Here is a 72,089-nt window from a genome sequence, read left to right as displayed (position 1 = left end):
AAGAGGGATCGAGCGAGAGATATAGGTTGGTACTTTTACTCCTCTTTATTTTATCTGTTAGCTATAGGAAAAGCAATGGAATTACTTTAACTGTTGTTCTAGACTTGCTACTAGGTCTAGGGGTTAGGCGTTATTTAAGAAGCACTAAAATTTCCCAAAACAAATGGCGACTCCGCTGGGGATCGATTTTATCCGTTATAGTAGCTAATCCATCTCTTGAAACATTTTGACATACTTTACTCTTTGTTTCTCATCGAATTTAATTCCAATTCACTGAAATTGAGTCAATTTTGAGCATAAAATTGTCATTCTGGAATCATAGCACCTTTGTAACTGACAGGGTGCTATGCATTACACCCTCTACACAAAGACGGTGCTATGCATCACATTGTCCCTCATTGTGGCTATGATGGTTCCTTTTGGAGCAGTTTTCCCATCTAGGAGCTGAATCCTTAAGTCAATTTTCAGTTGTTTGAATTGTTTGTTGGATTTTGATGATTTCTTGTCTCTGAAAGCAATCTTTGTTTCCTTGTTTCGACCCATTTTAGACTGGATTTCTAAATGTTTGTTTATGTATTTTTTTATCATTTGCATTCCTTAGTCGAAATTAGTTTCATTCGACTGTTTTGAAGTGTCGTAAAATCTTCCTTTATTGAATAATCGATTGGTCTATTTTCTGCATCTGATTCATATTTTCGTTTAAGTGTCAAAAATATTCATTTCCTTAAAGTTGAAAGTGTCATTTAGTCTTCCTTTACTTTAAGTGAAATTGTCATAAATCAACATTTTTGTGAAAAGAGCTTTTGAATCATTGGCATTTTTTTTCGTAGTGCATAATTCACATTAAGGAGAACTAAAAAGAAAAAGAAATACATGTAATTGCATTTTAGGAGATTGAATGTGTGTGCTTAAAAGGAATGGTTAGGGAAATGCATTAGTGAGTGCTCTTTGTTGTTTGATCCAAAATGTACTTGATTTCTCTTTCCCTTGTAGCTATGATTTTCATTGTCAAAATGGAAAGAGTGCTTCTCATTTTAATTGCATTCTTAGGAATTTTGGAAAACATCACGTGTTGAAACCCAAAGGCAAATTTTAAAGAATATCAACTTAAAATTTATCTGAATTAACCTAAAAATGTATTGGAATTTAACACAAACATCTAGAGGTGTCTAGGCTAGAGACATGTTCCAGCGTCCTAAAACCTAGTGGCTGTCGTTTCATTGAGGTTGGGTGATTCCTCCTCTCTGAACTGGTAAGTACTAGTATGGACTTGTGCTCCCTATACCGTCGTGTATACAGTGGGAGACCCCAATAGGTTTAAATCCTTTATCCCTAGGAAGCTGAGTCTGCTACCTTGCCAATCACAATGGACCAAACATAGCATTTGGGAAGACTGACTGCCGTACAGTAAATCCTTGGGAATTTCTCTTTAATTTACCACCAAGGTGTCTATTGCAGTTTTGTGATTAGTTTGGCAAACCCTCTTGCTTAGTATCTCCACAGTAGTCATTTTTGTTCCTTTTCAACTCCTTAAAAGAAAAGGTCCATCTGAGCGCTTGTCCTTTCAACCTCATTAAACAACGAAAGTGACTAGAGTCATCTTTTGCTTTTTCTCGACTCTTAAAAAATGAAAAAGCAAAGTTAAGTTCTAGTGTCGTAAAAATTAATTAACCACGGATAACATCCTCCACGCTTGTTTTTTTAGTTTATCTTAGGTTGAAACATATGGCAACAAATCCGGAGTCCACCAATCAAGGAATTCCTTTTGATGGGAATCCTAGTCCTTTTCCTCCATTTGGAAATATTGGTGCTCCATATATGGCTACATTGTCCCTTCCGGGATTTACCATTGGCTTGCCAGTATGGTTGTTTTCAACCTCTTTGGTTCAAAATGTCGTGATTTCTCTGCAATCGAGTACTCCTCCAACTGGACAAAATCAACCTCCAATTGATCCTGAAGTTAACCCTTTTCCTTCTTCCTTGTTTGTTTCTTCCTCCCCTTCTTCCTCTTCGCCTGGTGAAAGTATTGGTACTAGTAACCAGGTGGCTAAGAAGAAGAAGAAAGGAAAGAAGAAGAAGGAGAAGAAAATTCAGCAGAGGGCCAACCAAGCAACCATTGCTTTGAATGCAAAATCTAATGAGAAACCGTCCATTAAGCCTTACAAAGTTCGATATCCATGCAAACTTTGTGCGAGAGACCATCTTCTTCGAAATTGTCCTGATATTCCTCATATCTTAGAAGAATGGTCTTCCCGTTCACATCATCCCATGTCATCATCCTTTGGAGATGATGTTGGTGACATACCATCAACTAGTGATAGTAAAGTTCATGGAAAGAAGGGAAAAGTTAAGTTTCCATGTAGGTTATGTGAATGGAATCACCCCATTCACCTTTGTCCCTATCTGGATGATGCCAAAAGAGTGTTGGATAACCATCTTGCTTCACCGCAGAGACTTCCATATGGTTACAAGAAACTCTCCCTAAATCTTCCACTAGTTGATGATTTTACTGACCAAAATCAACCGTCGGTCAAACCCACTCTCTCTGAAAGTGAATCCTCTAAGTCTATACCCGACCCAAATCAACAGGTCGTGGTAATAGTTGACCTGATTTCACCTTCAGTAAATCGTACCCTTCCCGAAGAGAGTGAACATGATACCACTTAAGTTCTTTTTGTTTCTTCAGATTCAAATGAGCTTGGGGGCAATCCACTTGTTCCATCAAGACAGGAGGAAAATCCTCGAGTTTTCGTAACTTTAGGGGTTAATTCTCCCATTTCCACGATACCCCCTCCAAGTAGTCTAGTCACTTCCTTTGATTGGAATCGACTAGCAGCATTCTGCCTTTCGTCTTATGTGCCTTTCCAAATCATAGTACAAGTTTGTAATATGATTATATCGGGAACTATATATATGAAGGTGCATCAGTGAGTATCCTTTCATCAACTGCTTGGCAAGCACTCGGTTCACCGCCACTTGTGCCTGTTACACAAAATCTGTTGGGTTTTAACAGAGGAACTAGTCAACCATTAGGGATCCTTCCTTAGTTACCTATTACATTGGGAGGAAAAACCATTTATCTGAACGTGACGGTAGTCCCAGGCCCATTAGATTACAACTTACTACTTGGGCACGACTATATTTATGGCATGGGAGCTATTGTTTCAACACTCTTTCGAGTGATTTGTTTCCCGCATGAAGGCAGGATTGTCATCATTGACCAGCTTTCATTTCACGGTCCAAATATGGCTCCTAGTCAACCGTCTTCCCTAAGTGGTCCTTTTATACCAATGGTATCATCCCTACCACGAGTTAATTATGTGGCAACATGTTCCATACCTACAACAACTGACGATCAATTTAGTGATGTTGTACATTATGTACTGGGGGCATTGCAACCAGATCTCTCCTTCATGGCCACTTATGAGTTGTGATCCAAGGGTCTCCGAGGATAGTTCATTGTCTTGTGTCAACCTCGTTAAAAAATGAACCCAAGGAATATGAGGATAGTTCTTTTACTGTTTCAACCTCGTTAAAAAATGAAACAGGTCTATGAGGATAGTTCTTTTACTCTTTCAACCTCAATAAAAAATGAAACAGGTCCATGAGCATAGTTCCTTGTCTTGTGTCAAGCTCGTTAAAAAATGAAACAAGGAATTTGAGTAGAGTTCTTTGTCTTGTGTCAAGCTCATTAAAAAATGAAACAAGGACCCTTGGAGCAAAGTTCCAATTCGATTCTTTGATTAAATCTCGTAAAATCCTAGTTGAGTCTTTCACTTGATCTCATAAACGAACCTTCATTCCATCCACCTAATAGCCATGAGTAGTCTAATTAGTTGAATGTAATGAAGCTTGGGGTGCATGCACCTAATGGTAAAGTTAAGTTTCCCTGTAGGTTATGTGAAGGGAATCACCCCATTCACCTTTGTCTATCTAGACGAAGCCAAAAGGTGTTGGATAACCATCCTGCTTCACCGTAGCGACTTCCATCTGTTTACAGAAGACTCTCCATTTCATCATGCTGGGGCCATGTGAACAAATCTCAAGCATAGTTTTTCGTTTTAAGCTTGCGTAAAAATGACACTGAATCTCAAGCATAGTTTTTTGTTTTAAGATTGCGTAAAAAGAGACTAAATCTCCAGCATAGTTTTTCGTTTTAAGCTTATGTAAAAATGAAACTGAATCCAAGCATAGTTTTTTCATTTCAAGCTTATATAAACATGAAACTGAATCCAAGCACAGTTCCCCATGGTTCAAGCTTGTCTAAAAATGAAACCATTTCCAGTTTAACCCTTGTGATTTCCATTCTGTCAGCCTTTTCTATTTGATGAGCCTTGGTTGTTTCATTTCATCACCACCATCTCTTTGGCCAATCATACACTTTCACTTGGTTGTTTTACCTTTTTTGAGGAATAGTTGCAATGAGTGGTCTTATTAGACAACCTCTTCACATAAATCAACATGTTTTGAGAAGTTCCAACATCACTGGAACCAATTGCTACCTTAGATACCACTCGTTCCTCAAAATGGAGTCCTCTTTAAGCTCTTTTTAGACTCTCTAAATATGAAAAGATTGTCGAGCCCTTGACATTTCTAGTTTGTTAATGGATGAGAATCGATATCTACTCAATATAGTTTTAGCCCTTCTTTGGGCTGAGATAGATTAATTACAAAAAAGGTACCCGTTGGTCAAACATGATCAATAGGTTCTCTCTTGTGTTGTTTTATGCTTTTTCAGGCTTGAGAGACAAATGTACGAAAAAGAACTTTTGGAGTTCTCTTTTAGTCCCTTTTCAGACTCTCTAAATGTGAAAAGGACCGAGTTATCTTTGTCATTAAACTCATTAAAAACATCAAATAATGACAAACTTGTCCATCTAGACAAGACCGAGTTTCACCTTCGCTAGACTTGTTAAAACATCAAATAACGATGGATTCACCTGAAGGGTGAAATTATACAACAAGAATATGTTATCCTCCTCAAGCTTGATTAAAAATAAACAGGTACTGGTCTGAAATGACTGGGGAAAATGGGAAAAAGCTAGGAACACTTTATGGTAGTAGGTCGCTCTTGAACATGACACATTCATCTCCTCACCGTGACTATGTGGGTTGGGTCATTGGCTTGATGGTTATCACACCATTGGACTATCATACCATCCATCACTTTGTTTTGGTTCAATGCTACCAATTCACTTCAGTGTTGCCGATATGTTCAAGAGAAGTCATTCATTTCAAAACCTCATCCTTTGCAATACAGTAAACCTTCATTTTGATGCCCGCCATTCCTGAACCTTGTGTTGTCAGTCGATGTTTCATCTCCAAAAATCATTTGCCTCGTTTCGTGTCATTGATGTGGGATACATCAAGGCCCTCCTGCAATAAGTCGCCTCTTGTTTACATCAGCACATCATCCAAGAAGTTGACTTAGAAACACCCCTTCAGTACCTTGAGGCTTGCATACATCAATGGCAGGTTTCTCGCTTCCAGCAATAGGTTGACATCAATGGCCTTCGACCGAAAGACTTCGTATGGTGTTCGACATCAAATCATTTATTCACACCTTGCGAAATGTATTACATTACCTTGAGGGTCATTATCATTATCAGTGATTCCTCTCGCGTTTGTTAACGCTTACATCATTGGCTGGTAATCAGATGATGTCTCTCCATGTTCAACTTCAGATCATTTATTCACATGGTTAAACTTGTACTTGAGTGAAAGATTGGATGAGATTGAAGACCCCGGATCTAGTTTCATCCATCCGGGCTGTGATATATTTTTCAAGAGTACTATATCAAATGTACAATGGCCTTACATTCATGGTTATCCATTCATGGGTCTATATCTGTGGATGACTATATTTGTACATGTAATGAAAGTTTATAAGTTGAGCATGGGTATGCCTTCCCTCAGCTAAATTATGAGAAAAAATCAAAGTATCATGATATTTGTATTGTAACTAATGCAGGTCAGCTTTTGGTTCGAAACCTTCTCTCCAAAGTTGTAAAGCACCTCACTCGACATGATTATTTTCAACTTCATGCTTTACGGGGCATCTGTTATAGGAAAATTTGGGCACATCAACCCCAACTTCTAGATCTGTATTATTAGGGTCTATCAACCCCTAATTCAGTTGTTGTCATTCCCTAATGAAGTTAACCTACATCATGCTTGCTTTCCAAGACTTTCATGACACCATTCATCCAAAAAATGTCCCTAAAGAGACCATCACAAGTAGCCTTCTATCTGGCTAGCAATGAATGGCAGCACTACACTATCATGGTGCTATGCATAGCACCTGGCCTTTGTATCACCTGCGATGGGCGAGATCCAACAAATTTTTCAAATGAATCCATTGGATTCCTCATCCAATGGATGCTTCTAGATGTTTCTAGAAGGATTGGGCTCACTTTTGTATGAGGAAGGAGATGAATGAACCTTAATCCATTATCCCCTCCTCCATGGAACCACTTCCCTAATATGGCAAACCATTCATGAGGGCCATTAACGGCCTAACGTCCTCTTTTTAGCTATAAAAGGACCAGGCATTCAAGGCTGGTCTAAGGTGGAAAATTCTTAAGCTAAGGAAATGCTACTTGGATGAGATTAGTAGAGAGAGTAATGTTATCATGTCAAATTGTTGATTCATGAGGAGAGAAGGGTTTGAAGCTGGAAGGATGACACTGAATCAGACATGCATCTACATGGGTTGTAATCTTTCCTTCTATGAATAAAGAGTTCTATGCTTTTTCCCATTCATGTGTTATGTGATGTATATTGTACTTTCGATTCTATAATATGTTTAGTTAACAAATCGATATGTATGCTTTGATGGTTTTCTATCTCAGCTTGTGTGCAGGTACCTTTCAAGCGAGTTAAGTACGAAAGGGAGTGGCGAAAGTAATCAAAGGGAAGAGGGATTGAGTGAGAGATAAAGGTTGGTACTTTTGCTCCTCTTTCTTTTATCTGTTAGCTATAGGAAAAGCAATGGAATTACTTTAACTGTTGTTCTAGACTTTCTACTAGGTCTAGGGTTTAGTCATTCTAAAAGACAATAAATTTTCCCGTAACAAGCTCCATTACATGCTTTAACAGGATTGAAACAGGTGTTTAAGTGGGGAGGAAAACAACAAAAAGCCTTCGACACCTTAAAAGAGAAAATCAGTACAACACCAATACTAGCACTGCCAGATCTTCAACATCCATTTGATATTAAGATAGATGCCAGTGACTATGCCATGGGAGCAGTGTTGATGCAACACGGAAAACCCATATGTTATCATTCTGAGAAATTTATTTTTGCAGTAGTTAATTATCCCACATATGATAAAGAATTGTATGCATTAGTACAAAGTGTGAAAATGTGAAAACATTACCTAATGGGTAAAGAAATAATCATACATACAGATCATCAACCACTTCAATATTTGCACTCACAAACTAAATTGCAGCAATCAAGACATTATAGGTGGATGGGTTTTCTACAGAAATTTCATCTTGTCATCAGATATAAGAAGGGCATACACAATAAGGTTGTATACATGTTATCAAGACCAATCATAAATGCATCTACCATACTTAAGCATATCTCAGTAATGCATGAAAGTTACATTGAACAATATGCTCAAGATGTAGATTTTAAAGATGTATATGCAACTTTAAGTCGGGAAAGCAAGTAGAAGAATTGGATTATTATGTAAAGGACCAACTCTTATATCATTTGGGAAAGTTATGCATTCCACAAACTGAAAGAGTTAACATAATTCGAGAAGCACATACTTCGCTTATATCAGGTCGTTTTGGTGTAAGTAAAATAGTTGCACAATTGGAAAGGTTCTATTATTGGCCAAGAATGCATTAGATAGTTTCTATATATATCAAGGGATGTACAGTATGTGCTACAAGCAAACCAAGTAATAGAAAATTAGGCTTGTACACTCCACTTCCAATTCCTTCTCATCCTTGGGAAAGTGTTTCCATGGATTTTATTGGGGGATTGCCAAAGTCTAGGAAAGGTCATGATTATTTGTATGTTTTTGTGGATAGGTTCAGTAAAATGTGTATTTTGATACAATGTAACAAGTAGGTTACAATTGAACAAATAGCAAAGTTTTTCTTTCAGAATGTATGGGTTCATTTTGGGTTACCCACCTCTATTATATCTAATCAAGATTCTCGATTTGTTGGGAAGTTTTGGTCAAATCTATGGGAGTTGATGGACACCAGGTTGAAGAATAGCACAAAATTTCATCCACAAACAGATGGTCAGATAGAAGTGGTCAACAGGACAGTAATCCAATTGCTCAAAGGTTATTGCAGCAAGCATCCCAAGCTTTGGGATGAGCATTTGTGTTATGTGCATCATGCTTACAACCGTGCCAAGTACTCTTCTACTCAGAGATCTCCTTTTGAGACTTGTTTTGGTTTTATACCAAAGTCTCCCTTGGATTTTGTCTTTGGTAAAGACATAGTAGTTCATGGACATAGTGACGTGGACAAAGAAACCAAGTTCATTGAACAAATCCAAGAAATTCACTAGGTAGTATGGGAACAGCTGGAAAGAAGTCAAGCCAAGTACAAGGCAAGACATGACAAGCATCGAGTTGAGCATAGTTTCTGAGTTGGTGATCAAATTTGGTTGTACATCAACAAAGATAGAATGCAAGGTGAAGGTAAGAAGCTAAAACAATAAGGGATGGGCCTTTCAAGATACTTGATAAAATTGGTGAAAATTCTTTTCACCTTGATTTGCCAGCTTATATGCAGATATATTTAGTCATTAATGGAGAAAACTTGAGATTGTATGAACCTTCATTGATTGAAGATCCTGAAGAGCAAAGTCAGTTGCCTTCTATTGGGGATTTGTTGCCTGAGTATCTCAATGAGTTACAGGAGGACACAGTTCTGGACACGAAGGTAAGAACTGCGTGCCAAGGGGATGTTGAGGACCTAAGAGTAGGGCTCAAAGGTTCAAATCCAAGCAAGGCACGATGGATAGAAATTAGACAAGTGAGGGAACTATATCCTCACTTGATCGATGCCTAAAACCAACTTTTGGTGGTCCAAAAGCTTTTCAGTGGGAAGGCGTGATCCAAAATGGATCTTAAACCCTCTAAACCTCTAAGTCTTCAAATATCGGAAAACACTATCGCATGGAAAAACACTAAGAATTGGCGGAAACAGAGCTAAGTGGAGGTTCAAATGGTGTTGCACAGGAGCCGTCGGATCGGGTCGATCAACGGTCCAGATCAAATCGGCAATATCACATCGGCAAAGGTCAGCGGGGCATATTGGCACTAACCCTTAGTGAGTTGCGACTACAATCTACCGATATAACATGGACCGTCGGATCGGCGCGCAGATCAACAACAGAGACAACGTATATCAAATCACAGGTTTAAAAGGGAAGGACTTACTGTAGGCCAGAGACACAAGCGATATGCGATTGCGACTTATTGCATCGCAATATAACAAATGGGTGATGCCAAGAGGACCGCGGGCCTTGCGACATGTGACAAAGGTTGGACCCGATAGGGATTATGGACGTGATTTAAATATATTTGAAGTCTAGTTTTTGCGGATTTCTTTGTATTTCCCCGTGTATTGATGTTTGGCCACATGCAATGCGATATTGCGATATTGTGATAGAATGGCGGACCCAAAAGGTTTATAAATATGGCTTCATATAATTTGAGTTTCGTGGTAAATGGTATTTCGGGCAGACTTCAGGTGGTAAGTGGTATTGGAGAGGCTCTGCCCGATCCCATACACTGGCCGACATGTAGCATGCCGTAAGAGAGAGAAAACTGCTTTTTCGGGCGGGTAATCTCTGTGCACATAGGCCACCCAAAATGGTTGTCAGCCGTTGGATTGGGAGATCGTGGATCAATAGTGGACTTACGATAGCGATCAAGCGCAGACCCAAAAGGATTATGGGGCAGACTTTATATCATTTGAAGTCTGGCTTTAGCATTTCAGTTGGGATTTCCTGTGTTTTTAGAGTTTTCTCGGTATTTCTCTGTATAAACAGAGAAGTGTAATTTCAAGGGATTTTCACCTGCGCCCAAAATCTTTCCATTGTGAATGGTTGACTATGTGCCTTAAGCATTTTACAATGAGTATTTAACGCGCGGCAAGGAGATGAAGGGACAAATGCCGGGAGGCAGAGAGCTTGAAAAGGTAGGTGAACGGACAAGGCCGAGAGGCTTAAAAACCACTCAGTGGCAGAGACAGAGACAAAGAAGCAGTTTCTCAGAGACAGAGTTTCAGAGAAAACATAGCTACGAACAGTTGATCAGAGGCACTAAGAGGGGGAGTCTGTGTAATCTTTAAACTCGAGTTTTTCGAGTGAAATCCCTGTGTAATATCATTGTTGTTGTGTTATGGCTCTAATTGAGCTCACACCTGTAAAATCTGTTCTTGAAGACATAATATAGAGGTTGACACTGAAAGTTGGACCAGGAGACGTAGCCAGGAAGTACGGTAAACTCCTTGATTACTCACTGTGTTGATGTGTTGAATTGTTATGTTTTCTTATTGTTAAATGTCTATATTATTCACAATCTTTGCAATCCATTGCACTAAGTAATATAGGAATTCCTGCACATGAGTCTGTAATACCTTAATATTGATTTAAGATCTCATTTTCAGATCACCCCACCACTCGACAGCTACAGGTAATGCCGCCCTTAATATATTAGTCATTCCCAGCGATACCTTTAGAGGGAAGAGTTTAATGGCTACTGTCAGACTGAACTCTATTTGTCTTGTTCAAACGTTTAGCCCTTTTGCTCAAGAATGACTCGGGTTGCTCAGTCTTCAGAGAGGACGGCTTGGTTGAAGTCATTTTTAACAAAGGTAACTAAGGGTTCTTTAATGTCAAATGATTGAGATCAATTCTCATATAAAAGTGTATATACAACCTGAATGAATTGATTCAAGATTTCAAGGTTTCCATGATAGGATGGCAACTACGACTTCAAGAAGGTTCTTTGCATACAAGTGAATGCTTACTACTCGTTTCTTATTTAAGGGTTTATGATTTCTCATCATAGTTTCTGACAAGAGGTCATTTTGTAGGTATGATTACCACACCTTGGTTCATTCAAAATGACAGTTGAATAAGGTCGTGCCCTAACTAGATGCTTCTTCGTCTTATACAGGTTGAAAATTACTCCTATCACGAAATATGTGCATGTAGCTTTCTCTGTGGTTGGGGCCGAGACTCGACCACTGCTCTCTAGTCCTTAGCTTATTGAGACTGGTTGTAAGAGTTGGGTTTGAATGACTGTCAAGGGTTCTAGCAATACCCATTTAGTCTTAAATGTTCTGGCGTTTTGTATAAGATACTAGCGAGAACTGATAGGGTCGATAGGAAATACTTCTATTTTTTTTTATTTTCCCTACGCGGAAAAAGTATTGTTCTCTTATTCGCCTATTCAACTCTTGTCATATATCATGTATATATTCTGTTTTTATTAATGCATTTTCTAGTTTTCTAGCCTGCGTTTTACATTATTGAATGAGGGTTTACAGTACTTCTTTGCTCCTATTATTATGGTATTCAATTTATAAGCATTTATGCCAGCCAACTAGAATTTGTATGGATTCTTGATATGAAGAAAAGGGGTCAGTAACCCTGTGAGGTAGAATGTAATTTCTTCTAGAATTCTGTAGAAATTAATAATGATAGTACATGTTATAAGGTTCAAGGTTTCTGTAGTAGGATTTTTACAGTTTCACGATTAATACAGATCAGATAACTTTGACAAGGGTTGCATTTACATGCATTGTTTGTTATGGTTTGCGGCTTATGATTGCATTGTTTTGTCCTTGCTTATAACTCTATCTTAGCATTCAGATGTTTATTTACTGATGACAATCAATAGATCTTTGTTGTAACAATACTTTCTAAGTTGTACTCTACTTACAGAAATTTATTATATCTTACTTAATTGTCTCGTTTTCCTTTCTATTCATGAACATATAGTTTCTTACAAACCTGTAACTTGTCAATATGTGTGTGTGTGTGTGTGTGTTGCTAGATTATCTCATTTTATACCCCTTGATCTATTCAAGAACTGATAATGGATGTAATAATTATCAGAAGGTTTACTGTTAGCTTTTCTGGTTTACGATCTGGAATTTATAAACATGTTCATTCATCAGAGAGGTTAATATTTACTTATCTGTCTGCAAGGCTACATGTTCTTCAGAGAATTTGTTGTTTTACTTGTCTATCAGAAAGACTCTCCTCCCAGCCACGAGTCTGGAAACTACGTCCAGACTCTCTCCCGAGCACTTTCTGTATTCCACACTGGATTGTCCAGTTACAGTCAGTACCTTGGGCCTAAGGGCTTCCATCGAGCCTCAAGCTCTATACTTTCTTCTTGACTATGTTAAGCAAATTGTCCCATTGGTTTCTTCACCCAACACTAGGATCCCCTTTTGCTTTCTTTCACCCCTCTATATTTTCCTTTCCAAGCAGAGGGTAATTGTTTTCTTGGAAACCGTTTCGTTTAACTACATTAAAGTAGTTGCTATTTTGTTAAAATATCATTACCAATAATTTAGTAATCACAACATATGTTTCTCAGCCTTCGAAACACAATCAGTTAATATTCAATCATCAACATGTAATAAAATTTAAATTAATATTTAGCACAGATCAACTTAGTAACTTCAGTAATTTTATGTGACTTGGGGTGTTACATCTCCCCCCCCCCATATGAGGAACACCATCCCTGGTGTTCTCTCTGTTTTCAGAAAACAAAGCTGGATAAGCTTTCCACATAAACTCCTCCTCTTCCCAAGTGGCCTCATCCAGGCCAAAGTGCCTCCATTGGACTTTAACCTGGGTGATGACTCACTTCCGCAAGTTGGTTTCTCTCTAATCGAGAATACGAAGAGGTTCTACCAGGAATTCTCCTTACGGTTCGACCTAAAACAACAAAAAAAAATTCAACTTTCAGTTGGCTCCAAAAAAAAAAGAAACAGAATATCCAGCCATATAACCACTTAACTGTTTACGTGAATATTTTCCTAGTCAATAATGTGTTGAGGGTTATAAACATATTGTTTTACTAAGGACACATGAAACACATTATGGACTCGAATGTGGCTTGGTAGCACCAACTTATAAGCCACTGGTCCAACTCATTCCAAGACTTGAAAGGGTCCACAGTATCGGGGTGCTAATTTAGCACAACCCCGCCACTGTAAGGAACTTTTCTGGGGCTTCAATCTTAGATAAATGTGATCCCTTGGTTGAAGCTCCCTGTATGTTCTCTTTTTGTCTACATACACTTTCTGTATATCTTGGGCCACCCTCAAATTTTGTCGAATCTTCTTAACAGTTCGCTCCATTTCCGCTAGGATGTCAGGACCCAATGCTAGCTTATTAACTGGATTATTACAGTCTATGGGCACCCTACACATCCTCCCGTATAACAGCTCGAAGGGGTTCATACCTAGAGATTCATGATGTCCATTGTTATATGCAAATTCTATTAAATGGAGGTAATCCTCCCACTTGTGTGGTTGTTGCATCACAAACATGCGTAGCATGTCCTCCAATACCTGATTCACCCGTTCGGTCTGTCCATCCATTTGGGGGTGGTAGGCAGTACTAAATTGGATCTGGGTACCTAATCGTGAAAAGAGAGTCTACCAAATGAGGATGTAAATTTTACATCTCAGTTAGAGATCACCACCTTGGGTATTCCGTGTAATCGAAAAAACTCCTTCATAAAAATATATTCAATTTCCATGGTTTTGTACGTGGATTCCACAGGTATGAAGTGAGCTGTTTTATTCAATTTGTCTACTAACACCATAATAGAGTCATGATGCTTCCTTGTGCGGGTAATTCGGTGATGAAATCCAATGATATCGTCTCCCATTTCCATTCTGGAATGGGAAGTGGTTGTAACAACCCGGCGGGATGTTGGTGTTCTGCCGTCACTAACTGACACTCCAAGCATTTGGAAAAATACTCTGTAACATCCTTCTTCAGTCCAGGCCAAAAGTACCCTTTCTCGATGGATGAAAACATTTTCTGATAACCTAGGTGGCCAGCATAAGGTTTCCTATGAAACATGTCTAATATCAGTTGTTTAACCGAGTTTTGGTTAGGAATGTAAATTCTATTCCGAAAAGTAAGGAGGTTATCGAAATTTATTTCAATTTTTTATTTTTCCTTCTTTAGTAGGTTTTTGCCTGTTGCCAAAGGAAAGTATATTCCAGATCTTTATTAGCTACTTCTTTTACGATGTCAGGAATATTTGAACTTACTTGGATCATTTGGATCTCATAGATACAATGTACCTTTTTTCTTAGGGCGTCAGCCACACGATTTTCCTTCCCTTTTAGGTGTTTCATTTCGAAATCGAATTCGCTTAAAAATGTTGTCCATTTGGCCTATCGAGTGTTTAAGCTATACTAATTGAAAAAGTTTATGAGGCTGTTATGATCTATCAGCAACAGAAATTTCTTCCCCAGCAGGTAGTGTCACCACATTTTTAGTGCATGCACTACTGCTATCAATTCAAGGTCATAAGTAGAATACCATTGTTCATATTCTTTTAACTTTCAAGACTCATAAGCAATCACCTTTCATTCTTGTGTTAGTACCCCACCAACACCTTCTTTGCTTGCATCTTTGCAAACTATGAAATACTTTTCCAGAACCTCTACTTTTAACACCGGTGCAGTAGTGAGTAGGTGTTTTAATTTTTCAAAACTTTGCTGACATTTGGTTGTCCATTGGAAAGCGTGACCCTTTTTTTGTAAGGAGGTCATTGGAAAGGCGATTTTTTAAAATCCCTCAATGAATCTACGGTAGTATCCGCTAATCCCAAGAATGATCTGACATAAAAAACATTCTTTGGGGCTGTCCATTCCATGATTGTTTTGATCTTTTCCGAGTCTACTATGATGTCGTCTACTGATATAACGTGACCCAAGTGTTGAATCCGATCTTTAAAAAAAATCACACTTGTTGAATTTGGCATACAACTGATTTTTCCTTAGTGTCTGCAATACTATTTTCAGATGTTCTTTGTGCTCCTCCTGATTCTTAGAGTATATTAAAATATCATCAATGAATACCATGCATCAGGCTCATAAAAGTGGTTGGGGAATTCGCGAGGCCAAACGGCAATACCACAAACTTGTAATGTCCATATCCAGTAAGGAATGTTGTCTTGTAGATGTGTTCTTATTTTATTCTTATTTGATGGTAACCAGATCTTAAATCAATTTTCAAAAATACCTTAGCTCCTTGCACTTGATTAAATAGATCATCTATGTGTGACAAAGGGTACTCATTCTTGATGGTGAGTTTGTTTAATTGTCGATAATGAATGCATAATCTTAAGGTCCCATCCTTTTTCCGTACAAATAGGAAAGGGGCTCCCCAAGGGGACACACTGGGACGGATATACTTTTTATCTAAAAGCTCTTGTAGCTACATTTTGAGTTCTATTAACTCAGGTATGCTCATGCAATACAGGGCTCTAGATATAGGGGTTGCACCCAAAATTAACTCAATGGTGAAATCAATATCACACTTTGGTGGTAAACCTGGTATAGATTCTGGAAATACATCAACAAATTCCTTAATAACAGGAATATTTTCCAGGGATGTCATTTTATTTTTAGTGTTCATGAATCCTACTTGAACATCATATATTTGACAACCCTTTCTAATACATTTTCCTAGCTGACTAGCAGTAATGGGACGTAACTTGGTATTGGTTTTAATTCCTTGGAGCTCCTTTCTTTGGCCTGATTCAGCAATAAAACTAACAGTTTTCTATTTGCAATCTACTAAGGACCAACACCTTTCCAGCCATTCCATCCCAATTAATACATCATAAGAACCCAAGGAAGTATATTAAGGTCTACGTGGATAGGTTGTCCTGAAATCGTTGTGGGGCAACGTTCTGTTTTTGCAGTTACTCTTCTTTTTATCCTCATGGCTAGTTGCACTAGCCATGGTTTTGAGAACTTACTACTCTGCAATTGACATTTATCTACCACCTTAGGACTAACATAGCTTAGGCTAGCGCCTGGGTCAAATAAAACAGAGACAAGTTGCTTACTAATCATATCTTTACATTCGATCATAGTAGGCTGGAATTCTGCCTGATGATCATCCAAGACAGCATTAATTATGGGCATACTCCTTACCCCATCACCAACCATTGATGCCTCTTGCATATTTGATAGTTGTTCTGTTCTTGCCTTATGCATGCAATTATTTTAATAGTGAGGTTCTCTGCATCCCCGTCATTGTAGCGGAGGTTTTGATTATTGGTCATTAACTGGTTTAGTAACTCCTTCTGACTGCTTGTTTTCTTAATAAGTAGTCTTGGGTTGATTTCTAGCTGGAAATCTGTTGAGGGACTTTCGGTGTATATTTTTGCAACTAGCAAATCTTGAGTGTTTATTTAGAGTCAAACTTCTACCTTTCCTGTTTAGACTCCCTTTTGGTCCTTTATTCTTTTGTTTCATTTGTTGGTAGCAGATGCAAGCTTTCCGCACAACGTCATCCATTGTCTTGGGGTAGTCAAATTCTAATTTATCCTTACAAAGTTGGGTAAGCTACTGATGAAGCGCTGAATTTTGGCCTTCTCCTCTTGCATGTAAGGCACATAATGCAAAATGGAAGTGAATCGTGTCACATATTCATCCATGGTTAAGGTTACAACCTTAACTCATGAAAGTCCTTTTCCTTTTCATCATAATACCATTCAGTTAAATATTTATCCTTGAAATGATTTTGGAACTCTTTCCAAGTGGCTTCCTCTTCATTGATATTCCTTACTATTTTGATTTCTTCCCACCATAAGGTGGCCTTACCTCTTAATTGATAAACTGCTAATCGTGCCTTCATTTTATCTGTGTACTCATAAATATGGAAATATCTACCCATATCAATAGCCAAGCCTCTGTTGCCTCTTCTGATTCCCCTTCAAAGAGTGACGGCTTGATATTTTTAAATTCGCCTTGTAATTCAGTTTTTTGTCTTTCAGTTTTGCGCTGGTCAGAAACGTTGTCGGAGCGTCCTTCCTTGTCCTCCCCATGTTTCTCTGACTCAACATTTTCTTCTCCATGTTGATCCATCATGGTCTTCTCCTGAGACTCAACACTGGAGTCTGGATGTCGTTGATTCTATCGGTTAGATAGACTTCTAAGAATTTTCCCCTGTTCTTCGCGTAATATTTCATTATCTATTCTTAAATTTTTCATTTCATCTCGCAAAGTACTGGACAATCTCGAGTAACACCACATTAGCTTGTCGTGACTCTTCACCCAGCTGTATCCAAATACCAGGATTGGCGTTTACATAAGTGGTTCCAGGTGGATCAGTTGGTGCTGGGTTCTCCTACATTTTGCCTTATCTCTTTTGTTGGTGCAATCTCATTGTTCACACATAAGTTTATTTCGTTAAAAAAAAACACATTTGTTTCCAATACATATCTTATTCCCAAAGAGTCTCAGTGTATGAACCTGAGCTCTCATACCATTTGTAACATACATTTACGTAAAAATAAAAATAAAAAAAAATAAAAAAAATTAATACATTTCAACGTACTCCATTCAAATTATAATTAATTAATAGGATCGCAATAGAATCCCGAGGTGATTAAAGGATTAATTTTTGGATACAGATGGAACATGGTTCACAACTTGGTCATTTAATATGGTGTGTAGAAAAGGATGGTGGTCACCATATACAAACCATAAGGTTGGATTTAACTCATATGGTGCCCTTCCCAAACCCTCGATTAGCTCACAGTTGGAGCTATAGGTTAGGCCACGCGTTAAGCGTAGGGCCAACCTTCTAGCAATAAGGATTAATGTGACAGGGACAACATACAGATGGGATCCCTCCTTACGGTCGATCTGTGGTGTTGATCTAACAGTCCAAGAGAGCTTAGGGTTTTACCTAACTGTTTGATGCACCCCCCCAGTTGATGGTTAGTCATTTTTGTGATTGGGGTTTGGGGTTCTTGCTGCTCTATAGCGTGTTATCTCTGCAAATGGATGAGGAGATTCAAACCCTTGCTGCCATGAACTATGGAGTTGCCCACCACTCGACAACTACAGGTAATTTCACCCTTAATCTATTAGTCATTCCCAGCGATTACCTTTACGGAGAAGAGTTTAATGGTTACTGTCTGACTGAACTCTGTTTGTCTTGTTCAAACGCTTGGCCCTTTTGCTCAGGAATGACTCGGGTTGCTCAGTCTTCAGGGAGGATGGCTTGGTCGAAGTCATTTTTAACGAAGGTAACTAAGGGTTCTTTAATGTCAAACAATTGATTTTGGTTCTCGTATAAAAGTGTATCTACAACCTAAACAAACTGATTCAGGATTTCAAGGTTTCCATGACAGGATGATGACTACGACGTCAAGAAGGTTCTTCACATACAGGTGAATGTTTATTACTCATTTCTTGTTTAAGGGTTTATGATTTCTCGTCATAGTTTCTGACCAGAGGTCATTTTGTAGGTATGCTTACCACACTTTGGTTCATTCGAAACAGCAGCTGAATAAGGTCGCGCCCTCACCAGATTCTTCTTCGTCTTATACAGGTTGGAAATTACTCCTATCACGAAATATGTTCATGTATCTTTCTCTGTGGTTGGGGCCGAGACTCGACCACTGCTCTCCGGTCCTTAGCTTATTGAGACTGGTTCTAAGAGTTGGGTTTTGAATGGCTGTCAAGGGTTTCAGAAATACCCATTTAGTCTTAAATGTTCTGGCATTTTGTATAAGATACTAGCGAGAACCGATAGGGTCGATAGGAAATACTTCTATTTTTTTATATTTTCCCTACGTGGCCAGAGTAGTGTTCTGTTATTTGCATATTGAACTCTTTTCTTATATCATGTATATCTTCTGTTTTTCTTAATGAATTTTCGAGTTTCCTAACCTACAATTTACATTATTGAATTAGGGTTTACAGTACTTCTCTGCTCTTATTATTTTGGTATTCAATGTATAAGCATTTATGTCGGCCAACTGGAATTTGTATGGATTCTTGATATAAAGAAAAGGTGCCAGTAACCCTATAAGGTAGAAAGTAATTTCCTCTAGAATTCTATAGAAATTAAAAATGATAGTACATGTTATAAGGTTCGAGGTTTTTGTAGTAGGATTTTTACAGTTTCATGATTAATGCATGTATAAATGAGATAGCTTCAGCAAGGGTTGCATTTGCATGCATTGTTTGTTATGGTTTGTGGCTTATGATTGGGTTCTTCTGTCCTTTCTTATAACTTTGTCTTAGCATTCGTATGTTTATTTACTTATGACAGTCAATAAATCTTTGACGTAACAATACTTTTTGAACTGTACTCTACTTATAGAAATTTATTATATCTTACTTAATAGTCTCATTTTCCTTTCTATTCATGAACATATAGTTTCATACAAACCTGCTAACTTGTCTATATATATATATATATGTTGCTAGGTTATCTCATTTTATAGGCTTTGATCTATTCAAGAATTGATAATGGATGTAATAATTATGAGAAGGTTTACTGTTAGCTTTTCTGGTTTACGATCTGGAATTTATAAACATTTGCATTCATGAGAGAGCTTAATCTTTACTTATATGTTTGCAAGGATAGATGTTCTTCAGAGAATTTGTTGTTTTACTTATCTGTCTGAAAGTCTTTCCTCCCAGCCACGAGTCTAGCAATTACGTCCAGACTCTCCCCCGAGCAGTTTCTGTATTCCACACTAGATTGTCCAGTTATAGTCAGTACCTTGGGCCTAAGGAATTCCATCCAGCCTCAGGCTCTGTACTTTCTTCTTGACTGTGTTAAGCAAATTGTCCCACTGGTTTTTTCACACAGCTCTAGGATCCCTTTTTTCTTTCTTTCCCCCCTCTATATTTTCCTTTCCAGGCAGATGGTAATTGTTTTCTTTGCAAATATTTTTTTTAACTACATTAAAATAGTTGCTATTTTGTTAAAATATCATTACCAATAATTTAGGTAATCACAACATATGTTTCTCAGCCTTCAAAACACAATCAGTTAATATTCAATCATCAACATGTAATAAAATTTAAATTAATATTTAGCACATATCAACCTAGTAACTTCAGTGATTTTATGTGACTTGGGGTGTTACATGAATATTATGATTTTTTTCTTGGAAAATAATATTTGTAAGTTTATTAATAAAAATAAATTACAATATAACAAATTAAATTGAATCGATTGTTATTTTTATTTATTGCTATTTTTTAATTGAGTTGACATCATCATCATTATTATTATTATTATTTTGATGTAATTTTCACTTTAGAAATACTACAAAATCTCTCCATGGAAGTGCTTTACAACCAATATGTTCAGATGTTATAATGCCTATAATTGAGTGTAAACATTTAAATGTCAGCTCATATGGGAGAGTTGTTGTAGTCTCTGTAAAAGCAACATAGACCCATCTTAATTTTAGATAAGGGCTAAAGGGATCCAATCTTTGAAGATGTCAATTTCTTTTTGAGTGGAGTTCTTGAAACAATGTTTGGTGCTTGATAGATTTGACTCCTCTCCTCATTTGGTAAATCAAAAGTTAAGATGGATCTATGTTGATTCTTAATAATATTATTTCTATAAATTTAACATGTTCTAGACATAGAAATATTCTTATTTTAATTCTATAAAAAAATCATATGTGTATATAATTTTTCTCTAACATGTTTTATAATTTTTTTAAATTTAAATAATAATGATTCATATTTATAACCATAATATTTCATAGCATATAATTAATATAACAATTAGATCAATCTAATTAGTAAAAGTATAATTAAAATGGAATGTTTTTAAATATAAAAGGTAGAATAATAGTTGTTGAATTGAGGCTTCTATGATCCATATCAGGTTTACGAGAGATTTTCCGGCGTAAATCACAAGATCTATCATTTGTCACGCATTTCGAACCAACTAGTGTGGTTCATTGTCAGGACAAGTTGAAGAATCAGATCCAACTTTGCATGTTAAATAGCTTTGAGCAGAGCCTCCAACGGCTAACTAGACCAACGGTTAAGTTTAACTAGGGACCAGGGTCAAAAACCAAATATTTAATAATTAAATGGAAGTTAGTTATAATAAGGGACCTTACCTCTAAATAAATATATAAATTATATGTATAAAATAAGTTAATTTAATTGGTTGTTAATTTAATTTAAAAGGTATTAACTATTTAAAAAATACATAGAAAATATAAATATTAGAATAAAATGTATAACTAACTATTTATAAAGTTATAACTAACTAATTATAGATATATATAAAATTATATGTATATATATATATATATATATATATATATATATATATATATATATATATAGAATTTTAAAATTAGTTGTTAAGTTAAAAATAAATAAATAAAAATAAAATAAAATAAAAAATAAATAAAATTTTTAATTATCCAGATTTAAATTAATTGTATAAATGAATATACCTAAAGGGTTAAACTACCTTATAAAAATTAAATTTATAAATATATATAAAATATAAAATTAATTAATTAATTAAGGTAGTAGCTAGTTATAAGGGCACTAATAGTAAAAATATTAAAAAAAGCAAGGGGGACATAATAAAATATTTTAACAAATCAGATGAAATAATTGTAAATATTAACTCATTATTATAATCATCTAACAGATCAAATAAAAAGGATGAGACAAGAAATGAGGGGAGGGAGAGGGGTGGAAAGGAAGAAAGTGCCTAGGAAGAGAGAGCTAGGACCCAACACCTACTAATTTTCCAGCCATCTTCTCTATTGAGATTTCTCGGCCTCTTTTCAATCTCAAGAGCTTCCCTAAATTTCTGATGATGGAAGTGTGAAACTCTAGCAATGAAATTAGCCTCCTCAATACAAACATGATGATTGGTTTTTTCCGCATGCTCAGCTAAAACAGAAAACTTTGATCTCTTATGCTTAAGGTCAGCGGCGTGTTCACTAATCCTTTGATTGATGGAGTGACCTGTCTCACCAATATAGGGGTTCCCACGGGAACAAGGGATAATATATACCCCTTTCATATCTTTCGGGTCGATAGGATCCTTTGGTGATCTAAGGGACATACGAATGGTGTTAAGGGGCCTAAAGATTACAAGGACACTATGCATCCTGAGAATCCTTGCAATCTTATCAGTGGTCCCCTGAACAAATGGAAGATGGACACCTGGAATCTGCTCCTTCGGTTTCCTTTTAGGAAGAGAATTCTTGACAGCTTTTAGGAAAGCCTTCTGTCCCATGTATCTAGTATAACCATTCTCAACAAAGACATCAAGGAGATGGGATTTTTCTTTCTCAAAACTCTTTTTATCCGAGATCCTTAGGGCCCGAGTAGCAAGGGTATTGAGAACCCCCATCTTCTGAGCTGGGAAATGGTGGGAACTGGCATGAAGATACTGCTTCGTATGTGTTTTCTTTCGAAAACCTTAGTGGGAGAGGGAACTATCACTTTTCTTAGAAATAAGAATATCAAGGAAAGGGAGGCACCCATCAACTTCCTGCTCTTTAGTGAACTTAATGGCCGAGGATTGATTGTTGAGATGATCGAAGAAGAGATCTAATTCCTCTTGGCCATGAGACCAGATGACATTGGTGTCATCCACATACCTTTTCCAAAGCTTGGGCAAGAGACGGGATGAGTTAAGAGCCTTGGACTCAAAATCTTCCATAAAAAGATTAGCAACGACAGGGGATAAGGGTGAGCCCATGGCAACCCCATAGGTTTTCTCAAAGAACTCTCCCTCAAAACTAAAAAAGGTGGAAGTGAGGCAGATCTCAACTAACCGAGCGGTGTCAGGATCTGTTAGGCGGTTGATAACCTCCAAAGCCTCATTAATAGGGATGCAAGTGTACAGAGAAACAACATCAAAATTAACAAGAATTTCCCAAGGGTCAAGCTTAATGTCCTTGAGTTCATTAATAAAGGAAGCAGAGTCTTTTACAAAGGAATTCGTACGACCAACTAAGGGCTTAAGCCTTAACGCAAGGAACTTAGCAAAAAGGTAGGTAGGACCACCAATGGTGTTGACAATGGGCTTTAATGGAGCTCCTACCTTGTGAATTTTGGGGAGACCATAGATCCTAGGAGAGATAGGGTTGCTTTCAATGAGTTTATGGTGCAGGGAACTCACTAAGTTAATGGATTTAATGGCAAGAGCCACATTCCTAGCAACCTTTTTTAAAGGGTTTTTGGGAAGCTTTTTATAGCTACCACTATTATGAAGATGATCCAACATCTTATTGCGGTAATCAACCCTGTTAAGAATAACGGCAGCTCCACCCCTGTCTGGCTTTAGAACAACGATATCTTTGTTCTGGTTTAAGGATCTGAGGGCTACTGATTCTTCCTTGCTAAGGTTGCTCTTAGGGGGCTTAGCCTTTCTCAAGACAACCACACAATCCTGCCTAATATTGTCCTTGATCTTATTAGGTAAACCTCTGATCCCAAACTCTATGTCACAAATGATATCATCTACAGAAATTTTCTTAGGAGTTAAGGCAAAATTTAATCCCTTACCCAAAACTTTAAAAACTGAAGGAAGAAAGGAGAAACTAGAAAGATTAATAACCTTGTTTTTAAAATAAGAAGGAGGGGGAAGATTATTAGTACTACTATTTAAATTATTATTAGTAATATTCAATATCTTATTGCTTTCCATATTAGAATCATTTGTATTATTAAATAATGTATCATTTTTATTAATATTCTCATTATCCTTGTTAATAATCTCGACCATAATACTATTACTATTACCACCATTATTATTATTACTATTATTATTATAATTACTATTATTATTATAATTGTTAAATAAATTAATATTATTAATACAATTATTAATATTAAAACAAGGTAGTATTATTAATACAATTATTAATATCAAAACAAGGTAGATTATTGGATGTTCGATTACCATTGAAGTAGCGCAGAGCAGGGATGGAACCCACGCAGTCCATCCAACTCCGGCCAGCAAAACCATCAACCGGCTCCAAGCAGCTACTATGCAACGAAGATGAGGAGCATTCCTCACACGAAATCCTCGAGAATGTCACCGGAATTGAACCGCTCAACGCTGGACTGGAACGCGAAACTGTTAAACTAATCTCCCGCACAGAGAGAGAGCTACCCTCGGCAAGTTTGCTGTCAATAAGCTGATTCACGCCGGGAACAGCATCGCAATAATAGTTATAAATTAGTATTTATTTGATTATAAAAATTAAAATAATAATTCATGTCAATGATCCTAAGAATTTCATATTTAAATATAATTGATAAATGTATAAAATTCAATATTTTTAGTAATTGTTAGACTGAATGAGTATTATTTTCTCTACTCAAATTCAAATTCAAATTATATGATGAGAGTGAGTATAATTAGAGTGAGTATAATTATACATTAGACTTCACTCAAAGAAATTGATTAAACCCCTCTTAACGCTTTGTGAATCCAAAATTATTTATTTATTTTATTTTTAACTTTTTTTCCTAAAATTATTCATTTATATTATTTTAAATTTTTTATTTATAACTCTTTTTTCCAAATACAACCTGTCAAAATTAATTTCTTACAACTTAACTTCATATATTTTCTGCACTAAAATAAAATTATTTAAATTATTTAGGTATCTAAGACGATTTAAACTTTAGAGTCGGTCTACAATTCCGTTGATCAGAGTGGGTACACTAGGTATGCAACCGACAGTTTTCGCATATCCCGAGGCCCTTGCAGTTGACGAGAGATGTAACAGCACATCCCGAAGCGCTTTTCAGTAGGTGAAAAGTGTGATCGGGCGAGTAAGGTTCGTCATCCAAACCTGCAAATTGGAAACGTGAAAATTTGATTGAATTGAATCAATAAATAATGGATGGCAAGTGGGTGACCTAAGCAGTATATAATAAAGAACGAAAGGTTAGCCTATCCGTTGATTTGCTTCACCGTTAAGTTACGTCGACATCATGGATCTATACGATTCAGGATGGTAAGGTAACCTCCAACGATTATTATTTGTATAAATGTGTAGAATCTTCGGCATACAATTCCGTGTTGCCATAGTGTAATCAGATTGTTATTTTGCCTTTAAAAATATTGAAATTTCTATAATATTATGATAAATGATAAATTTTGGTAGGAATTTTTGTAAATCTAAGTTATAGTTATCAAATTTTAAGATTTTGGTAGGAATTTTTGTAAATCTAAGTTATAGTCATCAAATTTTAAGATTTGGGGTGTTTTAAAGATTTTTGATGAGCTAAATCTATTTTCACAATTAAAAACATGAGATGTAAAAAATAAATAATTGTGTGAATTTTGAAAAAAAAATTATCGGAATTTCCAAAAAAAAATTGCCTGAATTTCGACCACTTTTTATTTCGTCCGGACAATTCCTCCACCTTCATAGATGACTCCGTGTGTGTGGGATAATATTTTATAAGACTTAAATTATATTCAATGTTGTGAAAAAAATTAAAACTTTGAATTAAAAAATATATATTTGAAAATTTGAATGATGTAAATTCAATATTTTAAATTTATAAATTTTATAAATTTTAATAAAAATTTTAATAAAATTAATAGAAAAATTAAAATATAGAAAATATAAACAATTTTAAACTAACTACATAAATGTATTATAAATTATATTTTTTAATTTTTAATAATTAAAATAAAAATAAAATTGATATTCAAGAAGTTTTAAAATTTTGGATGGTTTGTTTTTTATTAGTAAGTAGGAACCTGTTGAAGCCCCGAAAATCGGGTCGACAACAAGGGGGATACCCACCCGGTCCGGACCTTGGTTGGCAGCTCCTTATCCGTTTGGTATAGCGGGTCCGACTGGGGATAATGGGACCAGTTTCCCAATCTAAGGGGTGTGTGTGTGTAGAGTTGGATAATGCTGATCTAGGAGTATTTAAAGCTAATTTAATTCAAACTTCTAAACTAACTCTATGCTATTGTAATCTAATGAGAAACAACACATCTAATCTACACTAACCCATGGTGTATTTCTTCTATTATGCGATCTAAAGAGATTTCGAACAATAACTGGTAATAAAGATCATTCAGCTATCATAAGAATAGAAATCAATTAAGATAAACCATTCTGCATAAAAAGTTAAGCAAAACAGTTGTGGACAGCATATCGCATAATAAGTTATTCATATATCAAGCACAAATCAATGACTCCACCGTACAGAAGTGCCAAATGGTAACCCACACATTCATGCATTAACATATAAACAACTGAAAACTACATATCACTTTAAGAATATAAGCAGGAATTGGTCAAGAGATAAAAGTACCATTTATGACTGGTTCCACTCATAAGCTTCAAGCAATAACGATTTATCTCTACTTGTTCTAACATCTACTAAGAGTACAAAAGTGCAACATCAGTAGCAGACATTAAATGCAAACATTGATAAATCTCAATCCATCCATTCATCAAAAACCCCCTCCGAGGGTGCAAAAGTGCATGTTCTGAGGACAAGTTTTTTGACAAATTTCTGGACCCTTCTCCAAATGCCTGAGAAGGGTTTAAATACTGCTAACTAATTAATCTTAATTACATAAATTTACGACACGGTTTCAAATAACCGCCCTTCTACTAAAGCAAATTTATTTCTAAAAATTGAATCTAATTTCTAACCGTTTCTGTATTTGCTCCTTAGTGCTGTAAGCAATGCAACATTTGCCTGGGAAGAGTCGGCTGGTTGTCTTCTCCTTTTGTTTGAGCTACGAAAATAGAAATAACAAGAGCTGGCACCGCTTTCTGACAAACTAGAAGATATTTTCGAAAATCTTCCTCTGGCTTGGTGTATTCACTGTGTGTATACTTGGTAATAACCCAAATTTCTCTCAAACTGATTGTGTTGTTGCTATTTCGGTTTCTGGCCTTGCGAATGACTGAACAAGTTAGGGACTTTGCTCTCTGAACAATTTTCTATATTGAAAACTGCTTCTGTTCTTTGTTCCAGGCTTTTCTGGTGCGTTTTCCCCCTTTAGCGTTTTTCTTTTTGCTTTACCCAGTCTAAGCTTCAGGATCTTTTGTAAACATGCTGCTTTTGTGCGCCTTTGACTCTGAGTCTTGGATAGTCTATTGCCATCAGTATCTGTTGAGTGATACTCTGGAATCCGCGGTCCTACTGCATGCGGCATCCGTTTGCGAAGGCATCTCTTCTCTGTTCTTCGAGTATTGACGCTTTCCCCCTTTCCTCAGATGTTTAATGCACATTGCTTTATGTTACTTGCTGTCTTACAGTTTACGCAAAGGAAAAGAGTAATGACGAAAAGATTGACATGAAAGCTTTAAGCTCTAATGAATGCATAATCATGACACTCATAATGAACTGACTCTTCGAAAAACACAACACAATCCTTCTTGGATACTTTGGCGTACAATTATTAATTTCTTTTAAGGCGCGCACCCAATTTTGGTCTACAGACAGCTTTCCTTGAACACCATGTCGAGGAAATTTTGCGATGAGTGATTTCTACGACTCGCATCGCAGTATTGAGGATTGCGTCGTCAAGATGTGTCATCGCAGGAATTGATGATCACATTCATCGCATATCGCAATATTGCAGATCGCAAATCGCAGATCGCAATATCGCAGGTCGCAATATTGCAGATCGCACTTAATCATCCAATCATTGTGTGATGCTTATGCGATGTTGCGATATGCGACGTCGCATATCGGCTGTCGGCGATTCCTTAAGTTTTTCATCTAAGAGCGCTTCACAATGTAAGTGATGCGATGTATTTCGCGTCACTTCTTCGCAACTTATTATGCGCATAGGAAAACGTCTCACTCTCTTCTCGCGATGCGATACAGCTTTAGGGAGTTAAAATATAAAAATTTTGATAAAATGTTTTTTTTGGATTTTTTGTTAAGGGTCCCCATTTGCTTGGTGTTATTGCTAATACCAAACAAAGAGGGAGGTTGTTGGTGGCCACAACAATGGCGATTCACTGTGAAGAACCAGTTATCTCTATTTTTCTATTGAATTTTAACTTCCGAAGCAGAAAAATTTTCATATGTCTAAATTTTGTTATGAACAGATAGAGTATATTACGCTTTATCCTATCAATGATACTTCGTCTCAACCTTTTCATATTCCAATTGTTTGTCTCCTCAGGCTTAGTTCTTGTATTCACACCAGACATTACTTGGTATTTTAAAGATAAAATAAGGTCTTCTCTGCTTGCTGGCTTTTAAAATATGCTCATTTGTCGTAGGTAGAGCCTCTGCTGCCCGAAAGCGTCCATAGCCTCGACAGGGTTACCTATTACGCAGCAATGATCCTTTATCCTGCTTGAGGTTATTTACAACTTTTCAGAGGAAAACCCTTTTTTGACACTTTTTTTCTTTTTTATTCTCTAAAGAACAATGTCTTGGTTTGGTGGCCAAATTATGACACAGTCATTCACTTGATTTACACTTTTGCTGAACAAGTTGGCTCGTGATGAGACCCCTTGTCTTTTGATTGCAACAATCTTGAGTCGTTGCCCTGTTTTGGTGGACAGTATTGGCAAAGTCAGCAAGTTATAATATCTGTGATCATGATAAGCCGGCTCATGATGAGACCTCTTATTCTTTGAGATACAGTGTTTTCTCGGATTGTTCCTCTGAATGTTGCGATTTCCTTTAGCAGGGAGGAAGTCATTGTTTTTTCCTTAAGAAAGCTCTGGACGACAATAATAGAGTTTGAAAACAGCAGCTTTACAAAGAATATTTATTTTATTATTGATACCTTTCATTGTGCTGATATAAAACAATTTCTTACCAAAGGTTGCTTTCATCAAAGCTTTTGAAGTTGAAACTAGTATCATGTCTAGGCTAAAGTTAACTCTACCTGTCAATAATAAAGATCAGATTTTATCGAAAATTTTTGCTACTTGTACAAGCGAAAAGCTCAAAATCTGATAGAGAATTGGTGTCTTTTTTATGAACCTTTTAGTAACCATCTACAACTGGTTTTATTTATAAGAAAGAGAAAAAGAAATAAAAACTAAAACTACCCTACAAAAATAGAAGAGTGATCTTCTATGGAAAATATATTTTAAGAATCTGTCCATTAACAGGCAAAGAATCTCTTCTACCTGCTAAAACCTGCAACACAAACATCGATGGGCCTATGACTTCTACAATCTGAAAAGGACCAAGCCACAGTTTCTGAAATTTCGTATGTTTGCCCTTTTCTTCATGAGCCTTATCCCATTTCAAAACTAAATCTCCCATCTGAAATTTTTTTCTGGTCATTATGCTTGAGTCAAAAGAGGACTTTATCAGCGCTTGGTGATGGGCATGGGTTTTCTTAGCTTGTTCTCGTCGTTCTTCTAATTTAATTATTTCCATTTGTCTTAGTTGTATGGAGGAGGTAGATACCTCATCGACATGTTGTACTAAAGACAAAGAGGGGATGACTAAGTGAGTTGGAAGAACCACTTCTTTCCCATAAACTAAATTAAAGGGAGAAGTGCCGATTTAAGCTTTCTTCGTTATTCTATCTGCCCATAAAGCATTTACTAATGCTTTGTGCCAATTCTTTTGGTTTTGGTCGACTGTTCTTTTAATAATCCTGATCAGGTTTTTGTTTGTTGATTCAACCAATCCATTACCTTGCGGATAGTAGTTGGCTGAATATTTCAGTTTGAACCCTCTTTTAAGTGCAAACTCAGTCATTGTATTTCCAGAAAAGTATGAAGCATTATCAAACATTAAGGCCGTTGGCAATCCAAACCTAGTGATTATAAATTGATCTATGAATTCAATAATGTTTTCAGAATTAGCTGTCTTGAGAGGAACTGCTTCTACCCATTTAGTAAAATAATCTGTTGCCGTGAGGATGTACCTATGCTGCTTAGAAGAGTGAGGAACGATCTCACCTATTATGTCCAAGCCCCACTGACTGAATGGTTGCTCGATGTTAACCGGCTGTAGTGGCATGGACGGTTTCTTTTGTTTCCCTGCAACAGTCTGGCAGACTTGGCATTTCCTCACGTAACTGTGTGAGTCTTTGAACATCGTGGGCCAATAATATCCTGCACGTAAGATTTTATGTGCAGTAGCATCTCCAGCATAGTGTCCGCCTGCTGGTCCATCGTGGAGTTCCTGCAAAACCTTTTCGGCTTCAGTTTTCTCAAGACACCTAAGAAGCACAGAATCGTAATTCCTTTTAAATAGAACATCATTTATGAGCTGGTATTGTTTAGCTTTCAATCTCAGAGCTCTTTTCTTGGTGTGATCCAGGTGTGATGGAGCATACCCGTTCTTAAGATAATAAATGGTGTCAGCATATAATGATTCTGCATCGTTTAGGCTTACCTCATACGTATGTACCTCTTCAGATGAATTCTCAGGAATTTGCGATGCTCCAGCCAACATTTTGCGGAAGCCTTGATTTGCTGGTTTGATCTCAAGATCGTATTCTTGTAAAGCGGTGATCCAATTTGCTCTTTTTTTGCCCACATCCTTCTGTATTAGAAGGTTTCTTACTACTGGAAACGGTACTATGACCTTAGTATGGGCTTTAAGTAAGAAAGGTCTGAAATATTTGATCGCTTTGAAAACAGCATATGCCTGTTTCTCCACGTCTGAATAGTTGAGTTCAGCACCTTGTAAATTCGAGCTAAAAAATGCGATTGGAGCTTCCGCTTTCTCTTGATTTGCTTGAGTTAGAATCGCGGCATAAGATTTCTCTGAGGCAAATGTGTATAAGATAAAAGATTCTGAAAAATTTGGGGTCGCTAAAGATGGAGCGTTAATGATAGCTTGTTTGATCAAGTTGAATGCTTCATGCTCATCTTGACCCCATTTAAAATTTGAGTTCTTTTTAATCATATTTTGCAAAGGAGAAACAATACGTGAGAAATCTGGGACAAATCTCTTCACAAAATTGATTTGACCAAGGAAAGATTGCATGGCTTTTTGTTATGAGGCATGGATATTTCAGAAATTTCTTTGATTCTGTCAGGTTCAATGTGAATACCAGATTTTGACACTATGAATCCTAGAAGTTTTCCTTCACTTAATGCGAAAAAAGATTTTTTTGGGTTAAGTGAAATCCCATACCTTAAACATCGTTGAAATATTTGTTTCAAGTCTTTGAGATGGTCGCTTCGCTTCTTGGAGTACACTGTTATATCATCCAGGTAAATCACTACAGATTTATTGACTAAACCTTTGAATGCGATGTCCATGGCTCTCTGAAATGTAGCGCCGACATTGATCAAACCAAATGGCATCTTCCGATATGCGTATGTGCCCCATTTAGTTCGGAATGTGGTTTTTAACTGATCATCGGGATGTACCAGCACTTGATTGTATCCTGAAAATCCATCCAAAAAAGACATTAATTCTGAGCCTGCTACTGCCTGTAATATCTGCTCCATAGGTGGGAGGAGAAAATTGTCTTTTTGACACGCTTTGTTGAGATTCCGCAAATCGATACAAATTCTAATATCTCCGTTTTTCTTTCTAACGGGTACCATATTGGAAACCCATTTGGAATGTCTGACGGGGAAAATTATTCTGGCTCTCAATAACTTATTTAGCTCAGTTTTTATCTGATTTTCTAAATTGGGGTGGATTTTTCTGAGTTTCTGTTGGACAGGTTTTTCATTGTCAATCATAGGGATAGTATGTTGAATGATAGAAGTGTCGTATGTCTTCAGCTCATCGTAATTCCAGGCAAAAACATTTTTGTATTGTCTCAAAAGACGGATATACGCTAATTTTTCTTCAGGGGCTAGGCTGTGGCCTAGATTAACGTTTTGTGGTTTCTCATCGGTTCCTAGGTTTACTGATTCGTAGTTCAGAGTCGAACTGTAGAGCTTAGAATTGATAGACCTTTTAAACCGACTTTTCAAATCATATAAGTCTTCTAACTTAACCACCGATTTAGGTATAGCATTATCAGTGCTATTTTGTTGTATTTGGTGATCATGATGGTCTTCGTCAATTATTTGATTTGAGTAGGATCCTTCAGAAGTGAGGAAATTTACAATGTCAGGATCGTCATTGAATACTCTCCAGTTTGTAATGTTGTCAGGGATGGATGGTCTAAAGATTAATTCTATTGAGAATCTATCTGGACTAAAATCTTCGGAGGGAATAAGTCTAGAGGCTACGTTAGCTAACAAGTCTGCGTTCGCATTTTGGAGTCTTGGGATTGACGAAATATTGAATGCTATGAAATGTGCAGTCAGATCTTGTACCAAAGATTGACAGTGCTTCAAATGACCTGATAGGCAATGTATGGTGTTACGTACCTATTTGACGACAATCTCAGAGTCTCCGAAGACTTGAAGGTACTTAACGTTCAACCCGATTGCTTTGTATAGGCCTTGCACCAAGGCCTTGTATTTCGATGTATTTTTTGTGCAATCGAATTCAAGTCTGCACGTAAGCATGGTCTTATTTCCATCTGGGCTAATCAGAACGCATCCTGCTCCTGCTCCCTCGTTAGATTTAGAGCCATCAAAATATAATTTCCAAAACAAAGATGTATTTACAAGGTTATCTAAAAAATTAACACACTTTGAATTATCAGTTTGGGAAAAATTTTCGACTTGGGACAAAACTGAATTTTCTAAGTAAGGTGAGGTATGAGCATTAAAATTGTCGAGGAAAGAATCTACCGAGTAATTGCCTATGATACTGCTGTTGTATGCTATTGCTTCATTTTCTCCCTCCAATTCCGTTACTATGTACTTCTGGTGTAACTCTCGTTCAACCTTTATTTGGTTCGGTTTACCGTTGTAGGGTAACCACATGTGCGACCAGTCGGTTGAGAAGTATCCATGGAGCTTTTCGGACCAATCCCTGCTAAGAATTAAGCCATAGAATTTAAAGATATCAGCTACTAGAATGTCAATAACCTGACATACCTTCGGGTTATACGACAATATTATGGTCACTTGATTAAGTTCACCAATCACTTCGACTTGAGATCGATCAAGCTGAACTATGCGCACTGCGGATTTTTGTGGTTGAACATTTAACTTGGCACATATTGATCTGGGTAAAATATTCGTTGAAGCACCAAAATCTACCAAACAATTGTGCACGTTTTTGTTGAAAATTTCATAAGTGAGAAGAAAAGGGGGAGTGTGAGACCTTGATCTTCCTCCAATCAAGGCGATGTCATTTGGGTCAATCTTATTGATCGTGTTGGTTGGAGGTCTTCCTATGTTGTGGGAAGCTACAGCTGTAGGCAAAGATGTAGTAGGCACGGCATGTAATTCTTTCATCATTATCTTCTGTTGATGTTTCAATTTGCTCAACTCATAAAGAGTGATATTAGCCCTAGTATTTTTCATGTCATCAATAATGTTGTACTCCATTTCATCCGACACAATCAGTGTTCTTGATGGAGGTGTTTGATCTGATTGGACTGGGCTAGATTGAGTCGCTTTAGCGGTTGTTTTCTTTGTTGCGACTTTATCTTTTGCTGCAGGGCTTGCGCCCTTCTGCTTAGGGGTAGTTTGGGGAGGATCAAGTTGATTTTTGCTTCGTGTGCTAATTGGAAATACTTCTTGATATTCTTCTTGCAGGAGGATGAAATCCCACATTCCTTGTAGTTCCACAACTTCTTCGTCATCGGTCTGCCCTTCAGTGGTATTCTCTTCTTCTTCTTCTTCTTCGGATTCGACGTTTGAGATAGCGTTGGGTGGTTTTACCTCCATTGAAGGATTTCTTTTAAAAGCTCTGTAGGGCTTTTTCGAAGAAGTTTCTGCTACTTGTTTTTTTATGTCAATCATCTCATTGGACATGGTTTTTAACACTTTTTGTAACCCTTCCAAATCGAAAGGATCTTTCGATTGTTTCTTCTTGGGGTCTTCCTTGTAGGAGACTTTCTTAGATTTGCGTTCCTCTATCACAGATCTTTTTTCCAGGGCTACTACGCGTTTCTCTACTGCTATCGCCTCTGTCAAGTTTTCAACTAAGGTTGCCTTATTTGCCCTATCCTCGAAGATTGCCAAGTTCGATGGTAAGGCCGTAATATACCATTCACATCTCACTTCTTCGCTGGGCTGGGAAGCAGTGGGAATTTTGTTGAGGATTTTATTGAACCGTAAATTGAAATCTTTGATGGGTTCTCTAGCCTCGGCTTTAAGATTGGATAGGTCATTGATTAACATCGCCGTTGATCTGTTATCACCAAACTTGGTGAGGAATTGACTTTGAAAAATGTCCCAACTTGTGATAGACCCGGAAGGTAATGAAAAGTACCATGACCCGGCTGTTCCTTGCATTGTGTAGGGAAAAAGCTGGACGACAGCATCCTCGTTGGTAACTCCGTTGAGATTAACAGAAAGCATGAAATTATTAATATGCTCTTCAGCTAGCATGCCTGCTTCTGGATTGAATTTGGGTAGCCATTTCTCAGGATGGGCCGGTATTGGGCTCAGGGGTGGAGGCATTAAAACTGCCCCAGGATTGTTCCATGGAGACTGGGCCATCGTTGAGCTGCTAGTAAATGAAAGTGCAGAAGATGATTCCTGATGCTGGGAAGATGAAGATATTATGATCTTTGATGATTGGAGAGGAGGGATTGTGGAAGATGGATGAGTGGTTTGGAATGAAGATGTGGGTGGCTGACTTCACGGTGAGGGAGTTGAAATGGACGACGTAGATGAAAGAGTCTCACTGTCAGACTCTGGTGGTGTTTTCCTTGCTCTTTTCCTGGTGGGGAGAGGGAATTTAGTTGATTGGATGCCAAATTTTTCACTCTTTAATCTGGTCAAGGGATGAGCAGGATTGTACTGCGAAGTCACGCTGCTTTGAGATTTATCAGACCTCTGAGTAAAAATAGAAAATCCCTGGAGTTTGTGAATCAGAGTTTGAACTTCAGGGGGCTCAATGATAAATTGGTCTGAAATATTAGGGTATGTAGCAGCGGTTGATACTCGAGCGACTTCTGACTCTGGATTTAAACGTACTGGGGAAGTCGGGGGAGTTGATGAGGGCGATTTACTCTCAGAATGGTATTTAGATTTTGATTTAGGTGCCATTCATAGTTCGTGCCCTCCTTCTAGCGCCAAATATGTTGAAGCCCCGAAAATCGGGTCGACAACAAGGGGGATACCCACCCGGTCCGGACCTTGGTTGGCAGCTCCTTATCCGTTTGGTATAGCGGGTCCAACTGGGGATAATGGGACCAGTTTCCCAATCTAAGGGGTGTGTGTGTGTGTAGAGTTGGATAATGCTGATCTAGGAGTATTTAAAGCTAATTTAATTCAAACTTCTAAACTAACTCTATGCTATTGTAATCTAATGAGAAACAACACATCTAATCTACGCTAACCCGGGGTGTATTTCTTCTATTATGCGATCTAAAGAGATTTCGAACAATAACTGGTAATAAAGATCATTCAGCTATCATAAGAATAGAAATCAATTAAGATAAACCATTCTGCATAAAAAGTTAAGCAAAACAGTTGTGGACAGCATATCGCATAATAAGTTATTCATATATCAAGCACAAATCAATGACTCCACCGTACAGAAGTGCCAAATGGTAACCCACACATTCATGCATTAACATATAAACAACTGAAAACTGCATATCACTTTAAGAATATAAGCAGGAATTGGTCAAGAGATAAAAGTACCATTTATGACTGGTTCCACTCATAAGCTTCAAGCAATAACGATTTATCTCTACTTGTTTTAACATCTACTAAGAGTACAAAAGTGCAACATCAGTAGCAGACATTAAATGCAAACATTGATAAATCTTGATCCATCCATTCATCAAAAACCCCCTCCGAGGGTGCAAAAGTGCATGTTCCGAGGACAAGTTTTTTGACAAATTTTCGGACCCTTCTCCAAATGCCTGAGAAGGGTTTAAATACTGCTAACTAATTAATCTTAATTACATAAATTTAGGACACGGTTTCAAATGACCGCCCTTCTACTAAAGCAAATTTATTTCTAAAAATTGAATCTAATTTCTAACCGTTTCTGTATTTGCTCCTTAGTGCTGTAAGCAATGCAACATTCGCCTGGGAAGAGTCGGATGGTTGTCTTCTCCTTTCGTTTGAGCCACGAAAATAGAAATAACAAGAGCTGGCACCGCTTTCTGACAAACTAGAAGATATTTTCGAAAATCTTCCTCTGGCTTGGTGTATTCACTGTGTGTATACTTGGTAATAATCCAAATTTCTCTCAAACTGATTGTGTTGTTTCTATTTCGGTTTCCGGCCTTGCGAATGACTGAACAAGTTAGGGACTTTTCTCTCTGAACAATTTTCTATATTGAAAACTGCTTCCGTTCTTTGTTCCAGGCTTTTCTGGTGCGTTTTCCCCCTTTAGCGTTTTTCTTTTTTTTGCTTTACCCAGTCTAAGCTTCAGGATCTTTTGTAAACATGTTTCTTTTGTGCACCTTTGACTCTGAGTCTTGGATAGTCTATTGCCATCAGTATATGTTGAGTGATACTCTGGAATCCGCGGTCCTGCTGCATGCGGCATCCGTTTGCGAAGGCATCTCTTCTCTGTTCTTCGAGTATTGACGCTTTCCCCTTTTCCTTAGATGTTTCCTGCACATTGCTTTATGTTAGTTGTTGTCTTACAGTTTACGCAAAGGAAAAGAGTAATGACGAAAAGATTGACATGAAAGCTTTAAGCTCTAATGAATGCATAATCATGACACTCATAATGAACTGACTCTTCGAAAAACACAACACAATCCTTCTTGGATACTTTGGTGTACAATTATTAATTTCTTTTAAGGCGCGCACCCAATTTTGGTCTACAGACAGCTTTCCTTGAACACCATGTCGAGGAAATTTTGCGATGAGTGATTTCTGCGACTCGCATCGCAGTATCGAGGATTGCGTCGTCAAGATGTGTCATCGCAGGAATTGATGATCGCATTCATCGCATATCGCAATATCGCAGATCGCAAATCGCAGATCGCAATATCGCAGATCGCAATATCGCAGATCGCACTTAATCATCCAATCATTGTGTGTTGCTTATGCGATGTTGCGATATGCGACGTCGCATATCGGCCGTCGACGATTCCTTAAGTTTTTCATCTAAGAGCGCTTCACAATGTAAGCGATGCGATGTATTTCGCGTCGCTTCTTCGCAGCTTATTATGCGCATAGGAAAACATCTCACTCTCTTCTCGCGATGCGATACAGCTTTAGGGAGTTAAAATACAAAAATTTTGATAAAATGTTTTTTTTGGATTTTTTGTTAAGGGTCCCCATTTGCTTGGTGTTATTGCTAATACCAAACAAAGAGGGGGGTTGTTGGTGGCCACAACAGAACCAATGGGACATAAATTTTTGGGTTTTTTTAATCATTTTTAGATAGAGTAGTTCAGACTCTACAAGCTCAAACTCTAGTGGTAAATGGAAAAGTTTTTGATCTGAAGTTTATAGTCGTTCTCCTCATTCCCCTGTCACCTCTATCTTTATCCTTGTTTATCTTTTTCTTTTCCATCTAAATCTGGCCATTGAGGAGTATTGATTGCTTTGTTCGATTGTGATTTTGTGTAATGAGTTAGAGCTAGGAGTGAGGAGCTAGGTCTTCTAGAGATGTCTTCGAGATCTACAGTCTTCACCAACCTACTAGGGATCAAGTGCACATTCTTTGTCTTATTATATAGATATATTGCATGTACTTGTTTTGAATCCTTAGATTTCACACGCATTGCGCCCATAGCCTAACAAATTAGAGGGCTAGATCTGTGGAGCGATAGCTCTTTTCCTCTTAAACATTTATTGATACAACATCCAATTATTTAGATATCTTGCTTCTTAACATTTTTAAATTCATTTGGATTCATCTAAATCTAGAAAATCCTAAAAATCCAAATTTCATAAAACTCCAAAGTTTGGACTCTCAAATTCCATCCCATCCTTGCTACATAGCACTACATATGCAACCACTTGAACATGTCACATCACCTAAAATTTTCTCTGGTTCCACATCAATGTGACATTTCAGCATGCGACATCAACATCTATACACCCATAGGGTGTGGGAGTGCTCATGTGGACTCCATGGAACTTCCACATTAACTACTCCACCATGATCTTGATCGAAGGTTTTCATTAAGTCCCTTTATTTGATTTCTCTATATTTCCATACTTTCACCACTTAATAAATCACAACCCTTTTTCTCTATCACTTGATAGATTATGGTTCCTCGTCAATAACACTTAATAAATTGTGGATTCCTAAAATTGGGACAAGAATTCCATTGGCTCCAAGTTTCTTCAAGTACAAGTTTCAACATTTGGCATCTAGGCCTTTCGAAAATTCCCCTTCTGAAGTTTTCAAGATGTTTGGACATCTAGATGTCTAAATATCTCGAACATCCCCACTTTTCTACCAACATAACTATGATGCTCTGCATATTCGTATATCTAGATATCTATATATTTTGAACATTCCAAACATCTGCTCCCTTCTAGCTTCCTCCTTCTTTGGCCTTCTTTTCTCACCAATCCTCAGTCATAGCCCTTATCTAGACCATGTGACAGAGGGCTGGGGTTCAGCACTCCAATCCCAAAATAGTTTAATTCTAAAAAATTCAAGGGATATGAAGCTTTTGAGATACTTTTTTAGCCTTATTAAGAAGACAAAAAGAATCCAACTAAAAAAAAATGTTGCCCACAAAACTTTTAAAGCTAGAGAGGTCATAACCAGCCAAGGAGAGAATAAAAATTCACTACCTAACCAAACTACTTCACACAAAAAAACACATGACCATATCCATTACTTCACCCCTATGAAATAGATTCTTCTCACTTCCTTAAGATTGAAAAATTTACACTTCTTAATACAAACAATTACAAATAAAAAAGCTTGCATTTTGAATTATGTCTTGAAAAAACAAATTTTCCTAAATAAAAAATAACCTACAAATATTCCATCACTAAGATAGAACACAACTCTTCCATCCTACAACTAGCTTATCATAGGCCATGCACACCAACAAAATACAAGAAAATCCTTAAAGGTCAACATATACATTATAGGAAGCTTCATAGGATCCGTAGAGTCACATCAGTCACAAGAAAACATACTCTAAAGAATACCTTTGTATAGAGAATTCATTCATAAAGAAATTTACAACTGTAACCATAGTTTATTCAATGAAGGTCTTTCAAATTGTTTTGCGAATGATATCCCATATCTATGCTCATAGTAGTATCTTTAAGGGGGACTTAATAAAATTGTTGGAATATGTAATTCCTACTTGTCTTAGTTGTGATTATTTCTATCTAGAGTTTGTTCCTAACTATGTTTCTAGATTTGTGTGTGCTTGAGATATTCTCTCAACCAATAGATTGTGTGTCCAAGATAGTTTTCCTATCTTGAGACAATACTCATGTATATATGTAATATCATATTTGATCAATGTATAGTAAGATAGGTTGCACTATCGGTTTTTTTATCATGATATCAGAGCCCTAAGGGCCTAGCCCCTCCTAGGTTTGACCCATCCTTAGCTAAGGGAATAAGGAGTATATGCATTTTTCTTAGAAAGTTTGTGTTAATTTTTGTTTGTCCATATAAGTCGAACAAACGTGGCGTAGACGAGACTTGGTGCTAGACAAGGCCTGGAGAAAGCTAAGACCTCTAGTGTTAGATGAGACCAAGAGAAAGTCTGGTGCAGTGAGCGTGTTAGTGGCGAGATTCTTCTTTTGATCATTCCGCTTGTGTGATAAAAGAGTTATAGAAAACGATCCATTAGATACATCTTGCCGAGCTCAGTAGTGTATGATGATACAGTAGTACGTAATCCATGAGGTCAATCCTGTGGGCACTGTTGATATTTGTGGTGTGGTTGGTTCTCAAAAGGGTTTGGCGACTGGTGAGGTTATGGATCTGAGGGAGCAGGCTACTAGGACTTCCTTTGACCATCTTTGCGCATAGGACCTTTTGTGTTTCGAGCCATGGCATCTCATTGCGCGTCCACAATGGCGAAGGGCTCTTGATTCGCTTTGATGGGTTGAACTTGTGTTCTCATTGGAGGAGTAAAGATTAAGCCTATTAGGGATTTTAGTGGTGTGGTGTGGTGAAGAAAATTGAAGTGTTGGAAGTAACGTATTAACTTGTATGCATACTATGTTTTTTTTAGCAACAACAGAGATTTTCTGAGCAGAAGTCTTTGTACATGGACATGGAAATGTTGGAGCTCCAGTGGGAGAAGAGCAGAGGTTTAGCGACGATGCATAAGAGTAGTGGTTTAGGCGCCAATGGCGAATCAATGAGTAGATCGAGCCATTAGTGGGAGCAACATTTTCTCGTGCAGCATTTTCCACGGAGCTGCCAACGGTGCTTGTTTTTGGGTGCCCTTGTGAAAAACGAGTAGGGTTGGATCATCGAGTAGAGATGTGAAGTTAAAGTCAAGTCAAGTTCTACAGTTTGGTGTGGTGAGCGTGGAAGATGGTAATTGTGTATTGAAGACCATTGTTGGTCATGATTTAGTTCCCTATGGATGGGCCGCTACTGTTACAGGTAACCTATAATTTTTTCAAACTCAATACTATAACATTTGGTGCTCCCACTATAGGAAAACCCATAGTTTCATAAGTAACTTATGAGAGATGAAGGATTTAAGAGGAAAGCTCATTCTACATGGGTGAAGGTCAAGAAACCAACTTTTCCACAACGCTGCATAGTAGTGTTCTAAAATTTTTAGTTTTGTAAGTGAAATATGTTCAGCCTGATCAACTCAGCGTGTAAATGAAATTGGTTAGAATTGATCACCCTAGAAATTTCTAATTGAAGGTAGAAATATTCAAGATGAAAGCATAAAGTACGATTCTAGAAAAAGTTGATTGATGCAGTAATAATAGATGGACAAATAAGGTGAAAGTTTGTGTGAGTTAGTCTGAGTTTACAGGATAGACTTACTAGCATGTTGTATTACGTGTCACACATATTAATTGTAAGCAAGTCTATGTAACGTTTTGTAGTGGTCTCTATAATGCATGTACCTAGTAACTCTAAGATTTTGAGTGTGAAATGTAAGCTTGATTTACCTATAGAGACTTCCTGGCTACAGTGCCCTAGTGACAACATAGGATCCTCAGTGCTCACATTTTAAAGAGCCTTCGTGGCTACAGTACCCCAGTGGCAACATAGGAGTTTTAGTGCTCACAGTTTCGGAGTCTAGTTGGTCGGGAGTGATATAACTTACTCACAAGAGAAACTTTCCTGCTCACAAGTCTCAGCGTATTTCCAGCTGAGCACAAAGCATGGTTGAGGGTGATCTAATAAAACCCATGATGATGGTATCAGGTAATGGCATTTAGTTTGGCCAACTATTGTCACATATTTGTGTTTGTGTTGGAACTAGCCATTCCAACAATAGACAAATTTATTTACAGGTACATGTACATGTATGCAGTTATAATGGTTGACATAACCATGTATGCGAAGGACATCCTACAAGACTAGCGGTTGCAACGGCTAGCACCTATGCATTCCAGTGGATGGTTGCTCCTTTATATGGACATCAACATATTCTTTTTTATGTTTGAACAAAACTAGACTTTGTAGATTGATATCGAGACAAGTACTCATTAAGGGGGTGTGTTGGAATATGTAATTCTTACTTGTCTCAGTTGTGATTATTTCTATCTAGAGGAGTCTGTTCCTAACTATGTTCCTAAATTTGTGTGTGGTTGAGATATTCTCTCAACCAATAAATTGTGTGTCCAAGATAGTTTTCCTATCTAAAAACAATATTCATGTGTATATGTAATATCATATTTGATTAATGTATATTAATATAGTTTACCTTATCAATTTTTTTTATAAAAAACACTATGATATTTGATTAGATAAAGGCACTTTTCCAAAATTACCATATTTATTATAAAATGGAAATCATTCCAAATATAAAGGAAGTAAAAGGGTTAAAGGTGTTTAAAATGGAAATCATTCCAAATATAAAGGAAGTAAAAGGGTTAAAGGTGTTTAAATGTGAATCAAATGCAAGCATCCCTATAAGGGGTTTTTGGTCATAAGTTGTGTTAATATTATGAAATGCAAGTCCTTGGCTTGTGAAATCATATCATTATAACGTGAAGGGTATTGTTCAAAATTTTATAAAGGGCGGTTCATTCTTACTTCCCTAATTATGTATTATAAATTTTATATTTTTAAATTACGTTATTTATTTTATTTCATGAATAAATATCATTTGATCTTTTATGAATTCACGAACCACGCGTCTAAGTCTTTCACTTATATATATATATATGAGTTTATAGCATATTCAAATATTTCTTTAGAAATATATTAGTAAGTCGTAATTGCAAGTTATAATGAAAACCATATTTATATTTGCTCTTCCATTTTACTTGTGAGAAGTGATGCAGAGCTAGAGATGTTGGTCTCTCATCAATAGAATGGTGATTTAGCATATATCTATGTTATCAAAAACAATAAATAAGATATGCAATGTGAAATAAAGATAAAACGAACATGTAAATTTTAATAAAGAATTAAAAAAATATAAACTCTAACAGTTAGTCAAAGTATTATATTTAATTTTTTAATTATATAAATAAAAATAATAAAAAATTCATAATTTAAAATTATAAATAAAATTAAATCAAAAATATTTTACTAAGAATAAATGATTATAGACATTATACAATTATTCAATATGGATTAAATAAAATTAAGTGTCAATTTGATGTTATCCGCAAATTTGTAATATTAAATATTCACTGTTTAAGATCTCATGAACTTCTAATATTTCAATGTTGACTTCCAGTCTCTCAAAATAATAAAATATAGTGATCATCAATTTAACATAGTCACATACAAAATCTATAAAGCTATTTTCATGGATTTATAAAATTATTTTTGTATGAGTAATATATTATTTTCCAAATTATTAATTTCACTTACGTTGGCATATTTTTTTAAATAAATATCTATAGTTTCATAAATAAATGCACTTAGATGAAGTGTTGATTGAGTAATCTATTTTTATTTTTTTTTGGATAAATTTATAGTTTTATAAATAAATGCACTTAGATTAAGTGTTGATTGGGTAATCTATTTTTTTAATGATAAATTAAAAAATGGATATACAAGTTTCTTTTAGAGGATTGTATTAGGTTTTCGATTCAATCTTTTCTAAGAATTCTAATTTATCTTCCCCATATTTATCAATTAATTATTGTAATTTTTTTTAAATGATAAAATAAATAAATAATATTTTATAAAAATAAATAAATATATTACTAATATAAATTGTAATTGTGTTTATAGGTATTATACAATTTAATATAAATTGTAATTGTATCTAAAGGCTCTCTACAATTTAATATGGCCAAAATGTTGTAGTGTATAGAAATGGGTGTAAACATTTAAATGTCTATATAATATGGGGAGATATTGTAGTGTGCATAAAATGAAGCACTAAACCAAAAAGTAATAATAATAAAACAAAATGTTGTCTCAATTAAAAAATTAAAAAATAAATAAAGGCACTAAAAAAATAAATATATTCACTTCCATTTCTTATATTGTAATTTTGTTTTTATTAATAAACTTACAAACAATTTTTTCCATGAAAAAACAAAATATGCATATCACATTATAATAAATTTAAATAATAATAATTCATATTTGTAATCATCATATTTAAGAACAGATAATAAATATAATAATTTAATAAGTTTAATTAGTAAAAATATAATTAAAAATACAAATATATATTAAGATCCATTTCACTATAGAGATTAAAATTATATTTATATATTCTTTTTTTTTCTTGTCAATTGGGGTTGATTAATTTTTTTAAATTTTTAAATTTATAATTGTTTTCCCAAATACAATACATCAAACTTAATTTCATAATTATTAGCCTAAGTCTTCCTATTTCAACTTAAGGTGGACGAGGATCTATTGACTTGTTTTATTCTCAAGGGAATATGTTGAGCATATGCTTCATCTGAATGCTTATCAATGATGGTAGTGTGTTAGAGAGTTTGTTAGGTTGCATTGACTTTTCATAAATTTAAAAATATTGATGTTGGAACTTAGAGAGTTTGTTAAGTTGCATTGACTTTTCATAAATGTAAAAATATTGATGTTGGAATGCTCACAAGGGATTTTCAAAGCATAACACTTTTCTTTTTATCAAGACCTTGGATTCCTAACGGTTAAGTAAAATCAAAGTTAGTAATAATATTTTTGTTGCAATAGTTTTTTTGTTATATATTTATCAGCGTAGATACAAATGAATCCTTTGGTTAAATCAACCATATATTTTTAATATGGTTATATATATAACTAAAATAAAGTTATATTTATCTTAATTTATTTATATAGAATGATTTTATGAAGTCCTAGAGGTTAGCTCAAGTGATTTAGAGAAAGACTTGGATCTTTTTAGATATTGTTGCTAATTGGTGTCTTTAGTTTAAATAAAATAAAACCTCACAGTTAATTTACCTAATTTACAATTACGACTCCAAAATTTCAATATATTTATTTATATATAATTAATTTTACTTTAAAATATTAAAAAAAAATATTATATATATATATATAAATAGATATATTTAATTTTAATTTTATGATTAATTTAACTTAAAATATTAAAAAAAACATAAACATAAACCATCATGAGAAGAGTATAAGAAATTAATATTTTTAATAAAAGTAAATGAAGAATGGGTCCAAAGAATCAAACTATCCCTGATAATTTTATGCTTTGTTTAACATTAAAGGACAAGCATAAACACTACCAGTCAAGAGAGAAGATAATTTTATGCTTAGTTTAACATTAAAGGACAAGCATAAACACTACCAGTCAAGAGAGAAGTGAGAGAAGTGAGTACAAATGAATAATTTTCAATAAAGAAAAGGTAAATGGAGAATGGGTCCAGAGAATCAAATCATGAAAGGATAATTCTGGGTTTAATTTAACTTTATAATATTAAAAGAAAAGCAAAACCACTACCATGAAAGTTCTTTTTAAATAAAGGGAAATTGAGAATGGGTCTAAAAAATCAAAGGAGGATAATTTTATGTTTAATTTAATTTATAGTATTAAATGAAAAGCATAAACACTATCAATCATGAGCGGAAAAAGTATAAGAAATGGATCATTTTCAATAAAGGTAAATGGAGTACGCAAAAATTAAGGACAATGCACTCAGCCAATGCCCCTCTAATGTTATTAAAAGACCCTGTATGCTCATACATACCATCGACTTATCAGGATTTTTCCGGCGACAACACCGCGCAGTCTCAAGCATGGTTCACTGCTAAGCATCCCCTCTCCAATGCAGTTAATGACATGTACTCACATGTATTCAATGTGATATGTCACAGCTCAGACTTCCCCTCTCGGATGCAGTTAATGACATGTACCCAGATGTATTCAATGTCAGCAAGAATCCAGGGTATCTTTGGAAAATGTTGGTGTAGGTTCATGTTTGCCCACGTCTCTAAGGTACGTTTGGAAAAAGTTTTTATTAGGGTTATGTTTGCCCACATCTCTAAGGTACGTTTGGAAAAAGTTTTTATTAGGGTTATGTTTGCCTTTTGTGGACCGCTCAAAATAAATAACATGCTATGGGTATTAATTGGGCAGTGGTGGTATATGCTCACCAATAGATTTTGGTTTTGGTAAAATTTAATGATGGGTATATACAACTGCCACCTAATTAATATCTTATAGTATGCTCAATAATTGTTGCCATACAATATTAATTGGGCGACGGATGTATATGCCATTTTGTTGCCATACGATATTAATTGGGCGACGAATGTATATGCCAATATGCTTACTGTTCGATTTTGGCTTTGGTAAAATTAGACGATAAGCACATAAAACCACAGCCCAATTAATACCCTCTAACATGCTCAATATTTATTACCTTTATGGACCTATGAATGTGTAAAGCTGAATAGCACATGGGGTTTGGCACAGGTAACAAAACTTCTGTCTAATTGTTACTGGGTGCTCTAAGCCACAAGAGCTACCAAGTTTGGAAACATTGGTATGTGGGGAGAGGTTTAATGCATCTCAATATGTGCGGCCAAAGAGCATATAGGAGTTATTGCAGTTGAAGAACTTGGGTGCTTTGAAGTATAAGAGCTGGAAGGTGTTAACATTGTATTTTGTAGGTGAGGCTTCTACATTGTTTGCTGATGACTATGGATGTTTTTAAATCTCCTAAATTGGGAGTGCTGGCCCAGCTTTGTTGATGATATAAGAGCAAGTTCGTTAATATATGAAAAGCGAGTTGGTAAAAATAGAATGTCTATGTTTTATAATGAAAAAATAATAATAATCATAGGGATGAGGTAGCGAGATATATTGAATGGGTTTAAAGATTAAAGATCATATATTTTGTGTTTTTTTAAGAGATAATTTCGTTAATATATGGAAAGCAAAGTGGTAAAAATAGAAGTTCATGTTTTGTAATGAAAAAAATAATTTAATAAATATAAGGGTTAGGTAATGAGATATATTGAATTGGTTTAATGATTAAATATTTTATGTTTTGTGTGTGTTTTTTCTAAGAGATGAGATAGAATTACTACGTTTATATTTTCATAAATTAATTCAATATAAAATTATTATTATTATTAGTTTATTTTATAAATTTTATTATAAATAGGTATTTATGCTTTTTTATTAAATTTTTAAAATGTTTATATATTTTAAAATGTATTTTTAAATTTTTAGAAGTGAAATGGAAATAAGAAAATTCATTAAAATTGAAATCCTATATTTGAAAAGCAACTCTTTTATATAAATGAATTTTTAATGTTTTAAAACGAAATTTATTTTATATTATTTTTTATGGAAAATGAAAATAATAACTATAAATAATTGATTAAATTAAAAAACGATTAAGTTTAATTATTATTCACTTGCTTTTAAATTGCATAAGAAAATTTGATGAAAGTATGAAAACAATTATGTGTATGGGGTGTTTTGCATGCAAGAGGGTGGGAGGTGGGTTGTTGTTGTCCCACTTGGCCATTCAGCAGGGGGACATGATAGCATGTCCCCCTATCTAGTTAATGTTTTCAATAGATCAGCATGGGGAGAATCCTACACATGTATTTCAACACTGTGCATTTTGTACTCCATTATTGTCGTCTGCACTCTTGTCATATTTTCCTTGCCTAGCTCGCAATCTCCTTGATTGATTGTATGTGTTCTTTGTCTTCTAAGCACACTCTGCCACACTTAGAAATGTCAGTTAATGCCCCAGTCATGGCAATTAAAGGCTCCACCAAGGCCGACCACCTCAGTCAGTAGGATTACGAGCGCAAAAGATTAAGCATAAAAGCTCATCCCATGGTATTTCAGTTTTCACTGCAATGCAATAATTCAATCAGCAAAGGGAAACCTACATTAGCTTCATTATATGAGTCGTGCTCGAAAAGACTCTTTGTTTCTAGCTCTCTAAATAGAATTGGAGAAAGGGAAAGCTAGGCCGTGAGCACACTTTGCTCCACGAAACCAACAACTTCCCTTCTCCATCTCGACTTGCACTTTGCTAAGCTCGATAACAGGGTTCTCTACACAACAACTTATCTATAGTTCTGAAACAGGGTAGCTCACTCTTCAACAATGAGTGTCCATCACATTAGTACAGTGGCTCATCCCTCAGGCAGGTTAAACATTCTCCCTCTGGTTTTCTCTTAAGTATTATTTTCTCGATGTTCTTGTATAGATAGTAATTCTTCACAACAACTTATTCTTCTTTCTTCCTTAGTCAATTGCCAACCATTTTCACTTCCAAGAGATGTTCTCCCCCCTTTACAGCTCCTAACTCTTTATGATGTTACTTTCTGTTGGTCTTACCATCTATTGGCACTCTCTGAGCCACTCTGGCACCCTCCATTCTGCTAGCACACACCTCATCTTGAGGCACAGTCGTGGCTCTTTCATGCCATCCATACCTTTATGCCTATCAATCTCTATCTCTCTCCTAACACATCCTTACTTGTTCCTCGACCTTCTTTACATCCTTGTGCAACTCCCAACCCATGCCAGTGAGCCCAGGTCCGTAGGGGCACAACGTACTATCAAAAAAGGGTTATTCATGGGAGCACACAAACTCATCATAGATTGGCAAAAATAGCAGTTAGTTTTCAAATCTTACCTCGTCCCCCCTTCAAGAAGAACTCTCTCATGTCAAGAGGGAAGGCACCAATCAAAGACACCTCCTCTCAGACACTAAGGTACTGGCAGAGTTATATTATTTGGTGCCTAACACAAGGTACACACATGGGCATTTCAATCAATATATGCACATAGTGGACCTATACTAGCATATGAAATTCCTATTGGAAAAAATTCTCATGGATCGACATGAAAATAGAGAGGACCTCCTCTAAACGGAGCATTTCCATGGGTGCAAGAAGGACCTAGACTAGTGACTAGAATGCATCGAGAAGCACCTAAGCATTTCTCCTACTATTGGTGGTTCACTAGGCCACAACAAGGAGTCGACTGAGGCTGCAACAACAAATTTGGATCCCTCTTCCTAGTTTCTTTACCTTTGTTATGTCTTTGGTTTCACCGTTTTCTACTTCCTTGTTTTTCTCTTATGGTCTCAAAGGCCTGTATATTAGTAGATGTATGGTATATTTTGAAACTAGGCATATTTTTATCTTTTGCCTCCCCTAGGAAGGTGCATTTTTGGATCTAGTTGAGTTTCCTCTATGACTAACCTATCTAAACTCTCTAATTTTACCATTTAATTTCTTGTTTCAAAGGAAATATAATTTTTACTCCATGGGAAAAAAAGAAATAAAAAATTGAATAAGTATGAACATTTTTGCAACAAGAGGTGCTCTACACCCCAATATAAGGGAGATGTTGCCACGTAATGTTAAGTTGAAAAATAATAAACTAATACTTACATTAACAAGTAAAAAAATAGTAATTGAAAATAAATTAATTTAGTTTCCTTTTTAGTACTACGGAGATATGTTATTATTTCACTACTTAATATGAAGTTGATAGATGCATATAAAAAATATTATTGATGTTATATGATGTGTAATTGTTTCTATGTTCAATTGACATGTAATATTTAAAAAATATATATATTAATAGCAAAAAACAATGCCAATCATATATAAAATATTTTAATATCCACGTTAAATAATATAATTTTATATATTGAAAAATAAAATAGTTTAAATTAACTTTTTTCTTATATTTTATTCCATTCTTAATATAGAGTTGATATATAATATTTATAAAATTATTAATTACTAAAAAGAATTTCAACGTGTGTCATAAAGTAAATATGTCAATATTCATATTGACTAAAAAAATTAACAAAAAAAATAACTTCACACACATATGACTTGGAATATATAGGGAGAGATACCTTATTCCATTAATTAGTTGTTTCCCATTAAGGTATCAGAGAGATTTTTAATTTATTCAATGTTTACTATGAATTTGACACGTTTGAAAGAGATTTGTAATTTCTTCAATGCTTAATATGAATTTGACGTGCAACGTTTTAATATACATAGAGAGATGTGTAACAAAAATATTAATAACAAAAATAATTAGAGAGAGATTATATTATATGGATATATGTTTCCTACTTCTAAATATGAGGGGGCATGTTAGTGAGAGACTATATCCTATAGGTATACGTTTTCTACTTCCAAATATGAGGGAGCATGTAATAACATTTTAATGTGGAGAAGGTGATCATAAATAAATATTTCAATGCAAAGTGTGTATATGTTATATAGAAATTCTTATAGTTAAAGAATTTTATTGTTATTTTGTTCAAAATCGACATAGATCTAGCTTAATTCCATATTTACCAAGAGTCAAGAGGAATCAAATTTTTAGATATGAAAACCTTTACTCAAGTTTTGCACTAAAAAGTGGTCTACAAATCCCTCTTAGAACTTTCTAATTTATAATTAAGAAGGGATTTATAAAGTTATATATAAAATGTATTACAAAAATATTATATATACCACCGGTCTTGGATAGATGGTGATTGGTGCCCTATTAAGGCACTCCTTGATGTAAAGTCACTCGTTCAATTCCATGCCCCGATCTGAGTACTATATAGAACATGATGATCATATAATCCCACCCATGCTCGGATTTGACTACTATATTGAACATGATGATTATATAATCCCACCCAAACTTACCAAAATATATATATATATAAATAATTTATTTTAATAATTTGAAATCTATAAATATAATTAATAATTTGAAATTTATAAATATTATATCTGTAACTAGTATTAAATATATATGTAATTTAACATTTGTTTTTAACCTAACAAAATTAGGTAATAAATAAAAGCTTCACATTAAAATTTTGTAATATAAAGTAAGCATAAGATAAATATCTTACACACATATTTATAATTATTTAATTTTATAATTTAAATAATTATTCAATATTATTAAAGATATCAAAATTGACATTAACCTTTTAAAAAATAAAAGATATTTGAAACCCGTCTCTTTTTATATATGAATAAAACCAACCACAAAAAAAATCGAATATAAAGTAGGTACACGATAAACATGGTTTTCAATTATAATATCCATGAGGCATAATTCTTCAATTTTATAATTTAAATACTCCACAAAATTATTAAAAACATATAGATATAGATAGAAAGACACAAGATAAACATTTTGTATTAGTTATTTAATTTTATAATTTAAATATTCTTAATGTTATTAAAGATATCAGAATTGATATTGATATTTAAGAAATAATATATATATATATATATATATAATATTAAAATGCATTTTTAATATTTTGTATATAAATGAAAAATGTAATTTAGTTTATATTTTTATAATAAAAAATAAAAAATAATAATTATACATAAATAAATTAATATTTACTTGTTTATATTTTGATAAAAGTATATATAATTTTAAAAATATAATATTTTATCTTTAATCCATTATTAAAATAGTAAGTTTATAACTATTATATTTATAAATATTGTTAAATATATAGAATTTTATTTTAATAAGTTTTTGTTTTTATTTTAGGAAAATTATATAAATTATGTATTGAACATAGATGAAAACTATTTTATATTGAAATTGTAAAATTTGTAATATAAAGTAAGTATAAGTTTTTTGTTGAACAATTTGGTTTTTTAGAGTACCAACAGATTCATGATGTTGTAGCAATCACTCAATAGTGTTGTCATTCCATTAAGATCTTTAAATTGGATGTCTGCATAATGAAAATCGACCTCAACAAGGCCTTTGATTGTGTGGACTGGGAGCTACTATGGATGGTCCTTCATAAAATGGGTATTGTCTCAAAATGATAAATTGGATAAAAGCTTGTGTCAAGAGTGCAACATTTGCAATATTGATTAATGGTTTCCCTATAAACTTCTTCTCGATTTCTAGAGGACTCTGACAAGGTTGTACTCTATCCCCCCTTATGTTCCTCATCATCATGGATGGTCTGTCTAGAAAAATTTTAGATGCTCGTGAGTGCGGCCTCATTGTTGGATGCAAAATCGCTGACAGGGTCCCCCTCACCCATTTAATGTTTGTGGACGACCTGCTGGCAATTGGGAAATTGGACCCTACTAAATGGCAGGCGCTTCATAACATCGTTGCTGATTTTGGATTTGCCTCGAGACTTTTCATGAACCAGAAAAAGTCCTTATTGATCTCCTGTGACCCTAAGATGAAATGGACTATGGAGATTGCCAGTTCCTTTGGGGTTAAAGTCTCCCATTTGGATGATGGTTACCAGTATTTGGGGTCCTTTCTAAAGCCAAATGGCTACAAAAACAAGGATTGGGATTGGCTTCTTCTTAAATTGGGTAATCAGATCACTCAATTGTCACATTCATGGATCTCATTGGGTAGACATCTAATTCTAATCAACGCAGTCCTTCAAAACATTCCTATTTACTGAATGCATATTTTTAGACTCCCCAAAGGAGTTATCCATAAGATAAACTCAATCATTTTTGGTTTCTTGTGGGCTAGAACACAACCTGAGTGCAACTTTCACCTCGCTAGTTTGGAGACTCTTAACCTTCTGGTTAATCAAGGTGGTTGGGGTATAAAAGACACCTCCTCTTTCATTCTAGCATTACTCCTAATAAATTATATTTGGTGAGATGTTAGCAATGATCGTCTATGGAGTCAAATTATCAAGGCCAAATATCTTTAGAGTAGCGATCTAATGGCTGGATATGTGTTGGTGCCCCAGATCCTCCCAATACCTTTTCTTCTTGGCATAGCCTTCTCCTCACTAAACATTGGTTTTTCGGGAATCTTAGCTGGGAGGTTGGCTCAAGCTCTTCTCGTGAGAATGGCCTGGACACCCTCTATGGCCTGACAGATCCACATTTACTTTCTCCACCTCTCATTACATTCATGCACTTTCATGGTTATTATGTGATTAAAGACACTTCTTCAACTAATCTTTCCTCTTCATCTTTCACTCATTGGAAGGATGCCACTGAGCTTGGAAATCTGAGGCCTTGACTCTGGAATGCCAATCACACATAAATAACCTCAAGCTTTTCGGGATTTTCGTATCAATACAAGTAGAGAGGTTCATTGGTTTGATGGCCCTCAATAGGGAAAGTTCATTGTTCATGAGGTCTATTGAATCATCTACCATCCCTCCAAACAGATACCTTTTTTCTCTTGGCTGGATAGATCCTGGAAATGCAATTTTACGCTCAAACTCAAATGCTTTTCTTGGTTGGTTGTGCGCAATATGATCTTGACATGGGAATTCCTTATTAAGAGAGGCTATCAAGCCCCTGGTTTGTGTTGGCTTTGCACATCTGCCGGAGAGGACTCCAACCATCTCTTTCTTCACTGTCTCTTTTCCTTTTCTGTCTGGACTTGTGTACTACATGTGATTAACTCATATGTTGATTGGGACCATTATAATATTGTATCCCGTCTTAGCAGTTGGACTGCGCATCATGTTAGGATATTCTGACACATAGGAAATAGTTAAGTACAACTTGGTCTAGTGTAGAGTTAGGTATAGAGTTAGGTAAAGTGTGTTTCTTTACCGTTGTACATTTTATAACTTACAATCCGACGGTCACGATATGTAGTGATCCGACGGTTCATTCTCTCCTCGGTATTACCGACACTTGATCCGTGGCTTGACACCCGATTGGTCCATGAATTCTATTTAAAGTGCATGGAGGGTCATTTGTAGGGTAATCTGTGCATGAGAGAAACATATGTAAATTTTCATTCTTTTATTAATAAATTGCCTGAAGTGGCCGCGTTGGCTCAGGCCGTGGACTGTTTCGCTCTTTGAGGGTTTTAACCACGTCAAAATACTGGTGTATTGATCTACGATCTGGTTGTGAGCGATGTCCTTTTGGTGTTCTGTCTGAGGAACTTACCCTGTAAATTCCTACATGGTATCAGAGCTATTTGAGGGCCGCGTCCGTTGGTGATCCAAATCTGAAGCCGGTAGAACTGCATCCGACTGCCGTTTCCTAGATCTGTTGTTTCTGACTGCTTTCGAGCCGAGAGGACTGCTCTGTTGTGTTGGGAGCATCTGTTCCAGTGAGGAACCCCTTTCGTTTCACGCGAAAAGGTTTCCGGTAGCCCTAGCTGCGTCATTTTTAAGATCTGGAGGTATACAGTGTTTATTTGCAGTTTACTGTTATTTTCTCTCTGTTTATTTCGGTTTCGGTTTATTTAGCCTTTTTTATTACCGGATCTATACCTTTCATTTCTGCGTATGCTCTTTTCCCTGTGACTCTGTGCGATCTGGGCAAATCAGAAACAGAAATGAAGGATTTTTCTCATGCGTATGCTCTTTTCCCTGCGCCTTAGGGTGACCTCAGAAAATCAGAAACATTGAGGAAAATATTTAGTTTCCGGCCAAAGTTAACTTTGAGCCGAAAGGTTCGTTTTTGAAAATATTTAGTTTTTTGGCTAAAGCTAACTTCGAGCCATAAGGTTCGTTTTCTTTGCATGTCCGTGTTGGGTTTTGTGTTTTTTGTTTTGTAGGGAAAAAGAGCTTTCTCAAGGCAAGCACGCAACCCAAAGCACCCCCCCCCTCTCTCTCTCTCTCTCAAATTTTTTGTATAGATCAATTGGTTCAAAGCTATTTTAAGAGAGTAGAGGTCTTGGGTTCAAGTCTCCATTTTGTGGGGGCGGACTTTTTCATTTCCGCACATTCCCGCACTTCATCGGCAACTTCAACAAATTTTTTTCAAAAAGCCATACCTTCTTCATCCAGAAGCCGTTTTTAGAGCCGTTTTTTTTAAACCAGCCTAATTTTTCGAGATCTATCCATTGGAATACTTATTTTTAGCATCTTTAGCTTCAATTTCTATTGAAATGGAAAGTCAATACCAAGTTACCCTTGACAACACCAACTACTTCCAATGGTTGGCTTACATTGAGGATTGACTTAGAAGTAAAGGTCTCTACAGAATACCCTCAGGCCAAGAAAAGAAACCGAAGGATGAAGATAAGGCTGCTAAATGGGAAAATAGGCAAGATCAAGCACGTGGATTGATAGGGATGTCTATTTCTACAGATCTTAAATTCCATATTGCAGAAATTGATTCTCCCGATGAAGCAATGAAACAAATCAATAAAATTTTTGGGATTAAAAATGAAATTAGAGCCCATCAACTTGAAAATGAGTTGCTTACATTGGACCCTAATAATTTTTCTTGCATTGAAGATTTCTTGTCCAAGTTCAAGACCCTTAGATATCTTTTGGAAGGTGTTAAAGTTAAGAAAGAAGATAGTAACCTTATCTATTCCATTCTTACAAAGTTGGGACCAGCCTACTCTGTGTTTGTTTCCACCTTCCATTCTACAAGAGAAGCCTTCATTTCTCAAGGAACAGACTACAAGTCCCCTTCCTTTGACTCTTTTTGTGATTCTTTAATAAGAGAACAAGAAAAACTCTTACACCTTGGTCTTCTTAATCTTGGAAACTCTTCCAAGAAAGCGTTAGCCGCCCAGCAGCAACCAAATTCAAAGAATCCTAAGAAGTCATATCTTAAAAAGAATGGTCCTAAACCAAACAAGGGTCCTAAGAAATTTCAGCCCCAAAATGAAAAATCATTTCAACAAAATGATAAGACAAATAAAAACAAAGGGAAGAAGACGGATAGACATTGCAATTTTTGTAATCGAGATGGGCACTTAGAATCAAAATGCTTTAAGAAGATGGAAGCCTTGGAAGCAGCAATGAAGAAGCATAACATCCATTTGGGGCAATCTTCAACTTCAACTTCATCTTCAGGAATGGCACTTTCTGCTTGTGGTTGTCAAGCATCTCGGTCTGGCTATGCATTAAATGTATCTTCTTCTTCTCATTCTCATGAGTGGCTCATTGATTCTGGAGCTTCTTATCACATGGCCAAAAACAAAGCCATGTTTTCTTCTTTAAATGATTGTAACACCAAAAATATATATGTTGGTGATGATAGATCTCTTAATGTTGTAGAGACTGGAACTGTTCATCTAGACAATGGTCAGTTTAATGATGTATTATGTGTTCCAACCTTATCCTACAACCTTCTATCTGTATATCAGATAACTCATTCAGGTGAAGGTAAAATCGTTGAATTTTCACCTCATGATGTTGTAATCAAGGACTTAAGAGATCCTAAACAGATTTTGGCTACTGGCATTGCTGATGATTCTACAAGGTTGTATAAGTTTCACAACTTTGGGTCATCAAATCTTCCCTCAGTATTTGTTGCTCATAACGATGAAGTGAGCAAACTTTGGCATGAGCGATTTGGTCACTTAAACTATCGCTCCCTTTAGCATCTATGTAAAGAAAATATGGTGACAGGTCTTCCTATGGTATCTTGCAGAGATGGTGTTTGTTCCGGATGTGTACTCAGAAAACATCATCGGGACAGTTTTGAAAAACGTGCCTCTTGGCACGCCTCAGCCCCTTTACAGCTTGTGCATAGTGATTTATGTGGTCCACTTCCTGTTATTTCATTCTCTGGCTGCAAGTATTTCTTAACTTTCATTGATGATTTCTCCAGACGCACTTGGGTATACTTCTTAAAACTCAAGAGTGAAGTATTTAACACATTCTTGGCCTTCAAAGCCTTTGTTGAAAAACAATCTGGACATCAAATTCTTAAGTTAAGATCTGATAATGGTGGAGAATATGTTAAAAACACATTCATCAACTATTGCACCGAGAATGGAATTCAAATGCAACATACTGTTCCATATACTCCACAACAAAATGGTGTAGCTGAAAGGATGAATCGCACTTTAAAGGAAATGGCTAATTGTATGTTACAATCTAAAGGACTTGGTCTTAGTTTTTGGGCAGAAGCATTTAACTGTGCAAATTCCATAATAAATCACACTCCCACTAAGGCTTTAAAGAATATCACTCCAGAAGAAGCATGGAGCTCAATCAAACCAGATGTAAGTCACTTTCGTGTTTTTGGAAGTGAAGCATGGGCCCATATTCCAGATGAAAAGCATAAAGCTTTAGAACCTAAGAGTGAAAAATGTACTTTTGTTGGATATTCTGAAGATGTCAAAGGCTATAGACTTATTCCATTTAAGTCCAAAAATGTTATCATTAGTAGAGATGTAAAATTTGATGAAAATATATCGGCCTGCGAGCCTAGTCCAGCGGTTGTGCCACCTCTCCCTATCTCTTCTACTTTTGAAAACATTTCTTCTTCAGATGATGAAAGTGAGGATGACAATCCTCCCCCACCATCTCAGGATCCTCCTTCAGCTCCTGAGCTTCCAAAATGGGTCCGTGCTACTCGAGATGCAGCAGGTGATCTTGTCGGTGATCCTACAGATCAGCGACGTACACGTTCTCAGTTCGAGAGAGCCTCTTCTTTACTGGCTCAAGCTCCAGTAGATTATGATCCTGACACCTTTGCAGAAGCTTCAGGCCATCCAGATTGGGAAGCAGCTATGAATGAAGAATATCATTCATTATTGGCAAATGATACATGGGATCTTGTTCCTTTACCAAAGGGACGAAAACTTGTTAGATGCAAATGGGTTTACAGAACCAAGTATGGACCAGATGGGAAAGTTGATAAACATAAAGCTCGTCTTGTTGCTAAGGGCTTTTCACAGGTTGAAGGCATTGACTACACTGAAACCTTCTCCCCGGTTGCCAAAATGAACTCTATCCGCCTTATTCTTTCCCTTGCTGCCTCTTTCAAATGGGAAGTCCATCAGATGGATGTTAAATCTGCCTTCTTGCATGGGGACTTGCATGAAGAAATCTATATGGAACAACCCATTGGCTTCATACAAACGGACTCCAGCCTTGTTTGTCGACTTAAGAAATCCCTTTATGGTCTCAAGCAAGCTCCTCGGGCTTGGTATGCCAAAATGGATAGCTTTCTTTTAGAATCTGGCTTTTCTAGGTGTCATTCTGACAATACTGTCTACACCAAGAAAGTGGGCAACTCTCTTATCATCCGTGTTCTTTATGTTGATGATCTTATCCTTATTGGTAGTGATCCCAACCTTATAAACCATGTGAAGTCTAGCCTCAAAAGGAAATTTGAAATGACAGACTTAGGACACTTACACTATTTTCTCGGTCTTCAAGTCTTGCAATCCAAGGAGGGTATTTCCCTTTTCCAGTCCAAGTATGCTTGTGATATTCTACGTCATTTTCACATGGAAGACTGTAAGCCAGCCCCTTCTCCCTTTCAGTCTGGAGTCAAACTCTCAGTCACTTGCACTTCTCCTGAAGTTGATGCTACCTTATACCGTCAACTTGTAGGAAAATGTTTGTATCTAACCCATACTCGTCCTGACCTTTCCTTTGCTGTTGGCCTTGTTGCTCAGTTCATGCAAAACCCCCGTGAAAGTCGTTGGAAAGCAGCTAAAAGAATACTTCGTTATGTTCGAGGTACAATTCAATTTGGGATTCATTACAGTGCCGAAGCATCTCCTCTATTGGTTGGTTTCACTGATTCCGATTGGGCTGGTGACCCTGATGATCGGAAGTCTACTGCCGGTTATGTGTTCACTCTTGGTTCAGGACCTCTTACATGGGCTTGCAAGAAACAGGGTGCCATTTCTCTTTCATCAGCAGAAGCAGAGTATCGTGGTGCCGTAGAAGCTAGTAAGGAAGCCTTGTGGCTTCGTCAGATCCTGTCAGAGTTTGGCTTTGAGCAGCAACATCCGACTACACTTTGGTGTGATAATCAAAGTTCCATTCAGCTATGCAAAGATCCAATCCAACATCAGCGCAGCAAACACATTGAACTGCACATGCACTTCATCAGAAAGCTCATTCACGACCATGTTCTTGATGTGCAATATTGTTCAACAGATGATCAAGTTGCAGACATCTTCACAAAGGCTCTCACAGAGGCGAAGTTCACTAAACTTCGATTTATGGTTGGAGTTTAGGAAGTTGTCACTAAGGGGGGATAGGCTCTAGTTCCTCCTTCCTTCTCTTATTGTGTCATATTTGTAAATCCTTCAATCCTATCCCAAGTTGTTCTTAAGGGGGGATGTTAGGATATTCCGACACATAGGAAATAGTTAAGTACAACTTGGTCTAGTGTAGAGTTAGGTATAGAGTTAGGTAAAGTGTGTTTCTTTACCGTTGTACATTTTGTAACTTACAATCTGACGGTCACGATATGTAGTGATCCGATGGTTCATTCTCTCCTCGGTATTACCGACACTTGATCCGTGGCTTGACACCTGATTGGTCCATGAATTCTATTTAAAGCGCATGGAGGGTCATTTGTAGGGTAATCCGTGCATGAGAGAAACATATGTAAATTTTCATTCTTTTATTAATAAATTGCCTGAAGTGGCCGCATTGGCTCAGGCCGTGGACTGTTTCCCTCTTTGAGGGTTTTAACCACGTCAAAATACTGGTGTATTGATCTGCAATCTGGTTGTGAGCGGTGTCCTTTTGGTGTTCTATCTGAGGAACTTACCCTGTAAATTCCTACACATCATAAAACCCATAGCACACTGGCCTTCTTCATCGTCTCGAGAATTTGACGGACTAGAAATGCCCTCAATTTTTACCATGTGTTTCCTGACTTCTCGCACTCCAACTGTAAAATAATCTCTGTCTATATAGAACACTATGCCAATCCACCCCCTACTCCTAAATGTTTGTCTCCTCAGCGTACATCTAGTCTAACTTTTCGGTTGGATTTTTTGATGGGGCCTCCTCCTTTGTACTATGTGGTTGCGAAATGGCCATCCATCTTGGGCCTGGGACATTTTACAGATTCCACTAGCACTGTGAAAGGGATCCAACACTAGAGTTGAATTACTTGCACCCTGGGGAGTTTTGTACTGTGTTATTTGGCTTGGCCTCACAGATCTTTTAGTTTTTGGAGACTCCAAATCTGTCATCGACTGGGCAAACGACAAAGGTTCTCTCAACTCTCCAAATCTCGATGCCTAGAAATGAAGAACTCAGTCTTTGATCAAAGAGTTTCACTCTATGTTTATTTCTCATATCTACCGGATCCAAAATGGAGAAGTGGATCGCCTATTTAAGAAGGTTGTTGTTTGGAGCCTACGAGATTGTTTTTTTTTTTCCTCTAGCTCTTTGCAGTGGATGGGTCATTTCATGATTTAATTGTTGACCACAGGCTCCAGCTCTTGCACTCTGTTTTCTTTTTGTATCTACCTCCTCTATTTAGTTTATATGTCTGTCTACAAGTTCATTTTTAGTTCTTGGACTACACATATGTGCATCATGTCTCTTCATTGGTAGGACTATTTTGGATGATATGGAGGCCTATCATAGATACCAAGTCATTTATTATTCTCAACAAGAAAAATATCCAACACTTTGTTTCATTGATAGGTTTGTGCACCCATCTTTGTTATGATGGTTATAACTGATATGGAGGTGGCCTCCTTTGTTCTAGTTTATCGGTCTGTCTACAAGTTCGTATTTGGATCTTGGACTACACATATGTGCATCCTATCTCTTCATTGATGGGATTGTTTTGGCTAATATGGAGGTCGAACATAGATATCGAGCTAATATATTTCACATTGGTGACTTAGAATCTATAATCTGTGGATTGTGTATTTTTTGAATCATGTTATCTCTAGACTATTGTACTTTCATTATTATGAATGGAAAGTGTTTTTTCTGTTATTGAAAAAAAGTAAGTACAAGATAAATATATTTTTTTAATTATCATATCATTGATAATATAAGATATAGTTATTCAATTTAATTGGGAAAAAAAAGGACATAATTATTCAATTTCATAATTTAAATACTCTTTTATATTATTAAAGATATAAAATTGATAATAATATTTTGAAAATTATATATTCTAAACTGATATTAATATTTTTAAAAATAAATAACTTCCATATTTCTATTATCACTAGTTTCAAATAGATAAGTTATATTGGGGTCTTCTTTTATGGAATCAAAAGTCATATCAAGGATTTATGCAGAGCAGGAGTTGCATATCACCTAAACAACCATCACATTTTCCTTCTTAACTTCGGGATTGGGCCTAGAACTAACAACAAAGAAAATTAATTGGGCTTTGACTTGTCCTTAGCTTTGCAATGTCCAAGTAAGTGAAGTGCTTACAAATATTTGGCAATTCTCGAGTGATTATTGATTGCTTCTTAGGGATTGGTGCATTACACAATTTGGCCCTAAATATTTGTTAGCAAAGAATTCACCAGTTACATGAATGTTTTGAGGAGTTGGAGGTATCACATATCCATATAGAACACAACGTTGATATATCAAAGAAAGCATTTCTCTAACATGTAGAACATTGATTACAGGAAAATTCGTTGATGTCCTTATGGTGAATGCCAATAATATTTTTTGAAATTACAGTTATTGAAATCATTGAGACCCTTTCTCTTTTCATTTTTGACTGGTAGACTGCCATAACTCTCTATATACTTACACGGGAGGTTGTAATTGAACAATATTTTGTATACATTGATTTTCATGAAATAGCAAGTATAATATTTTTCCAGTGGGAAAAAATAATCATTAATTAATTAATTAATTAAATTTTAAATTAATAAATAATAATAATAATAACTGTGTTTCCATATATTTAAATTAATTAATTAAATTTTAAATGATAAAAACATTTTTTTGGTAAATAAATATTCCATTGATAAACTAGAGGTCAAAGTACATGATAGTTCCTTCCTACTATTGTGTGCCATTGGAAGAAACTATACCATCAGCAAAAGAAAAGTTTTTTCGATCCAAAATAGACCACCTAAGAAAAAATACAAGCCGTAAAAGTATGTCTAGCTAAGCTACCTTGGAAAGTGAAGCACATCCAAAAGAAAAACCTAGTTGACTGGTAGACATCTAGAATACCCTGATCAAGATGAACGACAATGTGAGGAGAAATTAATGAGAACATAGCCCAAGCAATGCCAGTAGGGACAATCATAAAAAAAATAACCACTGAAGGGACATTCATATAAAAAGACCATTGTCAGTATTAACCCAACGAAAGAACTTTCCAAAATTTTTCCAACATAACTATATGACACAAAGAAAAGCTTATAAAAATGACAGAGTGGGTTGACCAAGGCACATAGATATGGAAATTTCCACCAATTTCCATGGGAGGCCACCATTCAAATAGGAGACATGCCTTCATACCAATGCGATGGAACTCCTTTCATTCCAAATAGAGTAAGGGAGGAAAAATTGACAGGGTCAGAGTTGAAACATCAACATTAGAGAGAATAGAGTCCATATGGGAGTCCTAGTTAGGAGGACCAGGAACCTCCCCGTGAGAGGAGAGGGAATCCACCTTTGTAATGGAGAAAACTATGGAAAAATCCAAGTTGAATTCAACTTGCAAACAAACCAGCTAAGGTGACAATGGGCTAGCAGAAAACCTTGAGAATGTATTAGGAGGCAAGACCATCCTCCTTGCCTTAGAATGGGCAACTATCATCTCGAGGGTGGAATTAAATGTCACAATGGTAATTCAAGTGGGGTGAGTTGGCCTCCTTCCCTCCCTCGTGTGATCGAGGTGGTGGAGGGCCCATGCCCCCATCCCTTCATCGATGTTTTCTAGATACCTCTGTGGAGAAGGCTCTATCGTGGCTTGGATCTAATGTGATTAGATCATACCACTTGCATAAAGTAGTTTGATAGTCAATGAAGAGAATGGAGTTTCTCGATGAATTCCAAGTTTATTTTAGGTCGAGGTTGGAATTTGAGCAACATGGATTGGCCAATAGGTCTAAAACTTTGTTCCTTACTCTCCTTACATGCATTGGAATGATAACTAGGGTTATGGTGAGAAGCTCAACAATCCTGACAGTGTAATTATTAATTATCTAGAAATAAAAGTACTTGTCTTGATTCATTCCATTTTGTGTACATTTGATGGATTTGATCACCATATGTGAATCCCCATCAAAGATTAATTTGTGGGAAACTTAAGAGTAAGTCACTTGGAGTCCTTTCTCTATTGCAAAAAATAAACTACATTGTTGCTATTGAGACTCATTTAACCTACTATTGTGAAGAGAGGATCCCCCTTGTTATTTCTGAAAATGATTTCGAAGTGAGTTAGACCAGGGTTGTCGTTGGAAATGTCGTCAAAAATAAATTTGATAAAGAGTGGGGGGGGGGGGGGGGGGAGAGACCACATTGCCGGGGAGGAGATTCTATGAGCATGGGGGACAGAGGAAGAAACAAGGGGATGGGAGATGGAATTTCAGGGTAGAGAATCTCGGAATCCTCATAAAAATCACATAAAAAAATTATTTAGTTTAATTTTTAATTTTATTAATATTTAAAATTATAAATACTTTTTTTTTGTAAGCAAGAAAAAAATAATTATATTTTCAAAAATTTACATAAGGTACAATCGTGGAGGTATGGAATAGTCTTTATCCCTAGCCTGTTTCCCCATAAGGTCGTGCCTCACACAACAAAAAATATAAATTTATTAGACTGAGTCCACAATAAAATGGATGTACAACCCCAACACCAGGGTATGCCTCACTGAAGACTTGAACAAGACCCTGACACAAAATGTTAGGCTAGTAAGAATAAAAAAAGATGAACTCTTGGTGGGTCAACAACGCTAACAAGCACCTATGTGATTCTCCCCGATTTAAGACGTTCACAAACCATAAGCTTCCAGTTTGATTCTCTCTTTAGATATTTTGTATGAGTTATGGATGATTTCCCATAGACCTTTCATATTGTAACATTCATTTCCATAGGAGCCTCTTGGCCTCTCTTCTTCATATTCTCTCACAGGTTCCTCTTGGCCTCCTCTTTTCTCTGTGCACATCAGGTTTTCTCTCCAGTTCCTGTAGCACATGAGAGAATGTAAAAATCAGAGAATCTTCTCTCCTTTCCCGCCATTTTTTTTGTAACCTCATTTATTCCTTCTCGACCACTACGCTTCTATAGTTCAAAGTGGTCTATAGGGACTAATTCCATGGATAGTGCAACCATTCTCTTGCGTGTTTTTTTCCATATTTCCCTCTCCTAGCTCTATCACAGAATTTGCATATACAGAGGTTGCGCATGTAAAAAACTTATGCATATACAAAAGCCATATTCCATATATGCATGCTTCCATATATATATGTGCATATATAGAAGCTATGCATATATAAAATTCATCTTCTATATATGCACAACTTCTATATATGCACATATATATGCATGCAATGACGTTTTTATATGCACATCTTCTACATAGAAACCATATTCCATGTGTGGAATCTTGTATATGCATATAGATACACAAGTACATATATATAAGTCGTGTTTCATAAATGCACTTTCATTTCCATATAGAAGTTATAGATATACAAAATCCATCTTCCATATATGCATTCTTCCATAATACGTGCATGTACAAGATTTATCTTTTGTATATGCACATATATATGGAAACGTGTATATACAAAAGATGGCTTCCATATATATGTGCATATACAAAAGTTGTACATATATGGAATCCATCTTTTGTATATCTGCAACTTATGTATATGCACATAGATATAGAAGCATGCATATATACGAAAGATGGTTTCCATATCTATATAGAAACAATATTCTATGTGTGGACTTATGTATATGGATATAGATATGCATATACATATATAGAAGTCACCTTTCATAATTGGACTTTAATTTCTGCATATGTGTGATTTTCGTATATGCACACTTCCATATATATGTCCATATACAAAAGTTACACATATACAAAGGTCATTTTCTTTACATGTGCAAATTATGTATATACGCATACATATGAAAGTGATTGCTTCTCTCTCTCTCTCTATATATATATATAGAAGCATGCATTTACAAAAAAATGACCTCCATATATATGTACATATATAGAAGTTGTGAAAATATGAAAAATGAGTTCCCTATATATGTGTATATACAGAAGTTGCACATATACGAAAAACATTTTCCTTATATGCATGGTTCCATATATAAGTGTGTGTGTGCATGTGTGTGCATTTACAAAATATGCATATATATAGAAGTCATCTTCTGTATATGAAGATAGACATGGAAGCATGCATATACGAAAGATGGCTTCCATATCTATATAGAAACCATATTCGATGTATGTACCTCTGTATGAACCTTTGTACATATATAGAAAGTGACTTTCATAAATGCACTTTCATTTTTGCATATGTGTGATTTCTATATTTGCACGCTTCCATATCTTTGTGCATGTACATGGAAGCCATAGACTTTTGTATATGTACATTTTCATATGTATGTGGATATATGGAAAATGTGCATATACAAAATTTATGCATATACAGAAGTCATCTTTCGTATATGCACGCTTCCGTATATACATGCATATACAAAAGTTTCACATATACATAAGTCATCTTTTGTCTATCTACATATATATGAAAGTGGTGACTTATGTATATACACATCTTCTGTATATGCACATAGATATGGAAGCATGCATATAGGGAAGATGACTTCTGTGTATCTATGCATATATAGAAGTCACACATATATGGAAAATGAGTTCCATATATATGTGCATATACAGAAGTTGCACATATATGGAAGTGATCTTCCATATATGCACACTTTCATATATATGTGTGTGTGTGTGTGTGCATATACAAAATATGCACATATATATGGAAGCATGCATATGCGAAGGTTGACTTTATATATATATATATATATATATATATATATATATATATATATATATATATATATATATATATAGATAGATAGATAGATAGATAAACGATATTCCATGTGCGGACCTCTATAAATGAATATAGATATGCAAATTCATTTATTAAAGTCAATTATATATACGTACTTGCATATTTATATGCATTTGTGAATGTCAATTCTATATATGAAAGTCAATTATTTATATGTACTTGCATATCTATATGCATTTATAAAGGTCCACACAGGGAATATGGTTTCTATATAGATATTGAAGCCATCTTTTGTATAGGCATATTTTGTATATGTACATATATATGGAAGTGCGCATATATGGAGGATCACTTTCGTATATGTGCAAATTTTGTATATGCACATATATATTGAACTCATCTTTCGTATATGCACAAATTCTATATATGAACATATACATGAAAGCCATCTTCCGTATATGGTTCCATCCTAGCAAATGATATGTTATAGGTTTGTGTCCAGACTGGTAATTAGACTTAATGAGAGAATCTCTTGTTTTCCTTTTGGGCATCACATGCTTTTGTATTGTCATTGTAGGTTATTCGTGTTGTTTGGACCTTCAATAAGGGAATTGTTATCCCTAAACTAAGATCAACTTATTCTCTATAAGCTATGAAAGAACAACAGAGATCGTAAGTCATGAAAGGCAGAATGGGCAAGTCCTTACTCCGCGTTCTGTGTTTTCTACTATTAAGGACCTAAAGGAGTAGAAATAGTCATAATATCAGGAGGGATAACACCATTTGGTGCCTTAGAAAACTCTAATGAGTCCAAGTGTTTATATAACCACCATTGTTAGGCCAGGTTACAACTCCTTTGTGAATGGAACATAGTGCAAGAAGAGAGTAAACCCTTATGAAAAACACCGTATGCATGAAGTAGGGCACTCAATAATGAGGAGTTGGGGTAATGGGGTTAGGCTAACCAACCTATAAGATCTATTGTCAGGGCTCTTCCCTAAGTGCATGAAGCGGGGCACTCATTAATGACGAGCCATGATAACCAACTTGTAAAATCCACCTCAAATGCTATTCCTTAGATGCATGAAGCAGGGTGCTTGGTAATGAGGAGCCAGGGTAATGGATTCAGGGTCACTAGCCCATAAGATATATCCCATAGGTTATTCCCTAGAGTTATGTATATGTACTTGCATATCTATATGCATTTATAGAGGCCCACACATAGAATATGGTTTCTATATAGATATTGAAGCCATCTTTCGAATATGCATGCTTCCATATATATGTTCATATATAGAATATGGCTTCCATATATGTGCATATTTTGTATATGTACATATTGTTGGGTCCCATAATTTCCCTAATTTTTACCTTTAGGACCCCATCTTACTGTTTGTTTCATAGCTTGAATAAAACCCTTATGTATGCATTTTTTGCCTCTTTTAATATATACATAAGAAGTTAGTTAAAGGTTGCTCATCTTTAAAGGGAATTTCAATAAATTAACATTTTTATAATTATGTTCTTGTATTCATGTAACCCTAGGAGCTTTTTTCGATATTTGTCATTTACTATGATTTGAAGTGTATTTGGTATAGGCAGTAGTCAACCTCGAGATTCTTGCACTAGTCTAAGTCTAATCCCTGCACCAGTTTAAGAGGATCATTAGATGAAGAAGTTTGGCTGGAAGTCAATGTGAGTTATCGAGATAAGGTCTTCATGGAAATCAAGGAAGAAAATGTGCACTTCGGACTTCTAGTCTCTAGCAGAGCAACTGCAGTTTTGGTTTTCTCATACTATAAATAGTCCTCGATAAACCAAAGTATGAGCAAATTAGTAATGTTCGTTGGAGAGGTATATTGCTAGGAACATTTTAGTAACTACCTTTATTTTTGTTCTGTGAGAGATGGCTCAATGTGGCCAAGTATTTTCTATGAATATGTATAAATATAGAGTCATAGGAAGGCATAGGTTAGTGATAATGTTGGTTACTATGTATTCTTTTGTGTAAAAGACTTATATCACCTGGATCTCCTCTGGAGTTGGATCATTATATATTCGATGTGTTAAGCATATAATTTTATCACTAAAAAGGAGCTTTAAAGTCAAGTTCAAATAATCTTTGTGTTAAATGTTGTGAATGATTTCCTGCACTTTATAAGTTAATCTTTTTTTCTTTATAGGGAAATGAGATGGTTGGCTAGGGTCCATCCAACCCAGCTCATTATCCCTTAGAAATTATATTTTGTGTATTTATTACGTTTAATATGTTGGTGTGAGTTGTGCTCAATGACTATTATGTGAACTCTTATGAAACCCTAGCTAATTATGATTCATATAAGGTTTTTAATCTTGAAATGAGTGATATTAATCTAGATCTGGAAAGTTAGTGTGTGTGTTTTGAAGGATTATTATAATGTTGCATTTTACCTTTGGATCATTTTCTAACAGGGATTCAAACCCTCAGTAGTTAGACTTGTGTTACTCTCTCATTATAAGAATTGTCAACAATGAAAATAGGGCTCGGGAGTTGAGGTTGCGACTAAGAAGCCCTAGCAAATTTTAGATTCGATTTATACTTGTGAATTTTGATTATTTCTTGTATTGAAGAGTTTGGTGATATACTGTGGGACCTAGGTAATCAAACCATTATTACAAGTTTCTGGCAAGCATACCCTGCTTGCTCAAGCCTGGACCTGTGGAAAACCTTTAAAGGTTGGTCTATTGAGAATATTCTATGTTCATGATTGATTTGGTTTCATTCCATTTAAAAATGAGTCTGGATCTTAAGAGAGCTTGACCAATGAACTTGATGTCTTGTACCTCTGTGGTGTAGGAACAGAGTCCTTGGGGTAACTTTTGAATATTGAATGATTTCAAGTCACAGAGTCAGTCCTTTTCTATTTAGCCACAAAGCAAGGAATGTTGGTATTGTAGAGTGAGTCAAGCATTATATTGTATGATTGGAATAGTTAGTCTAACATAGGTGATTCATTTCTTATAATATTATATGCATAAGTGTGGAAATTCTCTTTCATAATATTTCATTGTTGATTTGATCTTTTAGCTTAGCATGAGATTTGATTCAGGGTTTGAAAAAAATTATTTTATAAGTTCATTTGAAAGGAAGATTGTTTATGAATTGAGAACATTTATTTGGGTTATGCTTTGAATGCACTAGAATAGATTTTTTATTTCCCATGCAGTGTGGAAGTGATTGATGATTTAAAATAGTGCAGGAATGGGTTAATCAAAAAGTTTGGTTCAGTAGAGGAATAGTTTGGTTCGATATAGGAATAGTTTGATGTTTTTCATGTCTCCTTTATGTTTGGCTTGAATCAATATTGAATCCTGAGTTTATTTTTTGACAAATACATCTAATTTAAAGTCTTCATTTTCATCCTAAATGAATCCCAACATTCAGAGTGATGTCGTTGTTGCTATCCAAGTAGTGGAGGAATGTGATTAAGACGGTTTTCATTATGATTTTCATTCCTAAATCTAGAAGGATTGATTATTTGGATAGAGATAGGATTTGAAGAATGTGAGAGGTTCCTTTGGCATATATTGTGCTACGCCTCAAAGTATACGAGACCTTGGTTTGAGAAGTAAGTTTTTTAGATTAAAAGTACAATTTTAATGACCAAGACATATCTATGGAAGCCTGCATATATGGAAGATCACTTCTATATATGTGCAACTTTTGTATATGCACATATATATGGAACTCATCTTCCATATATGCGCAGCTTCCGTATATGTACATATACATAGAAGCCATCTTTCATATATGAACACTTCCATATCTATGTGCATTTATAGAAGTCATTGCTTCCATATATATGTGCATATAAAGAAGTTGTACACATATAGACGATGGATTATGTATATGCACAACTTCTGTATATGCACATAAATATGGAAACACACATATATGAAAGATGGCTTTTGTGTAAGCACATCTTCTATATATGCACATAGATATGGAAACGTGCATATACAAAAATCACAGATATGTAGCAATGCAAGTGTATTTATGAAAGTTGACTTCTATATATATACAGAGGTCCATACATCGAATATGGTTTCTATATAGATATGGAAGTCATCTTTTGTATATGCACACTTCCATATCTATGTGCATCTACAGAGGATGGCTTATGTATATGTGCATATTTTGTATACACAAACACACACACACATACATATATGGAAGCATGCATATATAGAAGATGGCTTATGTATATGTGCAACTTATGTATATTTCCATATATATGGAACTCATCTTCCATATATGCACATATATACGAAAGTCATCTTCTTTATATGCACGCTTCTACATATATGTGCATATACAGAAGCCATCACTTTCATATATATATATTCATATACAGAAGTTGTGCATATACCAAAAATGACTTATATATATGCAAAACTTATGTAATGCATGCATATATGGAAGCGTGCATATATGGAAATCACGCATATGCAAAAAGGTGGCTTCTATATATGTACACACATATCTATATGCGTATACAAAATTCCACACATGGAATATGGTTTCTGTATAGATGTGGAAGCCACCTTTCATATATGAAAATACATAAGATGGCTTCCATATCTATGAAAATTATGTATATATATGGAAATGTGCATGTACAGAAGATGACTTCTGCATTTGTACAATTTCTGTATATGCACATATATATGGAATTCATCTTCCCTATATGTACAACTTCTGTATATTCACATACATACGAAATCCATCTTCTGTATATACACGATAAGATATATATGTGCATATACAAAAGTCATCGCTTCCATATATATGTGCATATACAAAAGATGACTTATGTATATGCACATATATATGAAAGCATGCATATACAGAAAATGACTTATCTATATGTGAAACTTTTGTAATGTACATAGATATGGAAGTGTGCTTATATGGAAATCATACATATGCATAAATATAAGTGCATTTATGAAAGACAACTTATATATATGTACTTGCATTTCTATATGCATATACAAGAGTCCACACATGGAATATGGTTTCTATATAGAAGATGTGTAAATGCAAAAGTCATCGCTTGTATATATTATATGTGCATATAGAAAAGATGACTTCTATTTATGCACAACTTCTATATATGCATGTATATATCAAAGCATGCATATACTGAAGATGGCTTCCGTATATGCCTAAGTTCTGTATATACACAACTTCTGTATATGAAAATTTTGTGACATCGATGGGAAATGGCAGGATGACCAAAAAAACACTCAAGAGAGTATGGTTGTGTTGTCCACGGAATTGGCCCCTGTATAACACTTTGAATGATAGAACCATTGTGGCCGAGAAGGAAGCAGTGAAGTTACAACGAAAAATGACGGGAAAGGAGAGAGGATTCTACGGTTTTCACATTCTCTCATGTGTGAGAGGAAGGGGAGACAAGACCCGACGCGCACAAATAAAAGTGGAGGTCGAGAGGTACCTATGAGAGAACAAGAAGAAGGGAGGTCGACAGGCTCCTATGGAAAAGAGTAGAATACGCTGAAAGGTCTATGGGAAATCATCCATGACTCATATAGAAGACCTAAAGAGAGAGCCTAATTGGAAGCTTGTGGTTTGTGAACCTGTCGAATTGGGCATAATCACATAGGCTCTTTTGAGGCTTGTTGAAATGCCAGGAGTTCCTTGGGGTTGAAACTCCAGTGATTGACTCACTTTGGAACCACCTAAAAAAGTGATTTCTCACCCATAGATTGTTTGACCACTGTTGAACCTTCTTGATAATGGGCTCTCTTCACTTGAAGTTCTCTGCATAATGAAATGCATCCTAGGAGGCTTGCTGGTGATTGGTTTTGGAGAGTAAGCATTTCCTATGAGGCTGAACAACCCACTAGAATCTTGTGGTTGATGAACCTATTTTATTTTGGAAGAATCACTTAGATGCTTATGAGGACTATTGAACCACCAAGAGTTACCTTAGAACTCTGGTGCTTGACTCACTATTGAACCACCTGCAGAGGTGCTTATGAGGACTATTGAACCACCAAGAGTTTCCTCAAAATGAAAGCTCTGGTGATTGACTCAAAGATGAACCACCCGGAGAAGTGATTTCCTTACCCGTCAAAAACTCAACATTGTTGAACCTTCCTAATAGTGTCTCTCTTCTCTTGAAAGTGAGTTTAAGTTCTCTGCATAATGGAACAATGGTATAATTGTGTTTCTACCAGAAGGGTATGAATTATAAGGAGCTTAGTTGGTGGATGAAGGTGGAGTTATAAAATTTCTATACTTTCTTCTTGTATATAAGATGTTTGTGACATACCAAAAAATAATAAGGTAACCCATACTTTCTTAAGATGTAAAGGTTGAAGATCAAAATTGATTGTTCCAATTATTTATAACTCCCCACATTCCAATTATTTATAATTCTATTTATATATATGTATGTATAGGAAAATTATTTTAATTGTTTGCCAATATAAGGCATAGATGAACCATTTAAGATACATTTGAAAATTCTATTACACTCTAGCAAATTTAAAAATACTTTTGACATTTCTATTACACTCTAGCAAATTTTAAGTTACTTTTAGCATTTTCAAATTGAATTTCCTTATCGCATCCATTTTAATTTTCTAATTATTTTTTAAAATTAGCAAATCATGGGGAAATTGATTTTAGGTACAAATATTCTATGTTAATGATAGTATTAGTCAATTTTAATATAAATATTATGAAATAAAATTTAATTTCTGTTATTAAATATTTTTTTTTTTAAATCTAAGGAAAAAAATAAATTGACATCAATTTTAGAGCATGTCATAT

At 35.6% G+C, this 72,089-nt stretch overlaps 1 protein-coding gene and 1 long non-coding RNA gene across 2 annotated transcripts; both read left to right on the top strand.

The window, feature by feature from the left end:
• The first annotated feature begins 18,372 nt into the window (after positions 1 to 18,372).
• Positions 18,373 to 18,944, top strand: LOC149139242 (uncharacterized). Its single transcript, XR_016264014.1, has 2 exons — positions 18,373 to 18,443; positions 18,605 to 18,944. It is a non-coding gene; the product is annotated as an uncharacterized LOC149139242 (long non-coding RNA).
• A 32,577-nt stretch (positions 18,945 to 51,521) lies between these two features.
• LOC149139241 (uncharacterized) lies at positions 51,522 to 51,992 on the top strand. The gene has a single exon (XM_089450653.1). It carries the CDS (start codon positions 51,522 to 51,524, stop codon positions 51,990 to 51,992), a length of 471 nt encoding a protein of 156 aa, XP_089306779.1.
• The last annotated feature ends 20,097 nt before the right edge of the window (positions 51,993 to 72,089 follow it).

The sequence above is a fragment of the Pinus tabuliformis genome, chromosome X (genome assembly GCF_031772625.1).
Source record: "Pinus tabuliformis cultivar Carrire ecotype Pingquan chromosome X, CPIR1, whole genome shotgun sequence".
Lineage (NCBI taxonomy): Eukaryota > Viridiplantae > Streptophyta > Pinopsida > Pinales > Pinaceae > Pinus > Pinus tabuliformis.
This window is presented reverse-complemented; position numbering and strand designations above follow the sequence as displayed.

Excerpts from the sequence above, each read along its gene's own strand:
- LOC149139241 (XM_089450653.1), top strand. The coding sequence starts at position 51,522 with ATGGATGGTCTGTCTAGAAAAATTTTAGATGCTCGTGAGTGCGGCCTC.